We start from the raw sequence: 72,089 nt of genomic DNA on the forward strand, positions 1-72,089 counted from the left end.
AAGGTCTGGACTTCCTGCTGAGTGCGTCTGCTACCTTATTAGCTTTCCTGGATGGTAGAGGATATCTATGTCATAATCCTTGACCAGCTCTAACCATCTGCATTGTCGCATATACAGTAAAGAAATACTTGAGACTTTGATGATCTACACTCTACACCGAGCTCCGTACAAATAATGTCTCCAAATCTTGAGAGCGAACACCACTGCTGTAAGCTCAAGGTCGTGAGTAGGATAGTTCCTCTCATAATCCTTGAGTTGTCGGAGGCATAGGCGATCACCTTGCCTGCTGCATCGTACTGCTCCTAATCCCAATTTAGAGGCATCATTGTAGATGTCAAAGCTGTCTGCGTATAGTTAAAATAGGAGCACTGGTCAATCTCCGTTTTAGTTCGCTGAAGCTGTTCTCGCAGTCCTCTGTCCACTGAAATTTCTTGTTCTTTCTGGTGAGAGCTGTCAGTGGGGAGGCTATCCTGGAGAAGTCCTCTATGAATTTCCTGTAGTAGCCTGCTAATCCCAGAAAGCTTCTGATTTCACTGGCATTCCTGGGTCTCTTCCAGTTACTTACTGCTTCTATCTTGCTGGGATCTACCATAACACCATCCTTGGAGATGATGTGACCGAGAAAGGCTACCTGGTCTAGCCAAAATTCACACTTCGTGAATTTGGCGTACAGCTGGTTCTGCTGAAGGATCTGCAAAACTGTCTTCAGATGCTCTGCATGGTCCTCCTGAGTGCCTGAATAGATAAGAATGTCATCAATGAATACGATGACAAACTTGTCTAAGTATTCCCTGAATACTCTGTTCATGAGGTCCATGAAAGTAGCTGGAGCATTTGTCACGCCGAAAGGCATAACTACGAACTCATAATGTCCGTATCTGGTCCTGAAAGCTGTTTTAGGTATATCACCTTTCTTGACTCTAACCTGGTGATATCCTGATCTGAGGTCAATTTTAGAGAACACTGTGGCTCCCTTTAGCTGATCAAACAGGTCATCTATCCTGGGGAGAGGGTACCTGTTTTTAATTGTGACCTGGTTCAAGGCACGGTAGTCTATGCATAGGCGCATGCTTCCATCCTTCTTCTTCACGAACAACACAGGTGCTCCCCATGGTGAGTGACTAGGGCGTATGAAACCCTTGTCAAGAAGCTCCTGAATTGCTCTGAAGTTCCTTCAGTTCCGCTGGAGCCATGCGGTACGGTGCCTTGGAAATTGGATTTGTGCTGGGAATGAGCTCTATCTCAAATTCAATCTCCCTGTCTGGTGCTAAGCCTGGTAGCTCTTCAGGGAAAACTGCTGGGTAGTCACAAACGACTCGAACCTCTGATAGCTGTTGGTTCTTGTCCTGGCTGGTGTTGACTACATTTGCTAAAAATCCCATGCATCCTGAATCCATTAGCTGCTGTGCTTTCAGTGCTGAGAGAAACTTCCTGGCTTTTCTCTTTGGTTTTCCCATGTACTCAAACTGTACTCCTGCTTCAGGTTGGAATATGACCTTCTGTTTACGGCACTCTATAGAAGCGCCGTATCTGATCAGAAAATCCATTCCAAAGATGACATCGTAGTCAGTCATTTCTAGCACTATCATATCACCAAAAAGTTCTCTGTCTGCTATAATGACTGACACTGCTCTGAGCCAGTGTGTAGATGCCATAATGTCTCCTGAGGGTAGTGTTATCAGAAACTGGCTATTGAGTACCTCTGGAGGTGTTGCTATTTTCTCGGCAAATGCCCTGGATACATAAGAGTGGGTTGCCCCAGTATCGAATAAGACAGTTGCATTATGCTGTAAAATACTGATATGACCTGTGACAACTGTCGAGTCATTTGCTACGTCCTCTCTAGTCAGTGAGAAAATCCTGGCATTCGGGATAGCTGTGGGGGCTTCTAATCTGCCCCGACTAATCTGTGGACCATCTAAGGCAGCATACATCTGGTGTAGCTGTGCTGGCTGAGCTCCATACTGTATCGGCTGAGGCTGAGAAAGACTGTGCTTGTTCGGGCACTGCTTAGCCATGTGCCCTTCCTGTCCACATTCAAAACAACCTCGCGTACCCTTGCGGCAAACTCCTGGATGGTGTTTCCCACAAGTAGCACACTTGGGATGTCTGGAATGTTTTCCAGCTGGCCCTCCTTTTGGGTCACTGCTTGCCTTGCGTTTCCCCTTCCAGTTGGAGCTATGTCCTTGTTGTTTTTGCTGAGTACCTGAGCCAGCTTGTCCCTTGGGCTCTGTGGAAACCTGCTTATGCTGGGTGATGCTGTGCTGATAGTGCTCGGTGATCAGAGCACTACTCACTAGCTCCTCTGTGGTTTGTGTCCTATAACCGCCACCAGCCACATTCATTGCGATCTCTGGTCTGAGCATCTTCAGCATCAACCGTACCCGTTCCTTCTCTGAGCTGACTAGTTCTGGACACAGATGGGCCAACCTGTTGAATTTCTTCACGGCCTCCTGAACTGATAGGTTGCCCTGACGAAACTCGTCATAGTGTCGGTTCGTGACTTGCATGTGAAAGAATTCCTCGAAGAATTCTTTCTCGAAGTTGGCCCATGTCATCTGATTTACTGGCCACTTCGATTTAATCCGCTCCCACCACATGCGTGCGTCTCCTGTTAAACAGAAGGAGGCACACTTCACCTTTTCGTGCTCTGGCCAGTCTAGAAGCTCCATCGTGCTTTCCAGTGTTTTAAACCATGCCTGAGCATCCCATGGTTCGCTGGTGCCTGAGAAGTTCTCGGGCTTAATTCTCTGCCACTGGATAAGGTAAGCTTCTCTCTTAGCCCTTGCTACTGGGGCTACTGGGACTGGTACTGCAGGCTGAGCTGGTACAACCTCTGTGATTACTGGAGTCATGAGGTTCGGTACTGGAGTGACTGGGGGAGTAGTCTGCTGGTTAGCCTTTAAGGAGGCTATCTCCTGCTGCTGTTCAGCTAACTGCTGCTGTAGCTGAGCCACTAGTGCTGTAAGGTCTGGGGGAGGCACTGAACTGCCTGCCTCTTGCTGGGGCTCAGCCGCTGATGCTTTCTTAGCTGGACGTCCTCGTACCATTTTCTAAATAGCAGAGAATACATATATATATGACTAGGCTATCATGTTATAGTTAACTACTGGTAACATGTTAAATACTATTACTGTAAACATGAATTAATTAACTACCAACATGAGAGCAAACATGAAATCACATATAACTGATATGAAAGCTGAAAACAAACTGAGTGAGAGATGTTCTTACTTGGAAGCTGTAGGCACAATGCTGATGTGTGTGTAGGAAGTGAGGAACTTGCTCTGATACCACTCTGTAACGACCCGACTCCTGGGTACTAAGCTGTGAGCCGGATCGCTACCTTGACTAGTGAAACTACTGTGCTGTACTGTGCGGAAACTGGGTAAAATAAAATTTTACCAAACTATTGTAGTTGCCTCTGTTAACTCTGTGAGAGTGAGATTTCATATCCAACTACCTTCTGGATATTCATAGCTATACTGAGGAGGTGAACTGGAGCTTTGGATCGGTCCGTGGAACGATCCACTAACACCCACGCGAACACTGGCTGGATCGGTCTGCCGCCCGATCCAGCTGCTCACTGATCGCGCACAGGAACGCTGGCTGGATCGGTCTGCCGACCGATCCAGCTGCTCACTGATCGGTCGGCTGACCGATCCAGCTGCTCACTGATCGGTCGGCTGACCGATCAGTGGCTCACTGATCGATCGGCTGACCGATCAGTGACCGCTGATTTCGTCCCGAACTCTCTGTTCGCGGATGGAACGGTCGGCTGACCGATCCTGGGAGATACAGTAGGCTACTGTATCCATCTGGATCGGTCGGTGGTGAGCCATTCATGAATCGATCCACCGATCGATTGGGGTGTCTGATATTCAAAATGAATTTCTGATTTCCAGCACTGATTCGTGCCAAAAATCACATACACAAGCACTAGATACATGAAAAACACTCTAGCATGTAAATACTAATGTTCTAAACATGATAAACTAAACAAGACATAGTTTACTAATCTATAACAACTAGTAACAAGGCTAAGTCATCAAACTAGACATGTTAAGTACTAAAACTGAAATAAAAGTGTATAGATCCCAAGGATCTTTATTCCAGACCCCTTGCACACACACATCATCGTAGCATCGCCCTCCAGCCTCCGCTAGCCCACTTTTCTTTTACCGGTATCTGAAGTAGCATCTGTAAGCTAATAAGCTTAGTAAGAAACCATCTACCTCACAAAAACATGCAACGATGCGATTATGTTTTTAAAACATGCTGTTTGAAAACTGAACTGAGCATGGCAACATGGCATGGCATACAAACATGTACTGAACTGATCATGGCATACAAACAAGCTGAGCATAGCATACTGTATCTGAAACTAAGCATGAATACTGATCTAGTAATGCATAAACATCTAACTGGTCATGAACTCAAATCATGAAACTTCACTGAGATAAATAGCTGAAACTGAAACTAAGTTAGTGTTTCTATCACTTATTACATCTTTGGAAAACTATATATAATAATAGATGAAAATACTAAACATGCTGCTGGGGCCTTGGCAACTGTACTTACTGTGCGCGCATCCCTACGAGACCCGGGATTGCAAGTTCCGAATCCAGCAGGGTTACTAGGTTATCTGAACCTAGGGACGACTGTGGGAGTCCAGCCCATGGATATCTGATCCAAGTACAGTGCCAACTGAATAAAAGTAAAATACTGAATACTGTTTTATTTTACTTTGCTGTTCTAGGTTATCTGAACCTAGAGTTAGGTTATCTAAACCTAGGGGCTTCTGTGGGAGCCCACCCAATGGATATCTGATCCATATAGCTGTAATAACTGATAATAAGCTGAATAAAATGTTTCTAATACATTTTTCATGCTGTTAGGACGCCTACTGGTGCATCCTTCTGAACTGGGCATTCTACCGAACGCTTGGTGTGCACTAAAAGCACACCCTAAACCTGAAAACTGTAGAACTACTGAACTAATGCCAAAACTAACAAGCGAGAGCAATTATACTGCAGGTGAGGGGTTTCTTACATCCTGCGCGTAGTTTCTTACGACTTGGATCGCTAGTTTTCCGTAGGAAACGATCCTCTCGACGATCCACTTGCGTCTTCGCGTTCCTCTCGCGGAGAAGAACCTTTTTCGTGTTGGAGTCGTCGCCGGAAGATGAACCTATGGACCTTGGGCTAGGGCGCCGAGAGAGAGAGAGGAGGAAGAGAGGTTGGCGTCGGTGAGGGTTTGGAGAAAAGTGGCGTGAGGTTTGTGAGGATAGGGCTGCCGAACCAAATTAAACCAAACCCATCTTAAGTTCTTAATTTATATTAAGTGGATTATTGAACCCAACTCCAATATAAATATAATTGGTTCCTCTTTCTTTCAGCATGGCCCTGCTGGGTTCACCGGTTACTAAACTTATCCGTAAACCATAGGTCTCGGGTTCGATTCCCGCCTAAGCTATTTTACGGTTCCAATTATTTTTGCTACTTCCGCTACTCGGAAAATTTCCGGAAAAATATCTAAAAATTCCAGAAAAATCATAGAATAATTCTAATGCAAGTTTGAGAATTTTTGGGCGTTACACATACAATATATACTCAGCCACAAGCGGCTGGAACACATATCAATCAACCACACAGTTAAATAAGTATCAAACACACAAATATCTACTTACTAAACTGAACTCGTACTACATGCAATCTAAACGGAATAATCTCAAATGACATGAACTTAAAATATAACTCAAATGTTTACAATAACTAAAATTAAAACTTCTTTCCTAGTCCCAAGGCTTCCATAGTCCTGACATCACACATCCTTCGAACACCTCCTTGTCACCTTCCTTTCTATATCTTTTCCTTTCCTATATCTGCAGTAAGAGGAAGTGCAATCTATAAGCAAAATTTGCTTAGTAAGCGCTATCTAACTCACAAAAACTCGATATGCATGTGAATATACTGAAAACTAAAACTGAATGCTTAAAAGGAAAACTACTCATGCTCATCTACTAGTAAATAAACAAACATACTGAAGTGCTAAACATGCAAAGCTACTCATGCTCTTCTAATAGCAAAGAACAGTAAACTAATCTAAATAACATGCTAGCATAAAAGAAAACTCAACTTGCTGATTTTAAAACAAAGTGAAACTTAATTCATCTGTTCTAAACTTATCCTTTAATACTTTATAGTTATGTAAAACTTGCTTTACTTGTTCAAAAACTTATACTTATAATACTTCAAAATAATAATCAACTTCTTCTTGGGCCCGGCAACTGTGCTTTTACTTTTGTAACGACCCGACCCATTTGGCGGCCCATTTGGCGACCCTTGGGTTGTCGACCGTCGACCGTCGGCCGTGCCGTTACTACTAGGTTATCTAAACCTAGGGACGACTATGGGAGCCCAACCCAAGGACAACTGAAAGTCCAGTACAGTGCCACTGATAAAAGTAAAATACTTGTTATCTTTTAATACTTCTATATAATAATGCCTCGACATTTTCTTTAGCACCTTGTGTGCCAAAATCTCTAAAGTCTTGACTTTGGGATCTTCTTAAGGCCTTGGCCTTTTACTTTCTTTTCCTTATCTTTCTTATACCTTTCTTAAACTCAAAATACTGATAGGGTATTTTCCATATGCATCTATGAGTGAAACTAACTAGGTAACACACAATCATGCATATTGAAATAGAAAAGAAACCTAAATCTATACTTTGCCTCAAACTAATCACCTCAAGCTAGTATACAAAAAGAAATCTAGAACCTTAATGCTTTAAAAGAAAAGTTGCTCATGTTATTCTAATAGCAAATGAGAAATACTGCTCTTGCTCTACTAATAGCATAAATGAAAGCTGCATTTGCTAAAAAAACTAAACTAAATCTGCACTTAATGAAAGAAATCTGCACTTAAAATTCTGCACGCTAAGCTAACAGAATTCTGCTCTATAAGCTCTAAGATTGCCTCGGCAATTAAACAGTGAGCTAAAGTGTATAGTAGCTCCAAAGGTTGTTCACACTTAGTAATTCAACACAAAACTAAAGCTAGTTAAGGTCACAAACAACCTAAAAACTGAAACTATTTCATACTTTAGGAACCTAAAGATTGAGACTAATTGTTCATAACACATGCACCCAAACTAAATCTGAAACCTAATACATAAAATCGAATCTGATATGAAATTCAGTCTACTAATTTTATAATGGCAGAACATCAATTCAAATCATCTTTAGTCTCAATTCAAAGGATTCGGTGCATGATTAGCATCTAGAACTTGTAATACAAAACCGTATGCTAACAGGATAAGGAATCAATTCACATAACAGTCATCAACCAAAAAGTAGACAACTCAATTTCCTTGGCAGTTTTCAATTTTCCAAAAACCAACTCAAGCTAAAACCTGCTGGGATTTTCAAACCTATGTAAAGCTTGGAATTTCTCTTAAACTTCTAACACTTCAATACTAAGGTAAAAATTAACAGAACGTGGCTGATAATATTTATGGAATTCCTTCTAATATGAACAACAATTCATAAACAGATGCAAGCTAATATAGCATGGCAACTGATACTGAAAGAAATACCATTCTAAGGAACTAAAACTCCATTACCCGAAGCTAACATAACATTGCAGCTTGATATTAAATGAAATCTTCTACTGTAATAAAATCCAACACTAAAATATTCATAAAACTAATCTCATTAATAGTAGCTTGACAGTTCATTCACAGTTTCTAACCATACTTGTGCTGTTTTGAAACACATCTCAACTTCAACATAATCATATCATTCCTCATATTAGGGATTTACCAATCACCTCTAACACCTTTGGCTGTCTTTTCCCATGCAAAACATACAAACCATCCCCTGCCTATTGCAGACACAAAAGAATACTAGAAGCTTAAAGAAAATTTGCACTGTTTCAATTGTTGCTCACGCCTACCACAACACTAAGAAGCTAGAGGATAAATGAGAAATCCAACTATCTGCTTGGAATAAAAAGGCAATTCGGGTTTGTACAGCAGCAAAGGAAACGAAAGGGAAAATATAAGCATAAATTCTGAATTCTGCTACAACCATATGCCTATCAAACTTGAACTTTACCATTCATAATCCTTCTTTGAAACCCACTAAGAACCATTACTAATCAGAGAACCAGAACATCAACAGATTGAAAATCCTTCCAGAGTAATAATTGCGAAGAAGCAAAACCTATTAAAATTCCTCTCTTGACCCTATGAAACTCTCGGCAACAACATGGCAGCAAACAAAATCCCTAAATTAAGCAACAAGGTCCAAAGAAATTAGGCACAAGCTAAACAACAAAAACCCTTTTCCCTTTTCTTTGAAGCACACGACAACAAACAGATCCAAAAGCTGAAACGCAAGAAAATTCAAGCAAAGCTTCGGAAACCAGGAGAGGAATACAAAATATGCTTCGGAGCTATCTTACTGCAGGTGAGGAAGCAACTCACAGAATGTTCTTGGGTTCAAACCGAGAAGGAGGAGCTGTTAGGGTTCCGGTTAACTCAAGCTCTCGGTCCCTTCTTGTGCTCACGACCTCTCCTCGACGTGAGGACCACCACCTCGTGAAGAAACCCTCGGAGAACAACCTCGCCGGCCGCCGGAGACGTGATCACTTGCTGCCGCGATTTCGCCCAAGAAGGAGTCACGCCGTCGCGAGAGAGGAGGGGAAGAACAGATCCAGTTTCGGGAGAAAGGGAAAAACTTAATCCCTTTATAACTCTATTACAAACTTTACCTTAAATACAATCCGTTCTTTCCTTAATTAACAAAACTCGCTGGCACAGCTGGTCAACCACGATTTGGCCCAGTTAAAGGTCGTGGTTTTGAATCCCCAGCCCAGCGTTTTATTCCCCTTTTATTTAAAATGCTCCTAACTACTACTTAAATAGAATATTTCTCCTTCTTTAATAAGAAACGCCCGCTGGAAGAGTTGGTTGGCTGTGTTTGACCGAAACCTCTGGTCACGGTTTCGAAACCTCAGCCGAGCGTTTAATTTCCCTTTTATTTTAACTGTTCTTAACTACTGCTTAAATGTATTTCGTCCCATATATGTTCACAAAAAGGTTGTAGACCAGTTGGTTGGCTGAGCTCGATAAAAACCTGATTCGGGTTCGAAGTCTTGGGTTCAAAACCCGGCTTCAACATATATATTTATTATTATTATTTATTATTTATATTTTTTTAAACTTCTTCCTCTTGGTAAAAATACCAAACGAACTCCAAAAATAGCATAAAAATACTCTAAAAATTTCTAAAAATCTCTAGAATTTTTCTATAGCATTTCTAAATATTTTTGAATTATTTTTGGGGCTCAAAATGAGGAAATTTGGGTCGTTACACACATCATCTGTGCCACCTTGTCGCCTTCCTTTATCTACAGTAAGAGGAAATGCAAACTATAAGCAAAATGCTTAGTAAGCGCTATCTAACTCACAAAATCTCGATATGCATGTGAATATACTAAAAACTAAAACTGAATTCTCAAAGGAAAACTACTCATGCTCATCTAGTAGTAAAAGAATCAAACAGGATGAAATGCTAAACATGTAAAACTACTCATGCTCTTCTAATAGCAAAGAACAGTAAGCTAATCTAAATAACATGCTAGCATAAAAGAAAACTAAACTTGTTGATTTAGAACAAAATGAAACTTATTTCATTTGTTCTAAACTTATTCTTTTATTCCACTTGTTTAAAACTTTTACTTCAATACTTTTATACTTGTGTGAAACTTATTTTTACTTGTTCAAAAGCTTATACTTATAATACTTCAAAATAATAATCAACTTTCTTCTTGGGCCCGACAACTGTACTTGCTATGCGCACATCCCTAACTAGACCCGAGATAGCTGGTCCCAAATCTAGTAGGGTTTACTAGGTTATCTAAACTTAGGGACGACTATGGGAGCCCGGCCCAAGGACAACTGAGAGTCCTGCATACTAGGTTATCTAAACCTAGGGACCACTATGGGAGCCCAACCCAAGGACAACTGAGAGTCCAGTACAGTGCCACTGATAAAAGTAAAATACTTGTTATCTTTTAATACTTCTAATATATAATGCCTCAGCATTTTAATAAGCACCTTGTGTGCCAAAATCCCTAAAGTCTTGACTTTGGGATCTACTTAAGGCCTTGGCCTTTTTCTTTCTTTTCTTTATCTTTCTTATACTTGTTAATACCTCTAAAACAATGTCTCATACAAATTCTAACTTTGAAATGCTTAGATAAACTGAAATTTACACTTGAACATACTAAGAGTGAATACTTAAACAAATAATTTTGCATACTATAACTAACAAAAATCTGCATGCTACATAACAAAAATCTGCTCTACTACCCATTGAAAAATCTGCATATTAAACTTAATAAAAATCTATTCTTATATTGAAGTTCTGCATGCAATACTTATCAATATTTGCATATCATACAAGCTTAAACTACATCTGTCACGCCCCGGAGGAGTCCCTGTCCGAAGAAATTTCAGCAACATCTCCCCTCTACGGCGGACAATCTGAAACTTTCTACATATCCATATACCTCAGCCACATGCGGATGGAATAACAACGATAATAAAATATAACACACAGGCATTCCACGCAGTTTAATAAGAAATAAACAAATCAATAATACCATGACTCGAAAACAACCCTACTCCACTACACTCATAAAACTCCAATCCGATTTTTCCTACTCCACTACACTCATAAAACACAAATCCGACGAACTCACCTCTTCTGCCGTCCAGGCAGGCATGTTTTAGAACAAAACCAAATCATACCAAAATCCATTTACGATAAGAATCCATAAGTAAAACCAATACAAGACTAAGACATAGTCCGATAGAGATAAAAAAAAATAACAACTCGAGATCAGCAGAGGACTAGCACTACGTGCAATGGGGACTAGCGACTGGAACTGCTCCGGACAGCCTCAACCTGAAAATATCAACGGAGGAGGGTGTGAGTCCAACACTCAGCAGGTGCAACTGATATGCATAATAAAGTAAATAACAGACAACACTAATCATGAGTACAGTCTCCTGAACACGAGAAGAATAAATGCAACTGAAACAAAAATAAGAGAAAACTGTACTAACCAGGACTAAGGTATAAAGGTAACAGGGTCGTCAAACCGAGGGTGTCATAATCCTGTATGCATGTCAATCATATGCATCCATATAAATGCAGCAAGTAAATGCAGCAAACACAAACAATAAATGCATCATGCATATGATGCCAATGACATGGTCACCCTTGACGCCAGTCAGCCATCTCACACACAATGGTGAGTCCGAGTGGGTAGAGCTGTGACAACCGCGCACTCTGACATCACTGCCCTTGATGAGTGACCGAGTGGACGGGATGCTATCGGAGTACACACATACTCCTACCCTGAAATAATAAATGGGGGGAGCGCAATGCTCTCATCTCCCGGTACACGATGACGGGGAGGAATCTCTGCCGGCTACCACGCTGAGTCACACTACCCATGAGCGGACCAACGGAGCCAAACAAAGTCCAACTACCTGCCGGCTACAACGCTGCTACACTAAACCAACGGAGCCAAACAAAGTGGAACTGTCAGCCGGCTACCACGCTGAGTCACCAGACCAACGGAGCCAAACAGTAGAACTGCCACACACCTGTCTGATATACCACTAACCCATGAGTGGTGGTGTGTACAGATACATGTAACTGGCGATGTGCTCAACAATAATAGAGCAGACAATCGCGCAGCATGTAATCATGCAAGATGATGCATGCCACTAAACATGGCAATATCACGAATAGCATAGCATGCTCCATACATAAATATAAAATGTGTATCACAAGACAATGAATCAAATGGAAGGTACACAAATAGATAGGGTATCAAATAAACCCTAGGTCCTGAACATAATGTCTCATATGGTTGTGTCACTACCTAAAAGCATGAATGATCAGGTAAATAATAACATGCAGTGCATAATAAGTAAACAAACAAACATGTAATAGATCATATAGTGACCAACCGAAACAAATGGAAGAAACACAATCATTGCTATATGTTAAACACATTATTATGCATATCAAAAGACATAAGTCAAAGTACCCGCCTCCAATCGAAATGGTCCAATCCAACAATCGAGATACTCGTCTCGAATCAAAGTCCTGTAATAAATCGTATAGTTTAGCTAAATTTAATTATAAGCAAAATAACTAAACCCAAAAATCCTTATTTACCAGAAACCCTAACTATTCCAAATTTCCATTTTATATGTAACTATAGCAAGGATAAATTCCTCCTATAAACAAACACAATTAATCATCAATTAAATCTGATTTATCCCTCAATTAAATCTCTTTCTCAGTAAATCTAGCACCTCAAATCAACACAACCATTTCCTCCAACCCACACTCATATTTAGAAATTATTTTCCACCACCAAACATATCACCATCATCAATTAACAAACCAACTCCAATGTACAATCGAAATCACTTCTAAAACTTACCTAATTTGCCCTCCTATGTTGAATCACAGCCGGAGAAGTTGCTGCCAGAATGATGCCTGGAGCTAGGTGGAGCCGCTAACCTCCAAATCCAACATTAAAATTCCCAAATCCTGCTGTATAGGTCAAATATCCATCATATAGTTTACAATTCCAGTACAAATCATGAAATCAAATCCTGCAAATCCAATACCTTGCAAGCTTCACTCCAAATCCAGGTTAGCAACCTTCTCTCAGGCGAACTCCACTTGCTACTGTGGTGGTGAATCGGCAGAGAACAACAATGGTACTAAGGCATCGGGTCAGAGGGGCGGCGGCTGAGGAGGATCACAACTAGGGCACGGTGGCGGAAATCAGAGGGCTCTCGGTGGCTGGCGGCTAGGGCACAGGAAATTAGCCGACGACGAGAGCTCGGGTGGCTAGTGATCGGCCGTGACGCTGTGGCGTTAGGAGTGGGATGTCGACGCTAGGGCAGAGGGGAGTCGGCGGCCAGCAATCGGGTGGTGTCGGGCGGTCCAGTCGGCGTCGCTAGAAGGGAGAGGGAACCACCGGTTAGGGAAGAATGATCGCGAGGGGGAGAAGGCGTCGGGAAGAAAGGAGTCGGTGCTGCTCGGCCGGAAAAGGGAAAGAGACGGGGAAACTGAAACTTGGCCGGCGTCGATCGGAGAGGAAGGGGAAGGAAGAACCGTCGGTGTCGCATGGGTTAGGGCAAGGCGTCGTGTTCAGCAGGGGGAGAAAGAGGGAAGCACGCGGGAGAAAAAAAAACAAAGGGAAAAGAATAATAAAAGAAAAAGAAAAAAATAAAACTTTTCCTCTTAAATGGGTAGACTAAACAGGCTTTCCTGGGCCCCGTTTTTATCCGCGTAAACTCGTCCATACGAGCTCCGAAATTTTTTTGAAAAATTCCCAGAAATTTCAGAAAATTCCCTTATCATTATTCATCATTTTTTCGGTATTTTACAACATCTAAAACTTGTTGGAATTAAAACCTTAAATCTTGCTACATCAGAGATAAAAAAAAGAGAGCAAAGAATGCATGCTACTCATTAATCTCTAGCTATTCCAAAGCTGTCCAATGTAATCCAAAAGCAACGGAAACAAAGCACACTAGCTACTCTTAAACTTCTTGCCGTTCTAATGCTATACAGAAAATCCAAAGCGAGAAAAACAAAGCACACTAGCTGTACAGAAAATCCGAATCGTAAGAGCAAGTCTGACTTCTTCAAGTATGCTACAACAGTCATAAATCAAAGGAAGACATATCTGAAATCTTTAAGCATGCTAGAATAAAAACTGTTCAGATTTGTTAAAATGCAAAGGAAAACCAAAACTACAACGTGAACTGATATAGCTGTTCCTACTCATTGGAGCTACATAAATTTGAAATATGCATGCATAAAAACTAATAAGGAAGGATCTATATCGAAAACTAAACAACTGAAATACTAACAGCACAAAACCACTCTACTGCATGCCCGTTTAGAGGCCTATTCCTACACATGGCAGCAAAGAAGAAAATCAAATACTAGGATGTTACATGCTCTCATTTACAAATCTAAACAACTAAATCTGGTTTTATGACAGCAAGCTTTAAGATAAACCAAACCTAAGTCTGTTCATGTTATTCTAATAGCAAGGAGAAACATTATAATTCAATACTGCTCATGCTATTCTAGTAATAAAGAAACTACACATGCTTAACTAATAACAAATAGGAAAGTCCAACAACATGCTAAATCATAAGACTAAAGAATCTAACCCACATGCCTTATCTATGCCAAGTTAAACTTGCTGTAATACTTTAACATAAAGACCTATACACAAAAACTTATTCACAGCTTATGTTTTTATAGAGTAAAGGAAACCTTTAAGCATGCTTTACCACCGACACTTCAATAAATCTACAGAAACTTTAGGAAACCCTGTACTGTACAGCAGCTCCAAAGAGGACTGCTCTAAGCTTCAAATGAAGCTGTTCATACTAATATAGAACTCTAAACAATAACATAGTTGGAAACATACACAACTTTTATTGTGACTAGAACATGATAGCATAGTAAGCACAAATCTGAACCTTACCAGCCACATTAATCTGAATTAATACAAGGCTACATAAACTAAACTAAATCTGCAAATCTAACAAAAAGGAACCATCTAATTACTTCCTTTCTTTGTGATTCACGGTAGCAAACAAGCAAGAATCCAACACAACCTTAAGACTGAATTATGCAACATTAATTGCAACTCAAGATGTAGGTACAGCTATATTCAACACATTACAAACTGAACTACAAAGCTTGGAGGTAAAACACCCGCATGCTTGAACTTACCATTCATGTTCTTCCCTAAACCTCACGGTAGCAAATTTCAAAGATCACAACTGAAACCCAAATATGCTACATATGGCCAATCCAAACTGAAGCCTACTGAAGCTTAAAAAAAACTATATGAAACTCATACAAATCTTGTATACTACAGCAGAAATACATAGAAGAAGGCAAATCCCGAAGCTACACTCAAGCCTCCAGCAATCCCAATCCTGCATAACATGATCCGAAGCCCCAAAAGAAAACTAGATTCTTAGCAAACTACAACTTTTTCTACAGCATGTTTTGAAAACCTAAAGGAGAAATCTAAATCCTTGGACAATCCAAATTTCTCACGGCAGTATCTTAGGAAATCAAACTTCCTTAATAACATGCTTCCAAATCAAGAAGAAGAAGCCAACGGAAAATCTAAGCTACTCTACTGTAGGTGAGTAAGAAACTTACCTCGATTCCTTGGACTCACAGCCGAAGAGGGAGATCTAGGGTTCGAGTGAGCTTGAGATCGTGGCCTCTCCCTCGTGCTCACGGCTTCCTTCTTGACGAGAGGAGCTCGACAGTGCGAAGACTTCACGGAGAGGGGTGCTTGCCGGCCACCGGAGACGCCGGCTGCTTGCTGCGTTTTCACCCGAGAGAAATTGTCGACGCCGTCGCGAGAGAAGAGGAAGGAGAGAAAGATTTTCGGGCAATTAGGTTTCGGGTATCATTAAGCTCCCTTTTGTAACTAGGGTTTCATTATAACTTAACTATATTTCGATATAGGTTTAGTTAAGAAAAGTTCGGCCGGTCTGTTGGTTAAGCGAATCTCTGCTTAACCCGAGGTTTCCGGTTCAAACCTCGTCTTGGACATTATTTTTGTCAAAACTTCTTTCGTTTTGTAAAAATATCAAACGACCTCCAAAAATTACATAAAAATACTCTAAAAATTTCTAAAAATCTCTAGAATATTTCTATAGCATTTTTAAATATTTTTAAATTACTTTCAGTACTCTAATTGAGGAAATTTGGGGCGTTACAATGCAACTCATAAAGAGTTTAAGCTCTACCAAATGGACGTCAAATCAACCTTCTTAAATGAATTAATAAAAGAAGAAGTATATGTAGGTCAATCTCTTGGATTTGAAAACCTAGAATACCCTAATTATATTTTCAAATTAAAAAAAGGCCCTATATGGTCTAAAATAAGCACCTAGGGTTTGGAATGAACGATTATCCACTCATCTAATTTCAAAAGAATTTAAACAAAGTCGAATTGATCCAACCTTGTTTGTATAAACCTTTCAATCTTATATTTTTATCGCCCAAGTTTATGTTAATGACATAATTTTTAGATCTACAAACTCAGACTTTCTACAAGAATTTATAAACCTAATGGAACAAGAATTTGAAATGAATCTTGTAAGTTAACTTTTTATTAGGCTTATAAATTAAACAAACTAATGAAGGTAATTATGTCTATCAAGACAAATATACAAAGGAATTACTTAGAAAGTTTAGAATAAATAATTCTAAAGAAATAAAATCACCCATGATAATAAATACAAATATAGATAGTGATCGAAATGGAACACCAGTAGACCTAAAGTATTATAGAAGTGTCATAGGTAGTCTGTTATACCTAACTATAAGCTGACCTAACATACTATTTACAATTAGTATGTGTGCTAGATATCAAATCTATGCTAAAGAATCTCATCTAAAAACTATTAAAAGAATTTTCAGATATCTAAAAGGTACACAAAATATAGGAATGTGGTACCCTAGGATAACTAACTTTGACCTTTTAGGATATTCTGACTCAGGCTATGCTGGCTGTAAATTAGATAGAAAAAGTATAAGTGGTGCATGCCAATTATTTAGACTATCACTGGTTAGCTGGTTTAATAAAAAATAATATTGTGTTTCTTTATCTACAACTAAGATAGAATATATAGCTATGAGTGAGTGTGTAGAATAAGTATTATAGATGATGTACACATTACAAGACTTTAACTTAAACTACAAACATACAAAAATCTTTATTGATAACATAAGCTCAATTAATTTAACCAAAAATCCAGTGCATTATTCAAGAAACAAATATATAAAAGTTAAACACCACTTTATAAGATATCATGTAGCCAAAGGCGATATTATACTTAACTATGTTGAGTCAAAATCAAATTTCACTGACATATTTATTAAACCATTATCAAAACTTAAATTTAGTAACTTAAGATAAAAATTAGCAATGTGTACGATAGACTAGAACTATTTGTTTTAAAATAATTTTCAAAAAGGGTTGCAAATTCTAGAAAAATTCTTTACTTATGTTTTCTAAACAATTCTCATTTCCTTAGTATTTCAAAATTTATTTTGGTCTTAGTCTAGATCGCACCCATAGAAAGCATGATCCTATAGCTCTAGGTAATGAGCATCTCATAAATACATTAGGTCCACCTTGATTGTGTATTCAAAAACATAGAATGACGTGAGATGCGTAGGCCTCTTGTCTTGACTTTAGATACTTATATCAGAGTAGCAACACATATCTGAGCAAAAAATATCAAAATTACAGTGATCAAGTTAAGTAATCTATTTTAGTCAAACATTAACTGGTAAAATTTACTTAATTTGACTAATCAAGTGAACAATATTATCTTCTGATAGTGAGTTAGTAACTAATAGTTAGATATTTAAGGTCAATTTTTAGATGAATATTTTTTTAATATATATATATATATATATTAAATTCAGGGGGAGGATATTTAAAAATGGTTTTCAAAATGATTTATTTCCTTTCCAACTACTTTTTGCAAACTAAAGAAGATTTTGAAACTTACTCATTTTTTATGTTTTAGCTAGATATTTCAAAATTTATGAAACCTGTTTTCCAAAATACTTTAAAAACTTCTTTGGTAAAAAATGTGTTATAAAAATAATTTAAAAAATCTTTTGAGAAAGTATTTTATCCCTTTGATAATTATTTTTGAAAAGTACTTTGAAAATCATTTTAAAAATATTTTGAAAAGTTATTTTGTTTCAAAATTACTTTGAAAATATTTTAGAAAAATAATTAAAAAAAACTCTTTTCAAAAGTTTTCTTGCAAAATCACACTTTAAAAATTTCTTTTGGCAAGTGTTTTAAAAATCGTATTGAAAAAGTTGCTTCATAATACTTTGAAAGATGTTTTTAAAATACTTTGAAAAGTTTTTGAAAATTTTAGAAAACTCTTCCACAAGTTATCCTTTCAAACTTATTTTACTTAGCACAATTTCTTTGAAAACACTTTAAAATATTTTACAATATTCGTGCAACATCTTATTTTTTTTTAAGTGTTTTAAAATCTATCTTGCAAAATGATTTCTAAACTTCTTTCATAGAGTAAGCTTTGCAAAATGATTTGCTTTATTAAATTAAAATTTTCAAAGTTTCGAAATCTTTTTGAAAAGTTTAAAAATTTCTTTATAAATTTATTAACTCCTCCCTCCCAAAAAACCTATAGATTTTTTTACTTTAAAAGTTTTATATTTACTAAAGATTTATTACAATTTTCATAATCTGCTATGTTTATCTATATATTTTTAATAAATGTCAAAGGGGGAGGATAAGGGTTAAGTAAAAAAAAGATAAACTGAATCTTGAAAATCTTAATCCTAAAATGATCAAAGGAATAAAACAAGAATTGAAATTACTTAATTTTATTTCTCTTGAATCATGTTATTTCTATTTTCTTTTTGTATATTTTTTTTTTCTAATTTTAACCTAGGTTATCATTACATAAAAAATTGGAGAGATTTTTGGTGCATTTGTCACTAATGATCAAACCTAAGTTTTGATGAATGACAAATGAATTAAAGTTAGATGTGTTGTTGATCTAACCTTGTTACTGAGTGTGCAAGGTTGACTAATTTGATGGGTCAAGATGACCTAACACCAGATAAGAGGTCAAGATGTGTGATTCCCGATGGGTCAAAGTCCAAATGTGGGATTCTGGCAAGAGGTCGGGATGTTCGATTGTCAAAGGGAGGAAGTCCGGATGTGCGATTTTGGTAAGAAGACCTGGTGGATCAGATTGGATGTCGAGAAGGTAACTCAATACATGGTAAGTGAAGATAAGTTACTCGAGGAGAGTGATGCAATGAGTATGTGTCCCGATTGAAGGGGCAGTAGGTCGTCGTTCTAATTTAGGTCCATTTCAGAAATTTAAATTGAGACCCTGACTAGATCCTGGTTTGGAGGACATGGTCTAAGTCATAAATTAATTATATTATCATTGTGCTAATCTTGTTTTATAGGATAAATATTTCTATATTGGACAAACACTTTTTTGCATGGCAAGGGAGTAGAAAAGGCCTCGGGTGAACAGTACCTGAGACGCCTTCGGGAGCTTGGAAGGCACCTTCAGTACTGTTCATAGAAGACACCTTCGAGAGATTAAAAAGAGCTTTCAGTTAGATAAAATCAGACTTCATTGACGATAAGGAGCAACTTTTTGTGGGATAAAACTTTTCCTATGAAAGATGCCCTCAGGGCTATGGAAGGCGCCTTCCACACTCCATAAAAGAGCATCTCGACCAAGCCATTGAAGACATCTCTTATACAAGCTTCTAAGCATCTGATTGACATTCAGACTACTCCAGCTTCCTACTACTGCTCTGTTATGACGCTACTGCTCCCTACTATTGCTGAGGAGTGGTCCAACACCACGCAATCCAATCATTTTCGAAAGTGTTGGGTAACAAAGTTAAATTCTATACTTATTTTTTGTAAAAGGAAAAGTGAAGCGTGTTACACTTGCTCCTATTCTTTTTGTACTCAATCCCTTCTTTTGACGATTTTAGAAGAGGTATTTAGTGGATTACCTATCGATAGGTTCACGAGACCTGGGTCTTAGAGTAGGAGTCATTGAAGGCTCCAAACCAAGTAAAACCGACAAAGTCATGTTTTCTTATTTTCTATTTTTGTGTTTAAACTTTCTGCTCCGTATACTTTGATTTCAAAACCAAAAAGATAAGTTTTAAAACCACTTGATTAACCCCCCCCCTCTCACTTATGTCTCAATCCAACACTCTCTAAGGACTCCACTCTTTGCTTGAATCAGACTCCTTCAAGGCTATACTCCTCACCAATCGGACAGGCCTCTAAAGGCCCCACTCCCGGCTCGGACTGAACACGCTTGGGTCTCTGCTCACCGCACTCTCCAGATTGGCTCCCTGATGTTAGGACCAAAAGATTTTAGATATCTCCATAATAGTATGATATTGCCCACTTTAGGCCTAAGCTCTCATGGATTTATTTTTGGGCTTTACCCAAAAGGTCCCAACCAATAGAGATATCTTCAATTTATAAATCCATAATCTTTTCCATATTTCCAACGTGGGACTTTGATTGCATTCTCAACAATCCTCACCTCAAACGAAGGACCACCATTTCTCATGGTTCAAATCTTCCCTCAAGTATCGAGTCACTCTTGACCTGCTCAAGGCCTCCCCTCGAGCATCGGGTCACTCTTGACCTGCTCAGGGTCTCCCCTCGAGCATCGGGTCACTCTTAACCTACTCAAGACCTCCCCTATTTTGTTCAAAGTTCTACCCACATGGCTCGATCTGGATCATAACTCTGGCTCGTGTTCTTTCGAGGGTTAGTCCTGTGAAGAGCGACTTCACTTTAATAATAATTGTTAAGACCAAAAGATTTCAAATATCTCCATAATAGTATGATATTCTCCACTTTAGGCCTAAACCCTCATGAATTTATTTTTGGTCTCTACCCAAAAGACCTCATACCAATGGAGATATCTTCATCTTATAAATCCATTATCTTTCCATATATTTTCAATGTGGGACTTTGATTGTATTTCCAACACCTGATGTGTACAATCCACAAGTGCATGATTCTCATCAAGTAATAAAATATTCATCCCACAGGGACTGTTGATTAAGTACTAGTTAACTTCGCATAACGAATTATCTAGACAATCGAAGGTTGGTTCACGAGTGCTTAAAAACTAGGAATTGAGAGAAGAGAGAGAAGGAGTTGGATGGTGGATGAATGATTCTAGGAGTTCAGTTCACTATGATGCTAGTTAATGTCCCTATACATTATTCATCTCCTTACCTCCATCTTTATGCACATGTAAGAAGTCTAACTAAATACTGATATTACCCCGCGATGGTCATGTCAGAGTGTTATCCCTAGTGGTATCTGATGCGATTAAGTAGAAGAGGTAACCTAGTAAGTCTGGTTAAAAGAATACCCTTGTCATTAGGGCCTCCCAGTCATACAATCGCTAGATTAAATACATAGGATTAGAGATAACCCATTAAGCATAATTAAATTCTTCCTTGTGGAGAATTATCCTCCCTTTCAAAACGATACTCTAGATGTTTGGTTAAAAGGATACCCTTATCGCTAGGGTCCCCTGATCATACAATCTAGAGTATCCCCTCTACGAGGTCAATAATCAATACACATCTACATGTTTACACCATTCACATATTTCATTAAATACATAGAAGACACAATACACATAGAACATGGCATAAACACTTCATTGAACAAGGAAATGCCATATACATAATTCATACATTAACATCGCATCACAGATATTGCATACACCCTAAGAATCGGAAATCTACTCCCTATCAAAGAAGAAACAAACTAGAGATATGGAAAATATCATTCTACAACTAAAATCATATAGAAAGGAGAAGAGAAATGCTTAGAAATGCGTCACTAATCTTCTAAGTTCAACTTCTTGCTCCGGAGGTGGACAGATAGTGCGGATCAATGAAGATAGAACTCTAGAGTTTCCCCTAAGGGGAGAACCCTTCTTCAAGGATAGAGACAAAGTCCAAAACCCAAGATGAGTCGAATAATGGGTTTCTTGACCCTTTTATACCTCCTCCAAACTGTCTAGACCTGCCAGGTTTACAAGGTTCTATTAAAATAGGTTTTTCAACCCTTCAATCTAGTTTTCTCATATTTCACCCAAAAGTTGTAGCCCTTGAATATATCTACATTTTGATATAAATAACATCCCATAACTCCAACTGAGTTGAAAGTTATAGTGGTTCAAAGTTTGTTCTAGCTGCTCTTCTTCATTTGATTCAAAGTATGACTCAGTTTCCACCTCGGGTTTTGTCCCCTTCGAAGTACCTGTAAGAAAAGCAATCTCTTTCTCGACCTTTGTGGCATTAGTTTGTGTTGGGACTTTTGGGTTGGAAAAATCGCTTTTTGCGTTGCGGAAACCCTGAAGTCTTGCCACCGGATCCGTGCGAAGGTTAAAATTTTTACATGTACATGTTTGTAATCCTAGATCTACCTTAGATCTACATGAAAGGAAGTATACTTTTGAAGCGAAGCCCTTCACAAATCCCGCTCGTCCAAGGTCCGTCGGATCTCAAGTGTGTTCAAGTGTACACACCTCTAGAAGTATCCACACGGGACAAGAGATGGAAGAAAAACACCTAGAGTGTGCTAGCACTCTTGGATGTTTCGGCCAAGGAGGATGAGAGGGAGAGAAGAAAAGAGAGGAGGAAGAAGAAGGAAATGAATGAGCACATAATGCACTTGATTTCTCAATTAAAGTGGTCGGCCACTTATTGGAAGGTTATAAACCTCCATGGAATATCAAGAGTCAAGGCTCTTGATCTCCCTCATTAGGTGGCACACCTTGATGACATGGAACACCATGATTGGCCGACCCATGCCAAGTGGTTTTGGTCAAGTCAAACTTGACCAATGAAGTGGCATTTGGTCAAGTCAAACTTGACCCTTCACCTTCCCTCTCAAGTCAAGTCAAACTTGACCCATTTATCTCCCATGGTTGATCAAATCCAACCATAGATTCAAGTAAATTTGATTTAATGAATCTCTATTCATTAAATTAAATTGATTCAATGAGTCATAATCTAAATTAGACTCATTGGACACATGAATCAAATTGAGTCCAACTCAATTAGTTTAATTTGAATTACTCTTAATCCAATTTGGTTCATCATATGAACCTAATCCTTTTGGTTCATCATATAAACCCATTCTCCATCTAATTGCCCTTTATGTGTGACCCTATAGGTTCTTGTAACATTGCCAATGCTCCTAAACCCATTTAGAAGCATAAGTAATGAGCGATATCTAGCAACACATCATTACTACCCAAGTTACAAGAATGTTGAGATCCAACATCACCTTGTGACTATTAATTGTGACCCTTCACAATATATGATAATGTCCTTCTATCCTTGACATCTAGATTGATCAAATGAGGCATAGACTGTATCATCCTCTAATCAATCTATATCTTGAACTCTAAGTAGACTCACTCTAATCAAATGAGCTCAATATCTCATATTGACTCATTTGGGCATGACCATGCACTTAGTGGTCTCACTCTATCAAGAATGATGATGTCAATCCCGTCATATAGGAGGGATAGATCTCATCTATATCACTCACATCCCTCCGCATAATTTGTTACATACCCAGTAATCACCTTTATGGTCCATCTAGTTACGGGTGACGTTTGACGAAGCCAAAGTATGTAACTCCTTATGTAGGGAACCATGGTGACTTCAGGTCCAAGGACTGATAGTCATATTAATAGTCACATGAGAAAGTATATGACACTCATATAACGATCCATGATACTTTCTCATGGCGGGTCATTCAGTATACATTATCCAATGCATACCCATGTGTCAACTTGATATCTCTATATCCATGACTTGTGAGATCAAGTCATCAAGTTGGTCTACATGCTAGTCTCATCGCATTAACATTGTCCCTGAATGTTAATACTTGACTAGGAATGATTAAGAGTAGTGCTCTCTATATTATCTCACTATTGATTCAACCAATCGATTGATATAGATAAGAACCTTCTACTCAAGGACGCTATTATACTTAGTTATTTGACACCAATACAAGTAAGTATAATAACCATAAAGAAATATCTTTATTAATATATAAGAATATGATACATCGAGTCCATACAACAATCATCATATGATTGGCTCTAGGACTCTAACTAACAATCTCCCACTAGCACTAGTGCCAATCAGTGTAGGCTCTAAGGCCCAATGACCTAGTGTGACCATCATGCTTTCTCTGTGCCAAAGCCTTGGTCAAGGGATCAGTAATGTTAGCCTCTGTGGGTACTCTGCAAATCTTCACATCTTCTCTATCGATGATCTCTCGAATGAGATAGAAGCGCCGTAGTATGTGTTTGGTGTTCTGGTGTGAGCGAGGTTCCTTATTTTGCGCAATTCCTCCATTGCTATCACAATAGAGTTCAATAGGATCTGCAATGCTAGGAACCACCCTAAGCTCAGTAATGAACTTGTGGATCCAAACTGCCTCCTTTGCTGCTTCTGATGCAGCAATATACTCGGCCTCTGTTGTAGAATCAGTAACTGTGTCCTGCTTCAAACTCTTCCAGCTCACAGCACCACCATTCAAGCAAAACACGAACCCAGACCGCGATCTATAATCATCCTGGCCAGTTTGGAAGCTGACATCACTGTAACCCTTTACAGCTAGCTCGTCATCGCCTCTATATATCAAGAAATATTCTTTAGTCTTTCTCAAGTACTTGAGAATATTCTTAACCGCTATCTAGTGACACTCACCTAGATCTGACTGGTATCTGCTCTTCATGCTCAAAGCATACGAACCATCAGGACGAGTACATAGTATGGCGTACATGATAAATCCTATGACTGAAGCATAAGGGATCTTATCCATATAGTCTCTCTCCTCTCTAGAAGAGGGACTTTGAGTCTTCGAAAGACTCACACCATGTGACATCGGCAGAAATCCTTTCTTGGAATTCTGCATGGCAAACCGTAGTAATACCTTGTCAACATATGTACTCTGACTTAGGCCAAGCAATCTCTTAGATCTATCTCTATAGATCTTTATGCCTAGAATGCAGGCTGCTTCACCTAAGTCCTTCATTGAGAAACAATTCCCCAGCCAAGTCTTGACAGACTGCAGCAAAGGAATGTCATTCCCAATGAGTAGTATGTCATCCACATACAACACAAGGAAGACAATTGTGTTCCCTACAACCTTCTTGTAGACACAGGGTTCATCTTCATTCTTGATGAAATCAAACTGTTTGATTGCATCATCGAATCGAAGATTCCAGCTCCGAGAAGCTTGCTTTAGTCCATAAATGGACTTATGCAGCTTGCATACTCTGCCAGTATGCTGTGGGTCTACAAAACCCTCAGGTTGTGTCATGTATACATCCTCGAGCAAGTTTCCATTCAGAAATGCGGTTTTGACATCCATCTGTCAGATCTCATAATCGTGGTATGCTGCAATAGCAAGCATGATCCGAATGGACTTAAACATCGCTACTAGAGAAAAGGTTTCATCATAGTTAATACCATGAATTTGCTTGAAGCCTTTAGCTACCAGACGACCCTTATATATAAGTCCATCCATGTCAGTCTTTCTTTTAAAGACCCACTTACACCCAATGGGTTTGGATCAACCAAAGTCCATACTTGGTTGGTGTACATGGATTCCATTTCGGATCTCACGGTCTTTAGCCATTTCTCAGAATCTGGTCTCATCATAGCTTCCTGATAGGAGATAGGCTCATTCTCAATGAGCATAGCGTCATCATGGTAAGACAAGAGAAATGAGTATCTCTCAGGCTGACGACGTACCCTATCAGACCTGCGAAGAGGTATGTCTACTTGAACTGGTTGTTGTTCCTCAACTTCTTGTGGAACAATCTCATTATCCACAACACTTTATGGTTCCAGTTTAACTTCCATCAAGGCTTCAGTGCTATGGTCTATATCTTGAACTTCTTCAAGATTGAACGTACTCCCACTAGTTTTTCTAGAAACAAAGTCCCTTTCTAGAAATACCCCAGTCTTAGCCACAACTACTTTGTGTTGATTGGGAATGTAGAAGTAATATCCCTTCGTTTCCTTGGGATATCCTATAAAATAGCATTTTTCGGATTTGGGTCCCAGTTTGTCCGAGACTTGATGTCGAACGTAAGCCTCACAACCCCAAATCCTCATAAAAGACACCTGGACATCTCTCCCAGTCCATATCCTATATGGTGTCTTTATCACAGTCTTGGATGGAACACGGTTGAGTATGAAGGCTGCTGTGTCCAGAGCATAGCCCCAAAGAGATATAGGAAGATCTATATGACTCATCATAGACCGTACCATATCTAATAGGGTACGATTTCTCCTTTCAGATACACCATTCCATTGTGGTGTTCCAGGAGGAGTGAGTTGGGATAGAATCCCACACTCAGCTAGATAGTCATGAAACTCATGGTTAAGGTATTCTCCACCTCGATCTGATCGAAGTATCTTACTACTCTTGTCAACCTAGTTTTGCACTTTATTCTTGAATTCTTTGAACTTTTCAAAGGATTCTAACTTATGTGTCATTAGATACACATAACCATATCTACTGAAGTCATCAGTAAATGTAATGAAGTACCTATAACCACATCTGGCAGCGACATTGAAAGGGCCACATACATCACTATATATAAGTCCTAACAAGTCAGTCGCTCTTTCGCTATGTCCACTAAAGGGAGTCTTGGTCATCTTACCCAGTAGGCATGACTCGCATGTCTCATATGATTCGAAATCAAATAAGTCCAGCAAACCATCTTTATGGAGCTGGGATAAGCGATTCTCATTAATATGACCTAAGCGACAATGCCAGAGATAGGTTTGATTCATCTCATTTGACTTGAACCTTTTGGTACTTATGTTATAGATGAGACTCTCTAAGTCTAGAATATAGAGTCCGTATATCAGAGGTGCACTACAATAGAACATATCGTTTAAATAAACAAAACAACATTTGTTCTTTATTATAAACGAAAAGCCTTTCTTATCTAAACAAGATACTGAAATGATGTTCTTTGTAAGAGCAGGCACATAACAACATTCATCTAATTCTAGTACAAGCCCAAAGGGTAGAGATAGATAGTAAGTCCCTACAGCAACAGCAGCAACCCATTCTCCATTGCCTACTTGTAGGTCCACCTCGCCCTTCGTCAATGCCCTGCTATTTCTTAATGCTTGCACATTAGTACAAATGTGAGAAGAACATGCCGATATCTAATACCCATGATGAAGAAATAGTTAGATTGACTTCGATAACATATATACCTGAAATAGAAGTCTCACTTCTCTTCTTAAGATCTTCCAGGTAAACTTTGCAGTTCCTCTTCCAGTGCCCGGTCTGATCGCAGTGGAAGCAGGTAGCATCCTTGGCAACCCCTCCTTTGGGTTTTAGTGCCTTGCCTTTGCCCTTGGCTTGGGACTTTCCCTTACCTTTAGACTTGCCCTTGCCTTTGTGCCTTTGCGCCATCAAAATGGAGTTGGGCTTAGCCTTCTTAAGGTTGAGCTAAGCAGTTCTCAACATACTCAGAAGCTTAGGCAGTGGCTTGTCAATTTCATTCATATTGTAGTTCATGATGAATTGACTGTAGCTCTCTGGCAAGGATTGCAAGATCAAGTCAATGGCCAGCTCTTGGCCAAGTGGGAATCCCAACCTCTGTAGGTTCTCTATGTACCCAATCATCTTGAGTACATATGGGCCTACGGGAGTCCCGTCTTGCATCTTGTACTGAAATAGTGCCTTAGAGATCTCGAATCTCTCATACCTTGCTTGTCCTTGATATAGTTGACGAAGATGTTCAACCATATCATAAGCACCCATCAACTCATGTTGCTTCTGAAGCTCAGAGTTCATAGTTGCAAGCATGAGACATGACACATCTAATGCGTCATCTTGATGCTTCTTATAAGCATCTCTGTCAGCTCGCGTGACAATGGCAGGAAGTGCCTCAGGAATGGGCTGCTCCAGGACGTACAATTTTCTTTCTTGAGTGAGAACTATTCTCAGATTCCTGTACTAGTCCAGGAAATTAGCTCCATTGAGCTTGTCCTTATCAAGGACAGAACACAGAGAGAAGGTGTTCGTGTTTGTCGACATGACAATCTACAACAGAAAAATACAGAAAATAAATTTCATATTCCACTAATCATTTAATTAGGCTTTTAATTAAACGATGCTCCCACTGAATTATAGAACTTTTGTAGAATCGAGTCATGGATGTGGTCAAACCACACTCACTAGATTCTAACCAACTAGCTATAATTCTTGTGGGACAAGATCCACATCATACTATGTCTTGAGTTAGATTTGGCTAAATCACCCAAGACTTAGTATGATCGGTAGGTAACTAATTACCAATTACATCTCTATGCAACTCTTGTTTATAGGATCAAGATCCGCATGTATATTAAAACTTGAGTTAGCTTTGACTAAATCACCCAAGAGTTAATATAAATGTGATTTTGACCTATCTTCCAACCATTGAAAGAATGCCTATAGTTAAACCTGATCCGATTGAGTTAACTAGTTTTACTCAATTTAATTGAATTTGTACTCACCCAAGCTTTGATAGGTGGGACCAAGATTGACCCTCCGCACCCTACCAAGATAATATGTGTTGCTCTGCTTTGGCAGATTCAACAACAACATGTGATCGAGGTGTTAGTTAAAGCCCTAGAGCCAATCATTTGATGATTGTATTATGGACTTGATGTATCATATTCTTATATAAATAAAGGCATGTGTTTTGGTTATTATACTTACTTGTATTGGCGTCAAATAAACTAAGTATAATAGCATCCTTGAGTAGACAGTTCTCACCTTTATCAATCGGTTAGTTGAACCGATAGTGAGATGATATAGGGAACACTACTCTTAATCATTCCTAGTCGAGTATTAACATTCAGGGACAATGTTAATGCAATAAGACTAGCATGTAGGTCAACTCGATGACTTGATCTCACAAGTCATGGATATAGAGATATCAAGTTGACACATGGGTATACAGTTCTCACCTTTATCAATCGGTTAGTTGAACCGATAGTGAGATGATATAGGGAACACTACTCTTAATCATTCCTAGTCGAGTATTAACATTCAGGGACAATGTTAATGCAATAAGACTAGCATGTAGGTCAACTCGATGACTTGATCTCACAAGTCATGGATATAGAGATATCAAGTTGACACATGGGTATGCATTGGAGAATGTATACTGAATGACCCGCTATGAGAAAGTATCATGGATCGTTATATGAGTGTCATATACTTTCTCATGTGGCTATTAGTATGACTACTAGTCCTTAGACCTGAAGTCACCATGGATCCCTATATAAGGAGTTATGTACTTTGGTATCGTCAAACGTCACCTGTAACTGGGTGAACTATAAAGGCGATTACTGGGTATGTAACGAATTATGCAGAGGGATGTGAGTGATGTAGATGGGATCTATCCCTCCTATATGACGGGAGCGACATCAATATTCTTGATAGAGTGAGACCACGAAGTGCATGGCCATGCCCAAATGAATCAATATGAGATATTGAGCTCATTTGATTTAGTGAGTCTACTTGGAGTTCAAGATTTACATTGATCAGAGGATGACACGGCCTATGCCTCACATTGATCAATCTAGATGTCTAGGATAGAAGGACACTTGTCATATATTGTGAGGAGTCACAATTAGTAGTCATAAGGTGATGTTGGATCTCAACATTCTTGTAACTTGGGTAGTAATGATGTGTTGCTAGATACCGCTCATTACTTATGCTCCTAAATGGGTTTAGGGGCATTGTCAATGTTACAAGAACCTATAGGGTTACACACTAAGGACAATTAGATGGAAATTAGGTTTATATGATGAACCAAGAGGATTAGATTCATGTGATGAATCAAATTGGAATAAGAGTAATCCTAATTGGGCTAATTGAGTTGGACTCAAGTTGGTTCATGTGTTCAATGAGTCTAATTTAGATTATGACTCATTGAATCAATTTAATTAAATAAATTAGATTCATTATATTAAATTGGCTTGAATTAAATGGTTGGATTAGATCAACCATGAGAGAGATTAAGTCAAGTTTGACTTGACTTGAGAGGAAGATGAAGAGTCAAGTTTGACTTGACTTTATGCCACCTCATTGGTGAGTTGGCATTAAATGGCCAATGATGATGTGCCACATCATCATGTTTAGCACATGTGTGTGCCACCTAATGGGGGTTACAAATTCTCTTGCAATTTAATGTGGCCCTCCACATTTAATGAAAAAAGGAGTTACACTCCATGAAGGTGGCTGACCACTTTTGATTGTGAATGGAATTTCATTTTCATTCAAGGGCACATTATTCTCATCTTCTTCCTCCTAGAGTTCTTTCTCCTCTCCCTCTCCTCCTATCTTGGCCGAACCATCCAAAGGTACTAGTACACCTTTTGTGTGGTTTTTCTCCACCTACTTGTTCGTGTGGATACTTCTAGAGGAGTGTCTACTTTGACACTCTCGAGATCCGGCACCTAGGACGAGCGGGATTCGCGAAAGGGTCTGCATCAAGGGTAAATCTCTTTAACATATAGTTCTAGTGTAGATCTATAGGTTAGTAAACTCGTACTCGTATTTTTCAAAACTTTTATTCTTCGCATAGATCCGTGGCTTGGGGTTTCGGGGTTTCCACGACGCGAAAAAGCAGTTTTCGCGGCCCGAAAAATCCAACAGTGGTATCAGAGCCACGTGTGAAGACTTGTACAAGTTTATTTTTGATTTTTATGAAAAATATAGCTTCTGTGATTTTCTGTAAATTTAAGTTTTTATGGATTTTTATGAGTAATTTTCTCGTAGAAGCGAAGCACAAGTGTTTCGACACTTGTAGGCTTCGACTACCGAGAAGATTTTTCTAAAACGGCAAGGTTTCGCCCCAAAACTTTTTGGGACAGCGGGCTAAGGCACTGTAGGATCGCTAAGGAACCCTCGCGATGGTTAGATCACAGGTAGGGGCGCTGCCCCTGGCCCCGCAAGGGGATTCGTTCCGTGATTGCGCCCGAAAATCGCTAAACGGGGCCGTCAAGAATTTTTACTCGTAAAAATTGGTATTAAAATTGCAGAAAATTATAGAAAATACATAATTTAGAATTATATATAATTTGTGATAGTCATGGCCCAAAAGACCCAATTGGATTGGAATAATTGTGTTGTAATTCATAATACGGTATGCGTGCCGTGATGTGATGTGCGTGTTATATTTTTATTCGCGACCTGCGCGTCGTGCCTTTCTCTATTTTATATTCTTGTTGTAAATTAGTTTAGACTTGAATGTAACTCGAGTTTTAAAATTATAATGTACAAAATTGGAGCGGTGGAAGGTCCACTCGAGACGGAGTTACGAGGAGGGCGCGAGCAACACAAGGTGGTCAAAGGGAGGAGCTAGAGAAGCTGTTGACCCTAGGTTGACCAATCCGATCTTCTCATTGGCTTGAGAAGATCGTAGTAGGGTCATGACTAATCACGAATTAATTTAATTAATTGCTTGTGTATATGTGATGCATGATTAAGTAATTAATTAGTGCCTAACGATTAGATTAGATCTAAGTCGTGCACATGATGCACCCCTTCGATTAGATTAGATCTATCGAGTATATGATATGCATCATCATTTAGATTAGATCTAAATCACGTCAACTCTAATGCCTACCGTGCCGTGATACCTATCACTACCTCGATCACATGTGTTGTTGAATTTGCCAAAGCAGAGCAACGCATATTATCTTGGTAGGGTATGGAGGGACAATCTTGGTCCCGCTTATCAACACATGGGCGAATACAAACTCAATTAGATTGAGTATTCCTAGTTAACTTGGTTGGATCGAGTACAACTATAGGCATTCTTCTAATGGTTGGAAAGATAGGACATAAATCACATTTATATTAATTCTTGGGCGTATTAGCCAAAGCTAACTCAAGTTTTAATATAACTGCGGATAATGTTCCTATAAACAAGAGTTGCATAGAGATGTAATTGGCCAAAGCTAACTCAAGGGTTAGTATGATGTGGATCTTGTCCCACATGAATTATAGAATTCAGTGGGAGAATCGTTTAGTTAAAGGCCTAATTAAATGATTTAAAAGAATATGATATTTATTTTCTACATTTTTCTGTTGTAGATAACCATGACGTCGAATACGAACTCCTTCTCCCTGCGTTCAGTCCTTGAGAAGGGCAAGCTCAACGGAGCAAATTTCTTGGATTGGTACAGGAACTTGAGAATAGTTCTCACCCAGGAACGTAAACTGTACGTCCTGGAGCAGCCCAATCCCGAGGCACCTCCTGCCACTGTCACGCGAGCTGATCGTGACGCTTACAAGAAGCATCAAGATGACGCATTAGATGTGTCATGTCTTATGCTCGCAACCATGAACTCTGAGCTTCAGAAGCAACATGAGTTGATGACTGCTTATGATATAGTTGAACATCTTCGTCAACTATATCAAGGACAAGCAGGGCACTGGCAGAGGAACTTCACAGGATACCTGGAAGATCTTAAGAAGAAGAGAAATAAGATTTCTACTTCAGGTATAAATGTTATAGAAGTCAACCTATCTATTTCTTCATCGTGGGTATTAGATACCGGATGTGCTTCTCACATTTGTACTAATGTACAAGCGCTGAGAAATAGCAGAGCATTGACAAAGGGCGAGATAGACCTACGCGTAGGCAATGGAGCACAAGTTGCTGCTGTTGCTGTAGGGACTTATTTTCTATCTCTGCCCTCTGGGCTTGTATTAGAGTTGGATAATTGTTGTTATGTGTCTGCATTAACTAAGAACATAATTTCAGTTTCTTGTTTGGACAAGAAAGATTTCTCTTTTATAATAAAGGACAAATGTTGTTCAGTTTATTTTAAAGATATGTTCTATTGTAGTGCACCTCTGATGAACGGACTCTACATTCTAGACCTTAAAAGCCCTATCTATAACATAAATACCAAGAGGTTCAAGTCAAATGACCTGAACCAAACCTATCTCTGGCACTGTCGCTTAGGTTATATAAATGACAAGCGCTTATCCCAGCTCCATAAAGATGGTTTGCTGGACTCATTTGATTTTGAATCTTATGAGACGTGCGAGTCATGCCAACTAGGCAAGATGACCAAGACTCCCTTTAGTGGGCACAGTGAGAGAGCGACCGATTTGTTAGGACTCATACATAGTGATGTATGTGGTCCTTTCAATGTCGCAGCTAGAGGCGGTTATAGGTACTTCATCACATTTACTGATGACTTCAGTAGATATGGTTATGTGTACTTAATGACACATAAGTCAGAATCCTTTGAAAAGTTCAAAGAATTCAAGAATGAAGTACAGAACCAGCTTGGCAAGAGTATTAAGATACTTCAATCAGATCGAGGTGGAGAATACCTTAGCCATGAGTTTCGTGACTACCTAGCTGAGTGTGAGATTCTATCCTAACTCACTCCTCCTAGAACACCACAGTGGAATGGTGTATCCGAAAGGAGGAATCGTACCCTATTAGATATGGTACGATCTATGATGAGTCACACAGATCTTCCGACATTCCTTTGGGGCTATGCTCTAGACATGACATCTTTTATACTCAACCGAGTTCCATCCAAGGTCGTGATAAAGACACCATATAGGATATGGACTCGGAGAGATGCCCAGGTGTCTTTCATGAGGATTTGGGGTTGTGAGGCTTACGTTCGACGTCAAGTCTCAGATAAGTTAGGACCCAAATCTGACAAGTGCTACTTTATTGGATATCCCAAGGAAACTAAGGGATATTACTTCTACATTCCCAGTCAACACAAGGTAGTTGTGGCAAAGACTGGGGTCTTTCTAGAAAGGGACTTTGTTTCTAGAAAGACTAGTCGGAGCACGTTCAATCTTGAAGAAGTTCAAGATGAGAACAATAGCACTGAAGCCTCGATGGAAGTTGAACTGGAACCACAAAGTGTTGTGGATGATGTTGTTCCACAAAGAGTTGAGGAACAACAACCAGTTCAAGTAGACATACCTCTTCGCAGGTCTGATAGGGTACGTCATCAACCTGAGAGATACTCATTTCTCTTGTTTGACCATGATGACGTTGTGCTCATAGAGGATGAGCCTACCACCTATCAGGAAGCTGTGATGAGACCAGATTCCGAGAAATAGCTAGAGGCCATGAGATCCGAGATAGAATCCATGTACACTAACCAAGTATGGACTTTGGTTGATCCACCTGAAGGGGTAAAACCCATTGGGTGTAAGTGGGTCTTTAAGAGAAAGACTGACATGGATGGACTTATCTATAAGGGTCGCTTGGTAGCTAAAGGTTTCAAGCAGATTCATGGTATTGACTATGATGAAACCTTTTCTCCAGTAGCGATGTTTAAGTCCATTCGGATCATGCTTGCTATTGCAGCTTACCATGACTATGAGATATGGCAGATGGATGTCAAAACCGCATTTCTGAATGGAAACCTACTCGAGGATGTGTACATGACACAACCTGAGGGTTTTGTAGATGCACAACATACTAGCAGAGTATGCAAGCTGCATAGGTCCATTTATGGATTAAAGCAAGCTTCTCGGAGCTGGAATCTTCGATTTGATGATGCAATCAAACAGTTTGGTTTCATCAAGAACGAAGATGAGCCTTGTGTCTACAAGAAGGTTGTAGGGGATATAGTTGTCTTCCTCATATTGTATATGGATGACATACTACTCATTGGGAAGGACATCCCTATGCTTCAGTCTGTCAAGACCTGGCTAGGGAGTTGCTTCTCAATAAAGGACTTAGGTGAGGCATCCCGCATTCTAGGGATACAGATCTATAGAGATAGATCTAAGAGATTGCTTGGCCTAAGTCAGAGTACATATATTGACAAGGTACTCCTTCGGTTTGCCATGCAGAACTCCAAGAAGGGATTTCTGCCGATGTCACATGGCGTGAGTCTTTTGAAGACTCAAGGTCCCTCTTCTAGAGAGGAGAGAGACCGCATGGATCAGATCCCTTATACCTCAGCCATAGGATCTATCATGTACGCCATGCTATGTACTCGACCTGATGTCTCGTATGCTTTGAGCATGACGAGCAAATACCAGTCAGATCCAGGTGAAAGTCACTGGATAGCGGTCAAGAATATTCTTAAGTACTTAAGAAGGACTAAAGAATATTTCTTGATATATGGAGGCAATGATGAGTTAGCTGTAAAGGGTTACAGTGATGCCAGCTTCCAGACCGATCAGGATGATTACCGATCGCAGTTAGGGTTCGTATTTTGCATTAATGGTGGTGCTGTGAGCTAGAAGAGTTCGAAGCAGGACACAGTAACTGATTATACGACAGAGGCCGAGTACATTGCTGCATCAGAGGTAGCAAAGGAGGCAGTTTGGATCCGCAAGTTCATCACTGAACTTGAGGTGGTTCCCAGTATCGCTGACCCTATTGAGCTCTATTGTGACAATAATAGAGCTATAGCACAGACGAAGGAACCTCGCTTACATCAGCGGACCAAACACATACTACGGCGTTTCCATCTCATTCGAGAGATTATCGAGAGAGGAGATGTGAAGATATGCAGAGTACCTACAGAGGCTAACATCGCAGATCCCTTGACCAAGGCTTTGGCACAGAGGAAGCATGATGGTCACACTAGGTCATTGGGGCTTAGAGCCTACACTGATTGACACTAGTGCTAGTGGGAGATTGTTAGTTAGAGCCCTAGAGCCAATCATTTGATGATTGTATTATGGACTTGATGTATCATATTCTTATATAAATAAAGACATGTGTTTTGGTTATTATACTTACTTGTATTGTTGCCAAATAAACTAAGTATAATAGCGTCCTTGAGTAGACGGTTCTCACCTATATCAATCGGTTAGTTGAACCGATAGTGAGATGATATAGGGAACACTACTCTTAATCATTCCTAGTCGAGTATTAACATTCAGGGACAATGTTAATGCAATAAGACTAGCATGTAGGTCAACTCGATGACTTGATCTCACAAGTCATGGATATAGAGATATCAAGTTGACACATGGGTATGCATTGGAGAATGTATACTGAATGACCCGCCATGAGAAAGTATCATGGATCGTTATATGAGTGTCATATACTTTCTCATGTGGCTATTAGTATGATTACTAGTCCTTCGACCTGAAGTCACCATGGATCCCTATATAAGGAGTTATGTACTTTGGTATCGTCAAACGTCACCTGTAACTGGGTGGACTATAAAGGCGATTACTGGGTATGTAACAAATTATGCAGAGGGATGTGAGTGATGTAGATGAGATCTATCCCTCCTATATGACGGGAGCGACATCGATATTCTTGATAGAGTGAGACCACGAAGTGCATGGTCATGCCCAAATGAGTCAATATGAGATATTGAGCTCATTTGATTTAGTGAGTCTACTTGGAGTTCAAGATTTAGATTGATCAGAGGATGACATGGTCTATGCCTCACATTGATCAATCTAGATGTCTAGGATAGAAGGACACTTGTCATATATTGTGAGGAGTCACAATTAGTAGTCACAAGGTGATGTTGGATCTCAACATTCTTGTAACTTAGGTAGTAATGATGTGTTGCTAGATACCGCTCATTACTTATGCTCCTAAATGGGTTTAGGGGCATTGCCAACGTTACAAGAACCTATAGGGTCACACACTAAGGACAATTAGATGGAGATTAGGTTCATATGATGAACCAAGAGGATTAGATTCATGTGATGAATCAAATTGGATTAAGAGTAATCCTAATTGGGCTAATTGAGTTGGACTCAAGTTGATTCATGTGTTCCATGAGTCTAATTTAGATTATGACTCATTGAATCAATTTAATTAAATGAATTAGATTCATTATATTAAATTGGCTTGAATTAAATGGTTGGATTAGATCAACCATGAGAGAGATTAAGTCAAGTTTGACTTGACTTGAGAGGAAGATGAAGAGTCAAGTTTGACTTGACTTTATGCCACCTCATTGGTGAGTTGGCATTAAGTGGCCAATGATGATGTGCCACATCATCATGTTTAGCACATGTGTGTGCCACCTAATGGGGGTTACAAATTCTCTTGCAATTTAATGTGGCCCTCCGCATTTAATGAAAAAAGGAGTTACACTCCATGAAGGTGGCCGACCACTTTTGATTGTGAATGGAATTTCATTTTCATTCAAGGGCACATGATTCTCATCTTCCTCCTCCTAGAGTTCTTTCTCCTCTCCCTCTCCTCCTATCTTGGTCGAACCATCCAAAGGTGCTAGCACACCTTTTGTGTGGTTTTTCTCCACCTACTTGTTCGTGTGGATACTTCTAGAGGAGTGTGTACTTTGACACTCTCGAGATCCGACACCTAGGACGAGCGGGATTCGCGAAAGGGTGCGCATCAAGGGTAAATTTCTTTAACATATAGTTCTAGTGTAGATTTATAGGTTAGTAAACTCGTACTCGTATTTTTCGAAACTTTTATTCTTCGCACGAATCCGTGGCTTGGGGATTCGGGGTTTCCGCGATGCGAAAAAGTGGTTTTTGCGGCCCAAAAAACCCAACACGAGGTAGTGATGGGTATCAAAACGTGGTATAGGCATTTCGAGTTGACGCGATTAAGATCTAATCTAATCGTTAAGGCACTAATTAATTACTCTACTCTAGCATGCATCACATACACACAAGCAATTAATTAAATTTTGATTAGGTCATGACCCTACTACTATCTTCTCAAGCCAATGAGAAGATTGGACGGTCAACTTAGGGTCAACAGTTTCTCCATGCTCCTCCCTTTGACCACCATGTGTTGCTCACACCCTCCTCGTCGTTCCTTCTCGAGTGGACCTTCCACCGCTCCATTTTTTTTTGTACATTACAGAAATGAAACTCGAGTTACATTCGAGTCTAAAACTATTTTACAATAGGTATATAAAAGAGAGGTACGACGCGCAGGTCGCATATAATAAATACAACACGCACAATCACATAAAATGACGCGCATGCCATATTATAAATTACAACCCATTTAGTCCAATCAAATTGGGTTTTTGGGCCATGACCATCACAAAAACATACATAATTCTAAATTATGTATTTTATATAAATTTCTGCAATTTTACTACTATTTTTACAATTTTATGAGTTACAATTTTCCGGCGGTCCCGTTTAACGATTTTCGGGCGCGATCGCGGGACAACGCCTCTTGCGGGGTTAGGGGCAGCGCTCCTTCTCATGAAATGAGTCTCACGAGTATCCTACTACGATCTTACAGTGCCTTATGAAGCTGTCCCAAAACTATTTGGGTGAAACCTTGCCGTTTCGGAAGGTTTTTCTCGGTATACGAAGCCTACAAGTGTCCAAGCACTTGTTGCTTCGCATCTCCAAGAAAAATTTTCATAAAATCTATAAAAATCATAAATTTATAGAAACTTACAGATCTGATATTTTCCATAAAAATACAAACGAAATATGTATACGCTTCGCACATGGCTCTGATACCACTGTTGGGACTTTCGGGCCGGAAAAATCATTTTTTGCGTTACGGAAACCCCGAAGTCTTGCCACCGAATCCGTGCGAAGGTTAAAAATTTTACATGTACATGTTTGTTATCCTAGATCTACCTTAGATCTACATGAAAGGAAGTATACCTTTGAAGCGAAGCCCTTCGCAAATCCCGTTCGTCCAAGGTCCGTCGGATCTCAAGTGTGTTCAAGTGTACACACCTCTAGAAGTATCCACACGGGACAAGAGATGGAAGAAAAACACCTAGAGTGTGCTAGCACTCTTGGATGTTTCGGCCAAGGAGGATGAGAGGGAGAGAAGAAAAGAGAGGAGGAAGAAGAAGGAAATGAATAAGCACACAATGCACTTGATTCCTCAATTAAAGTGGTCGGCCACTTATTGGAAGGTTATAAACCTCCATGGAATATCAAGAGTCAAGGCTCTTGATCTCCCTCATTAGGTGGCGCACCTTGATGACGTGGAACACCATGATTGGCCGGCCCATGCCAAGTGGTTTTGGTCAATTCAAACTTGACCAATGAAGTGGCATTTGGTCAACCAAACTTGACCCTTCACCTTCCCTCTCAAGTCAAGTCAAACTTGACCCATTTATCTCCCATGGTTGATCAAATCCAACCATAGATTCAAGTAAATTTGATTTAATGAATCTCTATTCATTAAATTAAATTGATTCAATGAGTCATAATCTAAATTAGACTCATTGGACACATGAATCAAATTGAGTCCAACTCAATTAGTTTAATTTGGATTACTCTTAATCCAATTTAGTTCATCATATGAACCTAATCCTTTTGGTTCATCATATGAACTCATTCTCCATCTAATTGCCCTTTGTGTGTGACCCTATAGGTTCTTGTAATGTTGCCAATACTCCTAAACCCATTTAGAAGCATAAGTAATGAGCGGTATCTAGCAACACATCATTACTACCCAAGTTACAAGAATGTTGAGATCCAACATCACCTTGTGACTACTAATTGTGACCCTTCACAATATATGATAATGTCCTTCTATCCTTGACATCTAGATTGATCAAATGAGGCATAGACCATGTCATCCTCTAATCAATCTATATCTTGAACTCCAAGTAGACTCACTCTAATCAAATGAGCTCAATATCTCATATTGACTCATTTGGGCATGGCCATGCACTTAGTGGTTTCACTCTATCAAGAATGATGATGTCACTCCCGTCATATAGGAGGGATAGAGCTCATCTACATCACTCACATCCCTCCGTATAATTTGTTACATACATAGTAATCGCCTTTATGGTCCACCTAGTTACGGGTGACGTTTGACTAAGCCAAAGTATGTAACTCCTTATGTAGGGAACCATGGTGACTTCAGGTCCAAAGACTGATAGTCATACTAATAGTCACATGAGAAAGTATATGACACTCATATAACGATCCATGATACTTTCTTATGGTGGGTCATTCAGTATACATTCTCCAATGCATACCCATGTGTCAACTTGATATCTTTATATCCATGACTTGTGAGATCAAATCATCGAGTTGACTTACATGCTAGTCTCATCGCATTAATATTGTTCCTGAATGTTAATACTTGACTTGGAATGATTAAGAGTAGTGTTATCAATATCATCTCACTATCGATTCAACCGATCGATTGATATAGATAAGAACCTTCTACTCAAGGACGCTATTATACTTAGTTATTTGACACTAATACAAGTAAGTATAATAACCATAAAGAAATGTCTTTATTAATATATAAGAATATGATACATCGAGTCCATACAACAATCTTCATATGATTGACTCTAGGGCTCTAACTAACAGTTTGTTCGTACAGTTCCAATTCATAAAATAACTCGTCTAATTTCAACTTTGTAAGGTTTCTCAAAACCTTACAAGCATCTACAATCGATGCCCATAGTGAGATTCGAGGAAATGAGTTCAGAGCGTACCTTATGATGTCGTGGTTCTCAAGTTGTGGTTCAATCATGTGCAGGCCATTGAGGATATAACTGATCCTTGCGTATAGTTGGCTTGCGATTCTCTGTCATGCATTTTAATATTAAATAAGGAATTTAGAAGCAGGTCTTGTTTAGTTACCTTGACATCGTTGGTTCTTTTGTGTAATTCTATGAGCTTGTCCCATAGCTCATTTGCATTTTTGTGTGGCCTGACTCAGTTGAGTTCTTCTTTCATGAGTCCACACCGGATCATGTTCAACGCCTTCGAGTCAATCTGGGCCTTGTTCTTATCATCTGGATTCCATCTTTCTAGATCAAGTGGTACTTTAGTTGCTTCATCTACAGACGCCTGGTACCCTCATCAGATGATGAACCATTACTCTATGTCCGTCTTCAAGTAGACCTCCATTCTCTTTTTCTAACACAGGAAGTTATTTCTATTGAAGAGAGTTAGACGAGCGGTGTTGTATCACTCAAGCTGGGTCATTTATATTATCTTACAAAAAAATTAACAGAAATATCCCAAGACTAGGTCTTGGATTAGTAGAGTTTTAAGAAAAAGAAATATTGACAGCTCGAGTGGTGTTGTGCCAACTTCGAGTAAAAATTGAACGATAAAGAGTTATTTAAAGAGGTAAATTTTACCAAGTCAAATAAATTATGAAAAACTAAAATTTAAAAATAAAATAGTTCCCCTAGCTTGATTGGTGGTTGTACCAATTCAGAGTAGGACCTTATTCTGATACCACTTGTTGGATCGAGACGCACGTGAGGAAAGGGGGGGGGGGGTGAATCACGTGATTTTAAAACTTATCTATTTGATTTTGAAATCAAAGTATACGCAGTGAAAATTTTAAATACAAAAACAAAAAAAATAAGAAAACATGACTCGGTCGATTTTACTTGGTTCGGAACTTTCGATGACTCCTAGTCCAAGACTCAGGTCTCATAGATATATCAACGGGTAATCCACTAAATACCTCTTCTAGAACCGTGAACAAGTGTAACATGCTAACTTTTCCTTTTACAAAAAGTAAGTACAGAATTTAATTTTATTGCCCAACACTTTTAAAGATGATCGGATTGCTCGATGTTGGGTGACTCCTTAGCAGTAGTAGAGTGCAGCAACATCATAGCAGAGCAACAACAATAATTCAGAGCAGTCGGAATGCCAATCAGACGTGTAGAAGCTTTTATAAGAGATGTCTTCAATGGCTTAGTCGAGATGCTCTTTTATACAGTGTGGAAGACACCTTCTATAGCCCTGAAGGTGCCTTCCATAGGCAAATTTTTATCTTGCAAAAATCTGTTCCTTATCGTCGACGAAGTATGATTTTATCCTCTCGAAGGTGCCTCGGGTTTTGTTCACCTGAGACCTTTTGTGCTCTCTCTACCCTACAAAATGTGTTAGTCCAACATAGAAATATTTACCCTGCAAAACAAGGTTAGTACAATAATAATATGATTAATTTATGACTTCGACTCTGTCCTCCATTCCAGGATCTAGTCAAGGTCTCAATTTAGATTTTCCAAATGGACTTAAATTGGACCGACACTTATTGTCCTTTCAACCGGGACATATCCTCACTGCGTCACTGTTCTCCATTGACTCATCTTCACTTACCAAGTGTCAAGTAACCTTCTCGATGTCCAATCTGATGCACCAGGTCTTCCTGTTGGAATTGTACATACGGACTTCTTCCCGTCAAGAATAGAACATCCCGACCTCCTACCAGAATCTCACATATGGACTTTGACCATTAGGAATCGTACATCTTGACCTCTTGCCTGGTATTAGGTCCTCTTAACCCATCAAGTTAGTCAACCCTGCACTCTTAATAAAAAGGTTAGATCAATAACACATCTAACTTTAATCTATTTGTTATTTATCAAAACTCAGGTTTGATCATGGGTGCCAAATGCATTAATAAAGAGCTCGTCCAATCAAAGGGAGTTGATCGAGAGAGTCTAGGGAGCAGAGCTTCGAGCGAGTTTGATCTGAACCAGGAGTAAGGCCTTTAGAGGGCCAGTCTGATCGGCCGATCGAGAGAGTGAGGGGAGCAAAGTCCCAGCGAGTACGGGCAGAGCTAGGAATTGGGCCCTTAGAGGGCCCATCTGATCGGTGGGGAGCTGATTAGGAGAGTGCAGGTAATAGAGCCTTGAGCGAGTCTGGTCCAAGCTGGGAGTGAGGCTCTTAGAGGGCCTATCCGATCGGCAGGGAGTTGATCGAGATAGTGCGAGAAGTAGATTCCTGAGTGTTGGACAAAACAATCTGCCGAAAATATTTGGGACTTTGTCAAATTTAAATAATCAAAATTAAATTCAACTTATCTGTCAAGATGACCTTAGCTGATAATCTTAGGCTGCCAGCAGGAGCTAGTATTTGCCAAATTGTTGTCCGCAGAGTGGCTGAGCGAGTAGAGCATCCGCGCAGCAAAGTCTGAGCGACCGAGTCTGAGCTGCCGAGACCGAGCATCTGAGTGTCGACCAGATAGTGCGGTTGGGCAAATGGAGAGTCTAACCGAACAAAGCAGCCGAGCAAGTTGAGAGGCTAGACTGTTAGGCTAATTGAATAATCAGGCCGACCGAGCAGAGTTGCCAAGTGAGTTGGAGGTCGTTCGGGTAGAAAGGCCATGTGATCGAACTTGCTGCCGAGCGAGCTGGAGGTCATCCGTGTAGAGAAGCCGAGCGAGTGAGCTAGCTGCCGATCAAGCTAGAGGTTGTCTGGGGCAGAAAGGTTGACCGAGCGAGTTCGAGGCCGAGTGAGTGACGTGAGCGGTCGAGCGAGCTGAGAGATCGAGTGGCCGAGCGAGTGATGCAAGCGGTCGGGCGAGCAGAGAGACCGAGTGGTCAAGCGAGTGACCCGAGTGGTCGGGCGAGCAGAGAGACCGAGTGGCAATGTGAGTGACGCAAGTAGCCGGGCGAGCAGAGAGATTGAGCAAGTGAAATGGAGGCCGAACGAATGCGGCCAGCCAGGTCAATGTTGAGCTTGAAACTGGCTAGGTGTAGAGGCTGGTTGGGCGGATGAAGCAATCAGGAGAGTGAGCCTTTGATCGAGCGAATTGACTGGGCGGGCGAAGCATAGAACTTGATCAAGCGGGCGAAGCGTAGAACTTGATTGGGCATGCGTACTAAGTGAACTGAGGCTTGTGATGAACGCATTTTCCTTGACATAGATTCATCCCACCTCCGGCTGTGCTTCAAAACTTTCTCAGATCATCTGTTTCCTAAGATACAATGGCTAACCGTGATTTCCACCAAGCACAGGTGATCACTATGAACTGAGTGGTTCCCATCGCTATCACGGGCACTCCGACAAGCAATAATTGCACGACAGAGAGAGGGGCATAAGTGGAGAGCTTCTGTTGCCTTTTTATGTGTGTAACCTCTTTCCCTATAATCGCAACCTCCTTATATAGGAGCTCAGACCAACGACAACGTTAATGATCAATTAAAGATCATTACTCGATGAGCTGTGAAATGCTAGCGTTTTTCTTGACCATTTTGATTCTGCATTAATCTTGCTTTAATGCATCAGTTACACAAGAAGTAAAATTTAGGTTGTTACACTTGGGAAAATTTTACCCTGACCGGTCCGGCATTCGACGCACACAGGTCATGCTCGCACACGAGTCAACTTGGTTCAGTGGAATCCGGGCCCTGGATATGCACCCTCCTGCACACCCACATGTGAGAGGGAGCCTCTCCCCTTTCATTTGTTCACATCATCAAAGCATGTGAATCAATATAAAGCAACCAATTTACCTTGAAGCTCCCAATGTGGGACTAAAGTCCCATTCATAATGGAGCTCCATGTCTTTTCCACTTCTTCTCCATTCACATATATTCAACAATCATCCACATGAATGGATGTAAGATATGTGATAGCATTCATCAGTTGAGTCTAGTATAGGATAGGTAGATTTTACCCTTTGAACCTTTCCTTGTGAGGATATGTTTGTTTACTGACTGATAGTAGACGCGATGTCCTTGAACTGCTCTACCGTCTATGTAAGCATTGACATATCTCACTCAAGACTCTCCATGAGATAACTTAGTTCTCATGAGTGTGTTCATTCTTGGCTATAAACATGTCTGGTTCTATGAGAAGCTCTAAGAATTATGTCTCCAATTCTCTTCGAGCCCCACTTCTTTCTCACATAGGTGATCTCTTAAGAGTATTCCACATTACTCTTCTTAGATCATTAAAAGTCTTATGCTTAACCTCTATCCTTCACTGATTCATTGGGTTATTCCCCAACTTAGTCAGTGCAGTTAGGTTGTCCCCTTAAACTTAGTTCTTAGAATCTCCAGTCTGCATAGGTTAGGTTTCCTTTGCACCAACATTTCCCATTAGCATCAAGCTCATCCCTCACGATGAGCTTACAACTAACTCTCTATTTAACCCCTTGGTTAGTGGATCCGCAAGGTTATCCTTTGACTTCACATAGTCAATAGCGATAACTCCCATTGAGAGTAGTTATCTAATGATATTATATCTACGATGTATATGTCTAGACTTACCATTATACAGATGACTCTATTCCCGACCAATTGCTGATTGACTATTGTAATGTATACAAATTACCGGTACAAGTTTCGGCCATCTCAAAATTTTTTTTAAGAATTGTCGTAGTCATTCAGCCTCTTCACTACATTTGTCAAGAGCTAAAAACTCAAATTCCATCGTGGATCCAGTTATTATTGTTTGCTTAGAAGATTTCCAGGATATGACTGCACCTCTAAGAGTGAATAGATATCCACTTATAGACTTAGAATCTTTTATATCAGATATCCAACTCGTGTCATTGTATCCTTCGATCATATCAGGATATCTCGTATAGCGCAGACCATATTCACAAGTATACCTCCAGTACCTTAGTACTCTTGTTATCTTTTTTCAGTGCTCAACACCAGGATTACTCATGTATCTACTCAGTTTACTTATTGCATAGGCCAAGTCTGGTAGTGTACAACTTATCAAGTACATCAGACTTCCAATCACTCGAGAGTACTCTATCTGAGATATACTTTCACCTCAATTTTTTGATAGATGTTGACTCGTATCTATTGGCATTCGTGCCAATGCAGTATCACCCATGGTGAATTTCTCAAAAATTTTATCCACGTAATGGGACTGACTAAGAACAAGTCCTTCTGTTGTTCTAAGAATTTTGATTTCTAAAATCACATCAACAAGGCCCATGTCATTCATGTCAAATCTTGAGTTTAACATATCTTTAGTGGATTTGTATTATCTTATCATTACTTCCAATGATAAGTATGTCATCTACATATAGGTACAAGATGATGTAATCATTCTTTATGACTTTCATGTAGACACATTTATCACATTCATTAATCTTGAATCCACATTCCTTCATGGCATTATCAAATTTCTCATGTCATTGCTTTGGTGCTTGTTTTAAGCTATATAATGACTTCACCAATTTACCAACCTTGTTTTTCTATCCTGGCACAGAAAACCACTCAAGTTGCTCCATGTAGATTTTTTCTTCTAAATCCTCATTTAGAAAGGTTGTCTTTACATCCATCTGATATATTTCAAGATTTTATAGAGCGACAATAACCAACAATATTCTAATGGAAGTTATTCTCAACACCGAAGAATACATATCAAAGTAATTGAGGCTTTCTCGTTGTTTGTATCCTTTGATTATCATCCTGACCTTATACTTATCAATTGTACCATCTAACCTCATTTTCTTCTTGAAGATCTACTTACAACCTAGTGGTTTACTTTCCGAAGGAGGATCCACAAGTTCCCAAGTGTGATTTTGCAAGATATATTCTATCTCAGATGCAATTGTCTCTCTCTAGTTAGGCCCATCAGAATAGCTTACAACTTCTGAGTAACTTTGGGGCTCACTTTCCAACATGAAAGTGACAAAATCTGATCCGTAGGATTTTTCTACCGGAGCTCTTTTGCCCAGTCTAAGTTCAACCTCGACTAGTTCATCATCATCATCTTCACCTTGTGTTTTATATACCCATTTTGAGGAGCTAGAATCCTCTCGGCTATTATACGAAAACACATGCTTGAAGAATGAGGTATTTCTCGATTTTATTATCGAGTTCTTGTGTATCTCCGGTATGTGTGACTCATACACACAAAATCGATATGCACTGTTCTTATGTGCATATTCAATGAATATGCAATCAATAGTCTTTGGTCCTATTTTAATCCTTTTCGGATTGAGTACCCAAACTTTGGCAAGACACCCCCACATTCATAGATATCTGTAGGATGATTGTCTTCCATTCCACAACTCATAAGGGCTCTTATCTATTTTCTTTCGGGGCACCTTATTTAAAAGGTAATTACCTGTTAACACAACTTCCCCCTCATGAACTCTAGTAGTCCAGAGCTCAATAGAAGTTAGAGTTTGGTTCTTCCGCTCAACAACTCCATTTTATTGAGGAGTATAAAGAGCTATTGTTTCATGTCTGATCCCATGTTCAACATACAACTCAGTGAACGGTGATATATATTCACCGCCTTGGTCACTTCGAACCACCTTAATATTTCTTTTAAGTTAGTTTTCAACCTCATTCTTATAGAGAGCAAATTTCTCTATACCTTCATTCTTACTTTTGAGAAGATATACATAATAATATTTTGTATTATCATCTACAAAAGTGATGAAATATTTGTTCTCACCACGTGTTGAAATACTTTTGAGGTCGTACACGTCGGTGTGAATTAGCCCGAATGTTGAAAGGATGACCTTATCATTTTTGCTTCAACACAAATCTCACACTTGTATTTTAAGTCAAGGTGGAATGCAGGTATGCTTTGTATATTTAATAATCTATGCAACACATCGTAGTTAACATGTCCTAGTTTACCATGCCACAAACATGAAGACTCAAACATATAAGTGGAAAAGCTTTCATTTTTATTTATCTTAGGCCTAATAGCCATTACATTGAGCTTAAATATCACATCAGATACATAGCCTCTTCCTACAAACATTCCATTCTTAGACAGTACAACTCTATATGACTCAAAAATAATGCGAAAGTCATGCTTGCTTAACAATGATCCAGACACTAGATTCTTCCGAATCTCCGGAACATACAACACATTGTTCAAAGTGAGGTCCTTACCCGAGGTTATCTTTAGCACCACTTTCCCTTGGCCCATAATGTTCGAGGTTGCTGAGTTCCCCATGAACAGCTTGTCTCTAATGACTTCTTTGAAGTTGTGGAGCAACTCTTTGTTGCAACACACATGTCTGGTGGCTCCTTGTTACAACCCGTACATATGAAAATTTTATTTATTATATATATTTATAACTACATTTACGATGATTCTTTTATAAGTTATTTGTCTCTTTATAATTTGATTATGCCTTAAACATGATCATATGAAGTGGTAAAAAATAAAATCGTCACTTTAGTAACTCCTCTGAAAATGATCCCATATATACTAAAAGAGGATTGATCCTGTCTGAAAATTATGGAGATGGAAAGCTGAGGATGTAGCTACTATATTGACTGGATGTAGACCACACTCCGATCTGCAAGCACGAGAAACGTTAGTGCCAGACCAGGGAAGGGGTCCCGAGCATTGGCCCTCCGACGCTTAAGTCAGTCACCGACACAAAGAAGAGGATGAGTAATAGTAACACAAGTGCAAAAAGTGAATTATGCGTACCTATATTGGTGTACGGGCCCCTTTTATATAATGCCTTGGTGGGCGATGTGAGCACTTTTCGAGGCATGGGTACGTTCTCCCATTGGTTACGGACACGTTCCCCAATTAGTCATGGACACATTCCCCAATTGATAATGGACACATTCTTCAATTGGTCATGGGCACACCCTCCGATTTGTCTGTCATACGGTCCACTTGTAGACCATGCCACGTGTCGGCGATGTCATCTCCCAATAGTATATCTAAATACACATCAGTGTTCCCGCTGATTGGCCGAGTGGAATAGCCGCTCGGCCAAGTATTCATCTATTCGTTTGCTCTTCCCTACAACGATGAGTTTAGGTAGCATGTTCATGCCCAACCGAAATAGTGATCCGGTCATCTATAGGCACCTTCGCATGGCTCATCCCATTGTCGATCGGGCGACTCATTCCCGGTCGGCCCTTGATACAGGGCTCCGCTCGGCTACTATTTAGTGAGCCCGTTGGTCCTCTGGCGTTGACCTCTTTGAGTTTGATCTCCACGTCGGCTGCTATCTTCTTCCTTTGACCCTCACTTGGTGGGCCCCCTTTATCATCTAATCACAAGCCTTCCCCTCAAGTCTTGTCGAAGGAAGCGGCAGGTCCGACTGATTGGATAAGTAACATATCGGGTGACCTCCTCCGAGGACACTATCCATGGCCTGGTAACTGGTCAAAGGGGTGACCAGCCATTCCTTTGTTGGGGATGTGTAGTTTCTGCTCAGATAATACTCATAAGTTTGGTGTTGGATTAGTCGTTCAACTATACCATAATCGAATATCTATGCCGATCGGGATGGTTGACACCAATACTTAGCAAATTTTCCCATTTCTCTATACTTTTTGGCTGGGTGCCCAATGACAAGGGCTGACATCATCTAAATTTCTAGAAGACTGTGCAAATCTCTTATCATTATGGCCGAGTACGCCGCCCATGCCTTTTAATTAAGCCTCATTAATGCCTCGCTATAACCTGCTGACACGTGTCCTACTTTTTGCTACCGTACGCTTGATGTGACAGGCGGATAACTGCTGATGATGTGATAGGCCCTTTTCAAATTCTATGGCGGATCTTCTCCTAGTTTTTTGCAACCCTTGATCGAACGGCTCAGGGCAATCGACTGCGAGGTTTATAAACATTACTTCTCTTTGCCGTCATCTTCATTCCTTATGTTTTCATCTTCGAGCGACGTCTACGACGTTTCTTCTCCTCTTCTTCTCTGGCGACCATTATCAGTAAGCTCCTTTTTCTTTTCCTTCATCAAATCCATTCATTACTTCTTCCTAATTTCCTCGCTTTCAATGGCTAGCTCCTCGCAGCCTCTGGTGTCCGTCCCTGGACTCTAGTATACTTCCACCGAGTCCAAGTTTGACAGGGACGACATAGAAAAGTTGAAATCCACATACCAATTTCCCTATTCTTATCAAGTTGCCTTTCCTTTTGCTTACAATCGGCCACACGAGCCACTAGTCGATTTTTTTATTTTCTTTAAGGACTAGTTCAGTGTAGGCCTTCGATTTCCCGTTCATCCTTTTTTTTCCTCATCTGTAAATATTTCCATATTTCCCTACACCAATTAGTGCCGAACTCCTTTAAGTTGTTGTGCAGGGTGGTAATTCTCTTTCGCCCTAACGACCTTCCCTTGACTCCTCAGCTCTTTCATTACTTCTACTACCCTAAATTGTCCGAGTCGGGGACCTTTTTGTTCCAAGCCTGAGTGGGCTCGGTCTTCTTCGACAAAATGTCATCCTCCAATAAGCATTGGAAGGAGCATTATTTCTTTGTTCATTTTCCCGGACGACCCGACTTCTCGAGTGGATGGTAGATGGAAGTGATGATGGCTCCATCGCTCGGGAGATACAGAAGCTGATTGGACTATCTCCAATCAGCTTCCAGTTTAGTCTGTCAGAAGTATCACATCCACAAGCTACTGTTGGAGGGCATCTGTTGGATCGAAAGTGCTAGAGGGGGAGGGGGTGAATAGCGCTCGTGGATAATTCGTTAATTTCGGAAAACTCAGAATTATGCAGCGGAATAAAGAAAAGAAACCAACGCAATTGCTAACAAGTTTCTTTTACTTGATTCGGAGCCTATGGTGACTCCTACTCCAAATCCCACGATCGTTGATCGCTTTCGGTGGGTAATCACTATAAGTCCTAAAAATTACACTTGGAAGTACAATATAAAAGCAGTACAGAAAACTTATACCGATAATTAAGAATAAAGAAATTTAAAGCTTATGGTCGTCGATGTCTTATTACAGTTTTATCGGATTGTCGTTTGAGCAGCACACAGAAGAATGGTTGCAAGTTCTTGTTCTACTTTAGCTACTGCTCGAAACCTACTTATAAAGCCTGTGGAGGGCGCCTCCAATACCATGGAGGGTGCCCTCAACCCCGCCAAAAATACAATGTCGATAAGCCTTTACTCCTTCATGACTTATCCGCCTGAGGGCGCCTCCAACCGCATGGAGGGCGCCCTCGCGCCAGTGTCCAGGGCGCCCTCAAGCTCCATGAGGGCGCCCTCGAGCCTTGTTGTGAGGTTGCTTCTCCAGGTCACCCAAGGTGCCTCCAAGCTCCATGGAGGGCACCTTGGGTACTGTTCATCCGAGGTAAACACACCCAATTTGCTTCCTGCAAAATATGTTAGTCCAAAAAACTAACCATACCCTGCAAAATAAAGTTAACACAATATAGACATGATAAATATCATATTTGACAGTCTTCGGACTGTCCGGTTCTAACTTCGGATTTTCGTCCAGAAATCCTAGGTCGAATCGACGCCTACTGCTCCCTCACCAGGGAGTGCGTCCTCACCTACTCCACTCAGGAGGGTATACCTGTTGTCAGACCAGTCCTCTAGATCGACTGGACTTTTGCTCAGTGCCCGAGACTCTAGGACTTTCTGCATGACGTCCGCTCCATGACCCATCCAGTCTTCCACCTAGTTCGCGACACTAGGACTTTCCGCCTAGAGTCCCTGACTCTAGGACTTTTGCCCGAAGCTCTCGACCCGTCAAGACTTTTCGCCTAGGGTTACCATCCCCTAGGGTTTTTCACCTACCTAACCACAGCTAGAACTTTTGCCTAAGTACACTTAGAACTTTCCTGCAAACCCATTCAAACACATTAGATAGCAATACAACTTAACTTTGGATCCTTTTACATAATCAAAACACAGGTTTGATCATCGGATGCTTCCTGCACCAACAATCTCCCCCTTTTTTATTATGGCAATACGGTACAAAGTTAAGTAAAATATAACAATAAAGAAAGGAATTTAAACATGAGCATGAATACCCAAAAAAACTTTATGCTCCCCCTTTCATTATGTTTAAATTCTTAAATTCTTCACTTTTCTTAACTTTGTTTTTCTCTCCCCCTTTGACATAAATCAAAAATAATACTAAGTAGAGAGAAAGAATGTAAAAAAAAATTTAGCTCACCCTGAAAGGTAGCTCTTATTTGAAAAATATTAGTTTTGCAAGAAGAAGGAAAAACTTAGCAAATTTTTATGCTTTTGAAAGTGACTTAGCAAAACTTAGCAAAAATTAGCTTTTACAAGGATTTTGACAAACACTTGGGTTTGAAAAAAAAATTGATAAAAACTTAGCTTTAAAAAAAAAACTTGTAAAAAAACTTAGCTAAGAAGATGATTCCTTTAAAAAAAACTTTATCAAAACTTTAAAAGGACTTTGATAAATTTAGTACTTAGCTTTTAAAACTAAAAAAAGACTTTGATAAATTTAGTACTTATCTTTCAAAACTTAGCTTTAAAAAGACTTTGATAAATTTAGTACTTAGCTTTCAAACCAAAGGTTTTTGAAAAAAAAGCTTAGTTAAAAATACTCAACTTAAAAGAAGATTTTGATAAAAGCTTTAGCTTTAAAAATATTTTCTTGTAAATATTTTCAAAAAAAAATTTGAACATCCTTTTTCAGAAATATTTTGAACTTTTGAAACATTTAACTTTGAAAACCAATGTTTTAACAGAAAAAAAAATAAATGTCTTCAATTTCTTTGCACAACCCCTTAATTAAAGCCAAAATAAATTTTTAGGGTCCTAGAGTTCAAGCATGTAAATAAAAAAACATAAAGGTTTTTATTTTCTTGATTTTTCATCTCACCCATTCTAGGTTATCAAGCATGTTCAGCTTATGAGTGTGTGTGAGACGGAGTTAACTTTATTTACAAAAATATAGAAATTTAGGTTTAAAATATAAGTTTAAATTTTCAATGAGTTTGAATTTCAAGTTTTTAAAATATGAGTAAACATTTAAAATTTTGAAGATTAAGTTTAAAATTATAATCTTACATATTAAATATGATTTGAAAATTAATTATCATTTAGAAATAATTAAGATTTTGAAAATCTAAGAAATAATAATTTGAAATTTAATTATGATATAAAGATTAATAATCAAATAATTTTATTAAAATTAATTATGATTTTGAAATTATAATTTTGAAAATTTTAAAATTAATCATAATTTAAAAATAATTATAATTTAATTATGATTTAAAAATAATTAACATTTTGAAATTAATTAAGATAACTTAATTGAATTAATTAATTTAGGTATGATTAGCTACTTTAAACCTAGGTCCATCTCACCCTTTTCTAGATTTTCAATCAGGGAACCTTAATGGATTGTGAGACATTTAATTTAATTTTCAATTTAAATTATCATCTAAGGATTGATTTATATTTGAATTAGACTCAAGTTTTACAGTTAGTCAATTAAATAACTATTTCAATGATTGACTTCCAAGCTGTAACGAGGCACTAGACCTTCTTGGGTATGAGATCATCTACCACTTCTAAACAAAGCCTTTTAAAGAAATTGGATATTTAATTTTCTTTATGAAACCCCTAGGTCTAACTAGTCAAGTGTGAATCAAGCCTAGGTCCTTATCTAACCATTCTAGATTATACAATTAATAATCATGATTGACATTTATCAATTTAGCATATGCATGGTCATGGTAATTTGCATGGATCAACCAAGTCAAGCAATTTATTAGTTAAGTTAACAAGTTTAAGTTAACTTTTGAGTTTTAATTTGATTTAGTTTAGATCTAAGTTAATTGAATTTAAGGTTAGATTAGATTTTATTTAAGTTTAGATTTGAGTTAGAGTTAATTTAGTTTAGGTTAGATTTTATTTAAGTTTGTTTTATAATTAAAAGGTACTTGATTATAGCTTGGTTTGTAGGGTTTAAGTTTTACCTTAGACTTGTAACCCAAATCTAGATCTTGTGGATTAGTTAAATTATTAATAATCTTTTCTAACTTATATATTTTATCTTTTAAAATATTACTTTGTTTCTCTAATTTTCTAAAAGTTAATTTCTTATGGTTATTAAATAATTTTGAGTTATTCTTATTTAGATGTGAATCAAATTTATTCATTGTATTATTAGCATGCATATCTAATTTTCTAGAGAAATCTATACTAGAGTAAGAGGAATTAGTTAGGGGATAAACATGCGCTGCAAAAATTGGATTTTCATGTATTGAAAATTTAATTACCTTGATTTCTCCCCCTAGATTTTTGGATCTTCTTTCTAGACATTTACTTTTGCAGTGACCCATTCGTTTGCACTTGGAGCATGCAATGTGCTTCTTCCCTTTTCGAATCAATTTCTCCTTCTCCGGTTGTGCCGACTGAATCTTACGAGTAGGGCACTTGTTTCTATAGTGCCCTCTCTCCCTACACTTAAAACAGGTTATGTGAAATTTACAATTTTACCTTTTAGATCCATGATAGGATTCTCCCCCTTGACTGTTGCCATCTCAAATTCGGACTCAGATTCAACTATCTCTTCTTTGACCATCAGTGTTATGAAATTGATCTGATTTGATTCTTCTGAGTCTGGTTCGGAGGTTAACTCTGGAGATTCATACTCTGATTCGAACTCAGGTTCGACTTGGTCTTCTGGTTCTGAAGGAATCTCATGAAGCTTGATCACCTTCTCCCAAAGCTCCTTAGCATTGTTGAACATTCCAACTCGATCAAGCTCTGAATTTGTTAGTCCGCATAGGAGAGTATATGTTGCTTTTGCATTTGCCTCGAATTTTCTTCTTGTTTGTGCATCCCACTTGTCACAGGCGATGGGTACACCTTCTTCAATGGGGAGAATAAATCCGATCTGGACTATGGTCCATATCTCCACTTGGGTTTTTAGTTGGTGCTCCATCTGTCTTTCTAATATCCAAAATTTTTGCTAGACAAGAGTGGTAGGCATGCGGTGCTTTTCCCATCTTGGTAGGCCATTAAAAAGGAATCTCACACACAAAGAAAAATAAAAAAAATGTTCCAAGACTTGGTCTTGAATTAGTAGTGCAGGAGAAAGATAAAAATAACAATTCACTAATTTCGAGAAAAAATAATAAAATATTAGTTAAATATTTTAAAAATAATAAAATATTATTTCAAACTTTTGAAAATGCGATATTTCGCTAATGCCGATCAATGGTGAAAAGATGAAAATGAATTTTTTGAAAATAGTTTTGGTGGGAAAAAATGAAAGGCATACCGATTCAGAGCGACCCCGCTCTGATACCAATTGTTGGATCGAAAGCACTAGAGGGGGGGGGGGGGGGGGGAATAGCGCTCATGGCTAATTCGTTTATTTCGGAAAAATTAGAATTATGCAACGGAATAAAGAAAAGAAACCAACACAATCGCTAACAAGTTTCTTTTACTTGGTTCGTAGTCTGTGGCGACTCCTACTCCAAGGCTCACGCTCGTTGATCGCTTTCGGTGGACAATTCACTATAAGTCTAGAAAATTACACTTGGAAGTACAATATCAAAGCAGTATAGAAAACTTATATCGACAATTAAGAATAAAGAAATTTGAAGCTTCTGGTCGTCGGTGTCTTGTTACAGCTTTGTCGGATCGTCCTTTGAGAAGCACACGGAAGAATGGTTGCGAGTTCTTATTCTACTTTAGCTGCTACTTGAGACATATTTATAAAGCCTGTGGAGGGCGCCTCCAATACCATGGAGGGCGCGGCGCCCTCATCCCTATCAAAAATGCAGCGTCGATAAGCCTTGACTCCTTCACGACTTATCCGCCTGAGGGCGCCTCCAACTGCATGGAGGGTACCCTTGCGCCAGTGTCCAGGGCGCCCTCATGCTCCATGAGGGCGCCCTGGTGCCTTGTTGCGAGGTTGATTCTCCAGGTCACCCGAGGTACCTCCAAGCTCCATGGAGGGCACCTCGGGTACTGTTCATCTGAGGTAAACACGCCCAATTTGCTTCCTGCAAAATACGTTAGTCCAAGAAACTAACCATACCCTGCAAATTAAAGTTAGCACATTATAGACATGATAAATAACATATTTGACAGTCTTTGGATTGTCCGGTTCTAACTTCAGATTTTTGTCCGAAAATCCTAGGTCGAATCGACGCCTACTGCTCCCTCACCAAGGAGTGTGTCCTCACCTACTCCACTCAAGAGAGTATACCTGTTGCCAGACCAGTCCTCCAGATCAACTGAACTTTGGCTCAGCGCCCGAGGCTCTAGGACTTTCTGCATGACGTCCGCTCCATGACCCATCCAGTCTTCCACCTGGTTCACGACACCAGGACTTTCCACCTAGAGTCCCTGACTCTAGGACTTTTGCCCTAAGCCCTCGACCCGTCAAGACTTTTCGCCTAGGGTTACCATCCCTTAGGGTTTTCCACCTGCCTAACCGCAATTAGAACTTTTGTCTAAGTATACTTAGGACTTTTCTGCAAACTCATTCAAACACATTAGATAACAATGTAACTTAACTTTGGACCCTTTGACATAATCAAAACACAGGTTCGATCGTCGGATGCTTCTCGCGCAAATAGCATCCTCTATGTGTTCGGCTTGAACCTGATCAAACACAGCAACCGTCCAGCCTAGGTATGCTCTTTTTTCTCCTTATCTTTGAATCTAACTAATTTTTCACCCTTTTTTCTAGCCCACATCATGTTAAGGGCATGCCTGGCCGGCAACAGCAAGCTCGTAGACGTGGAGATCAACACAGCAGCCGTAGCCAAGTTGGAGAGTTATGGCTTGCAGCCGGTCACCCCTTCTAAAGACCCGGTCAGTGAGGAGGGTGAGACTCCTGCGCCAGCCAGCGAGGCAGGAGGCAGTCAGACAGTGGTTAGTGATGCAGTGGCTGCTACAATTGACCTTCCTCCCTAAAGACCTTCGATGCTACCGATCACAGTGGCTTCAGAGTCAGCCACTTTCGACGAACCCCTCCAACGGCGCAAGAGGCACCATGCGGAAGCTTACTCCCGCTTCACCACATCTGCCCTGCAGACCCCCGCCCGATCTGGTTCACGTCCTTTATCTGAGTTGGGTGAGACATCAACGCCTGTTCTTTTGCAGCAAGGAGCCACATCACTCCATACTTTCGTATCCTCCGACCGAACTCCATCGCTGTCTGGTCTACCGCCGAGAATAATCTGTGCACCGTCGATCATCTTCATGCCACGACCATCCTTGTCGGCCGCACAAGTATTCATCATCCGGTCGGCCCCTAGGTCCCAATCCACGAGGAGAGTGACCTCTGATCCAAACGGCTAGCATCAAATAACAGCAATCATCCATTTGCCAACTAATGAATGGCGCAGCCTGAACGACATCGCATCCCATATCCACGAGCATTATATTTAGATCCAAGGGCTGCTAGCATAAATATGGGTCGATGTTAGGGCCCATGCGGTGGTTATCTCTCCAGGGGAACTAGCGAACAACCATACCCAAACGACCACTATGATATGTCTACTACCCTTATATTTACTTGTTTTTGCCCACTCAGCCCTTACGATCTCCTTGCCGCTACAGTATTGGGTCGAGAGCCTAGCCATGTGTTAGCAGTTGACATTTTTAGAGCACAAAGTCCATCAACTTTTTGCATCCCAAGCGGTGTATCCGAAGCCTCACGTGCTCAACTTGAATAGTTGATGAGCCAGGTGGCTCAACTAAAGGCCGATCTGTAGCGAAGCTCTGAGTTACTACAGGAGGAAAGGGTAAGAACGTCGATCAGGCTTCGCAATTGGCGAGGCTCAATAAACAGGCCAGCTCTTTTGAGTCGAAGATTCATTCGGCCAACACTAGGAAACTCTAAGCCATTGAGGACTTGGAGACCAAGAACAAAGAGGCTCGAGTCCTGGCTCAGAACCTGAAGGAGGCTGAATCCGCATTGAGCACCGAGCGAGAGAGTTGATCAGTAGAGCAGGCTGTGGTGAAAGTCCATCTCGCCGCCAAGGATGCTGAGTTGGAGTCTCTAAAAGTGGAGTTGGAGGCCTCCTGATCGGCCTTACAAATTTATCAAGAGGCAGAGCCCAGTCGATTTGAAGTACTAAAGCGAGATTATCTCCACTCGGATGCCTTCAATGACTAGTTTACTGACTGAGTGCTCTGTCTCTTCAACTTCGGAATTGATGAGACTATCAACCAACTGAAGGACAACAGCTATCTCCCTCCCACGTTGACAAACAAGGTTATCAATAGGGAGAAGCTGAACGAGTCACTCCCCAACAACGTGATTGACTATCTCGAGTAGCCTTTACCTCCTCGGGTCGCTTTCTATATTTCTCCATATATAACAAATTTTCTAAGTTAAAATGAATGCATCGCCGTTCGGCATTTCATCTTTCAATCAGACTTTATAAGTGCCTATTGATGACTCGTTGTTCAATGTCTCTTCACTTTGTTGAATCTTGAAAGTGCTTGAGAAATGTGTTGTCATTCGGCTCAATTGGGACTGTGCACCACTTAAAGTTTTATGAAATTTACCTAAGTATAACTCCCTGCTTTCTCGATCGTCAGTGTAGCTAATCCCAGAGACTTCCGCATGCTCATTCTAGCATGGGCTGAATGATAATATCATGGTGAGGCATCCCTACTTTGATCACTACTTGACCTGTAAACTTTACTTTATGGATTTAGGAAGTCACTTGGCCTTATTCATCACTGACTTGGTTTTAGAGTCGTTGCTCTGCTGCTATTCATCTGACTTGAGTTTATAGTCGTCGTTCGGTTGTTGATGGGTAGAAATGAGTTTATAGTCGCTGCTTGACTATTGACGAAGATTGTGGTTTATAGTCGCCGCTCTACTTTAGACGAAGATATGAGTTTATAATCACCACTCGACTATTGTTGAAGACTAAGGTTTATAGTCACTACTCGACTTTTGATGAAGACATGAGTTTATAGTCGCTACTTGACTGTTGGTGAATACTAGAGTTTATAGTCGCCGCTCGACTTTTAACTTAGTCAGACGACACAAGAGTCTAGAACACTTAGGATTTTCATTCATTGCCTTCTGCATCCACAAAACCTACACTTACACAAGTACATTCAGATTTAACCATGCATCTCTCACCTGATCCTATATGGCTGGAGATGGTTCGCGCTCCAAGGCTGCTCGAGCTTTCGCCCATCCTCATCCTGTACGTAGTAGGCTCCCGAGTGGAGCTTTTGAACGACTTTAAAAGGTCCTCCCCATGGAGCCTATAATTTGGTGACGTTACCGACCAACTTTACTCTTTTCCAAACCAGGTCGCTGACCTGAAATGACCTTGGGATCACGTACCCTCTGATTGTAGTTTTGCTTCATGAGTTTTCTGTACACCATCAACCAGACGGCGACATTATCTCGTACTTCCTCCACAAGGTCTAGCTCCATGAACCTCTACTCGGTGTTTTTATCATCATAGAGCTGCACCCGATCGGACTAGACTCCAACTTTCACTGGAGCCATCGCCTCATCATCGTACACCAGGTGGAATGGTGTGATGCCGCCTCTCTTGGTGTGGTACGATGAGCCCACAAGACACTCGGGAGCTTATCGACCCAGCTTCCTCCAGCGTGGTCGAGCTGAGCCCATATCCCTCTAAGGATCTCCTAATTAGTGACTTCCGCCTGGCCGTTGCTCTGAGGGTAGGCCACTGAGGTGACAGTTTTCACAATGTCGTAGTCCTTGCACCACTCAACTCGCACCACTCCTTGAGTCTATGTTTGGCAAACTGTCTCTCATTATCCGAGATGAACCGGCGAGGGATACCGAATCGACATAGGATATGTTACCATATGAATTTGATGACCCGGTGTTCAGTTATCTTGGCTATTGACTCGACCTCCACCCATTTTGTAAAGTAGTCTACTGCAACGAGCAAAAATCTTTGATGACTGGTCGTCATTGGAAATGGTCCCACGATGTCCGTGCACCATTGGTCGAATGGACAAGACATAGTGGATGCCTTCATCTTCTCAGTCGGTCAGTGTTGGATGTTGTGATATTTTTGACATGACGGGTAGGTGGTCACTATCTGCGTGGCATCCTCTTGTAGTGTGAGACAAATATACCCCACCAATAGGTTCTTTCGGGCCAACGATCTGTCGTCCGGGTGACTTCCATAGGAGCCTTGATGCACTTCTTGAAGGATGTACTCGACGTCCTCCGATCCGACACACTTGAGCAACAGCCTTAAAAAAGCTCTTTTATATAGCTAGTCTCCAATCAGAGTGAACCGTATGATCCTCTTTTTCACTAGGCAAGCTTCCTCCTAATCGGCTGGAATGCTACTCGATCGGAGGAACTCTATCAATGGGGGTCCTCTAGTCGCTCGGGAAGTTTATCCATCCATCCTACCAATGTGTGCCACTAGTGAGACTTGCTTGATCAGTTGCTCTATCACAATCAACGATAATGAATTAGATAACTAGCCAACTCATCCACGATTTGGTTGTCCGAGCAGACAATCTTCTGTATAACAACTTCTTGAAAGTTTGCCTTCAACTTCTCGAAAGCTTCTACATAGAGGCTAAGTCAAAAGCTGCTTATTTTGAACGTCCCCAATAGCTACTGAGTGGCTAGTTGAGAATCCGAGTGGATGATGACCTTTGCTACTCCAACATGCCGAGCCGCTTGCAAGCTGGCTATTAAAGGCTCGTACTTAGCTTCATTATTGGTAGCCCGATAGTCTAGCTGCAAGGACAGTTGCATCCTGTCATCTCGTGGTGAGATCAAGTGAATGCCAATCCCGCTACCCTGCCGAGTGAATGATCTGTCTATGTATACTTTCCAGGTCGTGTCCGACTCGGCAATTTGGACCTCAGTGACAAAATCAACAAAGGCTTAGGCCTTGATCGCCATTTAGAGTTGATATTTTATGTCCAATTCGCTCATCTTGGTTGTCCATTTGATTAGTCATTCGGATGCCTCTGGGTTAAGAAGGACTCTTCCCAAGGCACTATTGGTCATCATGACGATCAGATGTGAAAGGAAGTACAAATGAAGTCTCCAAGCTGCGAGTACTAGCGAGGTTGCCAATTTTTTTAGATAGGTGTGACGGGACTCTGCAACAATATATGACTCAGAAAATATACAATCTGTTGCTCTGAGCCATTCTGGCGCACCAATACCGAGCCAACCGCATACTCAGTGGATGATAAGTAAATAAAAAATGGCTCACCAATGATGGGTTTGGCCAATACAGACAGGGAGTTAAGGTACCCTTTAAGCTCTTCCAGCACCTTGTTGCATTCCGCGTCCCACTAGAACTTGGTCGCTAGGCGCAGTATCTTGAAGAATGGATGACTCCGATTAGATGACTTGGAGATGAACCTTGATAGCGCAATGATTCGTCCGGTCAGTCGTTGGGCCTCCTTCAAGTTGCAGGGTGGGGGCATGTCTCTTAGTGCCTCACCTTGCTCGGATTCACCTCGATCCCCCATTCGACGATGATGTATCCAAGGAAGCAGCTGCTTCTTTCTCCGAATAGACACTTGTTTGAGCTCAGCTTTATCCCATACATCCTTAAAGTTCAACATGTTTCTTTGATATCAACACAAAGATCCACAGCTTAGAGGGACTTTATCAGTATGTCATCAACATATACCTCCATGTTGCGGTCGATCTGCTGATGGAACATCTTGTTCATCAGCCTCTGTATGTGACACCGACATTCTTCAGTCTGAATGACATGACATTGTAACAATAAGTTCCGTCGATAGTGATGAAGCTGACCTTTTCTTGATCCTTCCGGGCGAGCGACACGTGGTGGTAACCTTGATATGCGTCGAGCATGTAGATCAACTCCCAACTTATCGTGGAGTCCACCATCTAGTCTATCCTGTGCAGGGGATAAAAGTCCTTCAAGCAAGCCTTGTTTAGATCATGAAAATCGATGCAGACTCGCCATTTGTTGCCCATCTTGGAGAATAGTACGACGTTGGCGAGCCAGCTGAGAAACTGAACCTTACGAATGTGACTGGCATCAAGCAATTTTTCTATCTCCGCCCAGATGATCTGGTTTTGCTCTACACTAAAGTCCCTCATCCGGTCGGACGTGAAGCTCGTGCTGAGCTACACTTGGCGAGATGCCCGAGAGCTCATGGGTCGACCAGGCGAAGATGTAGTGATTTCGCCTAAGGCAGGTGACCAGCATTGCCTTCTTCTCCTCTATCACGTCGGCAACGATGAAGGTGGTGGCCTCCGATCGAATGAGATGAATATGGACTTCCTCCTTTTCCTCATAAACCAGCGCGAGAGGTTCTTCCCTGATGGCGTTCACTTCCAAACTAGGGGTCTTCCGCGTTGCTCTTGCTTCAGACTTGACAATCTCGACGTAGCATCGTCGAGTGGCTAGCTGATCGCCTTTTACATTGCCCACCTTATTGTCCATAGGAAACTTGATCTTCTAGCAGAAAGTGGACACCACCGCTCGGAACTCGTTAAGGGTAGGTTGGCCCAATATAACATTGTAGGCGAATGACGCGTCCACCACAATGAAGTTTGTGGTCCTTATCCTCTTCAACGCGCGACTCCTCTCAGAGTGATATGCCCAGCCAAATCTGGCCGATCGGCAATACTTCATTGCCTGTGAACCCATAGAGTGGGGTCGTCATTGGCTGCAACTCACTTTGATCAATTTGCAGCTAGTCGAACATTTTCTTGAATATAATATTCACCAAGCTTCGTATATCAACAAAGGTCCAATGAATATTATAATTAGCTATTACCACTCGGATAATTAGGGCATCGTCGTGAGAGATCTCTACTCCCTCTAGGTCACAGGGGTCGAAACTGATCTCAGACCCCTCGGCTTTTTCCTTACTACATCTGACAGTGTGTATTTCTAGGCGCCGACATGAGACTTCCTTGCCCGGTTTAAGTCACCGCCGATAAGCCCACTTGCGATCATTCCAATCTCTCCCCAAATGATGTTGTTTCAATTCTCCTCCTCTGGAGCCGAGGTCCTAGTCCACTCAGCAGAAGCTCAGGTGGGACTTGTGTTGTTTCTCCTTTGAGACTAATGATGACGCCGCTCAGATACCACTTGATCTCCATCTCGCCACTCCATTGATCAATGACTCTTATGTCGATCAGGTGATAGGTGATCGACGGCGATATCCTCAAGGAGACAGTCGGCTTGAAATTGGCGTCAGATCATAGCAATCGCGCGTGTTGTGCGTTGTCGACTAATGGAACGAGCAAAACATTCACATCTATACCTTTCCCTTCGCCGCCTTTGGGCGACTGGCTACCACATGCTATACGGCCTGCATTCTAGGCTCCTGGTGTTGTTGTGCACCTCCCGCTGGGGCCCCTTGGGTGGCTGATGGTTACTAGGTGGCCACCGTTCAAGCGCTCCTGTGGGTTCAGCAGGTGACTTCTTTCTTCTTGTTGCTTGAGCCTCTTCCACATTTATATACTCCATGGCCCTCCTGAGCAGGTGGTTGAAGTCCTTTGGCGGCCTCCGAATGAGTGAGCAGAAAAACTCTCCTTCGGTGAACCCCTGGGCAAAGACGTTCACCAATATTTTCGAGAAGACCAATGAAATATCCATGGCCACCTGGTTAAACACCTGATGTATGCCCTCAGTCCCTCCTTAGACCCTTATTTCAAGGAAAATAGGTTGACGCTCGTCTTCTGATATCAGCAATTGCTAGCGAAGTGGTGTAAGGATTCCTCTCGGAAGTCTTTGAAGCTATTAATCGAGCCAATCGACATTCGTCTGAATTAGCTCTATGCTGACCTAGAAAGTGTAGTGAGGAAGACCTGACACTTCACCCCGTCAGTGTACTGATAAAGTGTGACCGCATTATCAAACTGGGGCAGGTGGTTTTCCAGATTGGTCGTTCTATTATACTCGGCGATCATGAACGGGGTGTAGTGCTTTGGCAGAGGGTCGTCTAAGATTCCCTGAGAAAACTATTGATTGATCTACTCGGGGGGAATCATCATTTCTCAGTATTTTTTCTTTACGTGTGTCCTGAACGGGCACTTCATCCGAGGAGGATCCTCGTTTCTTATCCAGTCGACCTAGCTCCTTTGTTAGAACGTGGAACGAGACTCGATGGAAGGGGATCAACGCGTGGGGCGCGTCTCCGTATGTGTCGGCTGGCTTCTTACTATGTCCCCGAATGGATATATGATCCACTCTGTCTTAATATCCGGCTAGATGACCTATTGCTGAGGCCACGGGCACCTGCATTGGGTGATCGGCCAGCGCCTGTTGTTGTTGTTGCTCCACGATTTTTGCTTCTCGAGCTTGTATCAGCGCATCCAGCTCCTCCTTTGTTAATGTAACCGTGGCGAGTTGTCCATCATCCTCCATATTTGCGTTTCAGATTCAGGCTACGTTTTCCATAGACGACGCCAATATGATTATGTCCAAAAATCGTAGAGACAGAAAGCTAGAGATGTGGCTGCTACGTTGACAAGATATAGACCACGCTTTGATCTACAAGTATGAGAAACGTCAGTGTCGGGCCAGGGAAGAGTCCTTGGTATTGATCCTCTGATGCTCAAGTCAGTTACCGGCACGAAGAGAGGATGGAGCAATACTAACACAAGCGCAAAAAGTGAATTACGCGTACCTGCGCCGGTGTACGGACCCCCTTTATATAATGCCTTGGCGGGCGACATGCGCTTTTCAAGGCATGGACATGTTTTCCCATTGGTTGCGAACACGCTCCCTAATTGGTCCTGGACATGTGGTCATGGACACGTTCTCCAATTAGTTGTGGGCACGTCCTCCAATTTGTTCATCGTACGATCCACCTATAGACCATGCCACATGTCGGCGACGCCATCTCCCAATAGTATATCCAAATACACGTCAGCGTTCCCACCGAGCGAGATAGTCGCTTGGTCGATTATTCCTCTGTTCGGCTGCTCTTTCCTGTGACAACGAGTCTAGGTAGTATGTTCACGCCTGACTGAATTAGCGATCGGGTCATCTACACGTGCCTTCGCTTGACTCATCCCATTGTCAGTTGGGCGACTCATGCCCGATCGGCCATTGATGTAGGGCTTGGCTCGGCTACTATTTAGTGAGCCCGTTGATCCTCTGGCATTGACTTTCTTGATTTTAATTTCCACATTAGCTGCTCTCTTCTTTCTTTAACCCGTATTTAGTGGACTCCCTTTATCACTGCATCAAAAATAAATCATGAAAATTTATTCAACCTTAACCAAGTGGTCTTCCTAAACAAACAAGTATACAAAATAATCTGAAATAATACTTGTATCCGTCGAAAATTAAATCATGTTTATCTAGTTATAAGTTCTGTCCAAGTACAAACTCCATTATACCCAGGGCACCTTAAATGTTATCATCAACCACATGAATGAGACACTGCTAAAATATAACATCTTCAATTAATAGCAGCTGAATTCAACCGTCACACTCCGGCAAGCAGTGACATGAAGCTTTCTAATGCAGGCAGCTGAATCTATGATCAGCTCTGAAATCACCTTATAGCTCTTCTTCCCTTCTTTCACCTTATCATGAAAGTGTATTAATTTTTTATATTTATCAAATAAATAAATAAAAAATATTATTGCTCTCCCTTATCTCCTTGCTTTACTTCTTCCTCACTCACTCACTCTCTCTCATCTCTTGATTTGTTTTTTCCTATTCAATATTGACTTCACAATTACATTATACACTCGATCGCAAAATAAATCAATATCTCGAAAAGGAAATCTAATCAGTTTGGCTCATCAGCGATCGAGTGGCCAAGATATACCAGTCATTATAGATCGATCGTATGATTTCTTGGCGTACGTGGAAGAGATTGAAAGGGAGAGAGGAAAGTTCGAGGAAGGCGAGGCTGGAAGGTGATGGAAGACACAACGTGGATTTATAGGAATTTCCCAGAGAGAGGAAAGTTCGAGGAAGGCGAGGCCGGAAGGTGATGGAAGACGCATGCAACGTGGATATATACGACTCCCAGCCCATATGTATATAAGCCTTTTGTCCCTTCCAATCATGCATGCAAATCGATTTATATTGATCAAGAAACTGGTCCTCTAAATTAATTCCCTCGATCAGGTTTATTTGTCTCGTTGGACTTGTCGAAATCTTTCCAACTTTATTTGTATATTATATAAAGGATGATAAATTATAGAGTTAATTTATAATTATTCATAGAAAGGATATATATGATTTCTTTTCTAAGTACGTTCGTCTATAGAAAATTAATCTCCAAATTTTACTTTCAGATTCGATCGATGGAATGGATGGTGAAGAAACGGCTGGCTTGGTTCGGTAGACGTTAGCGGGTTTTGGTTGGACGCAATAATGATCGACGTGGACTCATTCGACAAGGATAACCCACCGTACATTGCGTAGTGTGATATATGTACCTTCTCGGTCTTCGATTATCATTATTATTATTACTCGTGAAAATGATACTCCATCCTCAATTATGAGACCACTTTGGACTTATCCTCCAGTTGACGTAGAATTGGTCCATCAAAGAGAATAGACATATGCTTTCACAAATCCTAATGCCTTGATCCACACTTGTTACGGCCTACTGCACACATTATGGACAAGATTACTATATATGTGGGCGAGTGTTTTATGTGTTGGAAAAATATAAATAAAAATACGGTGGCAAGAAGTCTTAATGTCTATGTAGTGAATTAATATTCTAAATAGATACATGAATAATTTCAAATTGAAACATTAGAAATAGATAATAAGAATACTAAGATATTTAAAATATATTTATGATTATGAATTTTACTATACGAGATATCCTATCGTGATCAAAGGATACAACAATACGAATTGAGTATTTGAAATGAAAGATTCAAAGTCTATAAGTAGATATTTATTTACTTTGGGAGGTGCAATTATTTCGCAAAAATCTTTTAAGCAAACTGTAATAATCAAATCCATGATACAATATGAGTTTGTAACCATTGACAAATGTGGTGAAAAGGTTAAATGATTATGTCAATTCTTAGAAGATATTCCTAGATGATAAAAGTCTGTGCAGACAATTTACATATATTGTGATAGCCAATATGCAATTGAACGAACATAAAACCATCTTTATAATGATAAATTTAGATATTTTCATCGTAGACACAATAGCATTAGATAACTACTCTGAACATGAGTTATCGCTGTCGATTATATAAAGTTAAAGAATAACCCAATGGATCTGCTATCTAAGAGGCTAAACATGAGGTTAAACATAAATTTAGTTGTAAGCTCATAAAGAGGAATGCGATTGATGAATATGAAATATATTGAAGTAAAGGAAATTAAATATATACTGACTAAAGATTCCAAGAATTAGATCAATAGGACAACATAATTACTCCAACTAAGTAGATTATTGTAAGGAACTCCCCAATGGACCAATGGAACCCATAAAGGATGAAGGTTAAACATACAACTTTTAATAATCCAGTTGAGTAATGTGGATTACTCTTTAGATTATCTATGTGAGAAAGAAGTGTAGTCGCTTTAAAGAGAATTGAAAGACACAATTCTTAGAACTTCTTACAAAACTAAGCATGTTCATGGCCAAGAATGAACACACCTATAAGAACTGAGATGCATCAAAAAGAGTCCTAGGTGATATATGTAAATAATTACATAAATGACAGAACAGTTCAAAGATATCACATCTATTAGTCAACTAGTAAGTAAACAGATTCTCATAAGGGAAGGTTCAAAAGATAAAATATACATATTCCATAAATGACTCAATTACTGAATGTTATTACATACCCTATTTTCATTCACATGGGAGATTGTTGAAAAAATATGAATGAAAAAGTGATTGATAGAAGAGATTGTATTATGAATGAGATATTAGTCTCACATTAGGAGTTGAGTGGCTATGAGGTTGATCTATATTGAATCACAACACTTGAAGTTGTGAACATATATGGGGAGAGTCTCTCTCTCACACACACAAGCTTGCATGAGGGTGCAAATCCAAGTCCGACATTGAATGACCATTACTTGGCCATTTAATGCAACTAAGGCTATAAGGAGGATATGATCTTGAGTAGAAAATGAAGATGTAGAAGCATATAAATCCATCCACATTCGTTCCCCTTGTTTCTTTCTTTTTTTAGTGCACTCCGCTTAGGTTGCACTTGACCCACCTTGCACTTGGGTCTATCTGCAGACAGCTTGCTTGACTTAGCTCAGCACTCAGGCCCTCTTAGCAGTCGACCCAATCAAACTCAACCTGTCAGTTAGATTTCCATTATGGATATGGTTTGGAAGCACAAACCTCTTGAGAACTCAGTCCGTCAGTCATATTTCCATTGTTACTCCATCAGTGTTTGGAAGCAACGAAGCCATCTTGATAGAGATAAGTTTGTATTTGAGTTTGTAATTTAAAATTTAGTATACTCCCTATAACTCTAGCAATAATCTTCGTAGCAAGATTGTTCAACAGTCTTAAAACATATTTTGTTTTTTTTGAGATGACCACATAAAGTGTTGAGAAGCAAGATGCTCAACACTTGAAGGCCCTATTTGCTCCGACTAAATATGTTCCAATCAACCATTAGGAGAAGCCAAAGAAGTTCACTGGTTTGAACTTCAAGCAGTAGCAGCAAAAGATGCTATTCTACTTGAACATGCTAAACCTGCACTGTTCTTGATGGAGGAACTTCTTAAGTTGGCTACGGATGATATTGATGTCTAGACCATTAGTATAGTAGAGACATGGAACCATTTAGGGTTTCTATACTGAAACTACATTCTTAACTGTCTTACCAATTTGTTGTATATTATGTATAGTATGAAAATAACAATTAAGGAATTGTGGGTGTCTTTAGACCAAAAATACAGGACGAAGGATGTGGATGCCAAAATGTTTATTGTAGGTTGATTTCTAGACTACAAGATATTGGTTAACTCCATGATGGAAATCATCTAAGTCCATGAGTTTCAAATGATCTTGCATAAGATTCACTCAGAAGGTATAATATTAAGTGAAACCTTCCAAGTAGTAAATATCATTAAAAAATTTTCTCCCAACTGGAAGGACTTCAAAAACTACCTAAAGCACAAATGAAAGGAGATGAACATCAAGAACTCATTGTCAGACTCTAAATCAAAGAAGACAATTGTAGCTTCAAAAGAAGGATGTTCACTCCAACAACTTTTAAAGCCAATGTGTGATTGAGTATGATTAAAGCTTGAAATAGAAGAATCAAATCTTTTGAAATGGGACTCAAAGAATGAATAAGAAAGAAAAAAAATCTTTAGGAAGTGCTTTATTTAATTATGACCGAGTCAATCACAAATCTTTGGAATGCAAAAAGTCAAAGAAGAAGTAGAAGGTTAACTTGAATGAAAGGTCAAATATTGACCTTTTGCGTTGTGGTCTCAAAAGTCAACCTAGTGGGTTCCAACTTGAGATAGTGGTGGATTGATATCAGTGTCACCAGACATATGTCCTCTAAGGAGTTACAACACAACTTTGAAGAATTCAAAAATGGGGGAAAGTTGTTTATGAGAAACTCAACAACCTCAAACATCAAGGGCCAAAGAAAAATGATGTTGAAGATGACCTCAAGTAAGGAGTTGACTCTGAACAATGTGTTGTATTTTTCAAAAATTCAAAAGAATTAGATATCCTGATTACTTCTAAGTATGATTTTCACATTATTTTTTAGTCAGACAGAGTTATTTTGTCCAAAAATAGAATGTTTTAGAGAAAGACTATATATCTCATGAGCTATTTAAGCTCTGTGTAATGACCATTAAGACAAAAATTATTCAAAATGAAAGCTCTTACGTATATATACTTGAGTCTTCCTATTTATGACATGTTAAATTAAGACATGCTAACTACGATGTGTTGCATAGATTAATTAGCATGCAAAATATAGCTACATTCCTCTTTGACCCAAAATATAAGTGTGAGACTTGTGTTGAAGTAAAAATGACAAGGTCATCATTTTAACATGTTGAAAAAAAATAATGAAATACTTGGCATAATTTACATCAACGTGTACAACCTAAAAGGGGTACCGATACATTGTGAGAATAAATACTTCATCACTTTTGTAATTGATAACACAAAATTTTATTATATGTATCTTCTTAAAAGTAAGGATGGAATTATAGAGAAATTTATTTTCTATAAGAATGAGATTGAAAATCATCTTAATAAAAAGATTAAGGTGGTGTAAAATAACCAAGATGGTGAATATGTATCATTATTCACTGAGTTGTGTGATAAACATATTTTCAGATATAAAACAACAACTACCTATAAACTTTAGGAAAATAGAGTCGTTAAGTGAAAGAATTGCACTTTTTAATAAGAATGAATGCAATAAGAGATAAGAAAAAAAATACAGGTTACTAACAACTTAAGATCTGAAGTTGGTTGAAGGTGGTGGAGAGCGATGGAGCACAAAGTAGCCAAGATTGCTTGAATAAAGAGTTTGCTTGATGAAGAATTTTTATTTTGAAGCCTTTGCTCAAAGACCTTTCTATAAGTGTTGTTTGGTCAACTGATCTAGCAATCTGGTTGATAGATCAATAGTTATCTTTGATCAATGTTGATCTAGATCAACTTTTTTGATATATCGATCTTCAGTTCCAGTCGATCAAACTTACTCCATGCTAGCATTCCATCTAGGTACAAATGCTAACTATCCAATCGCTTGATTCAATGCCACGTCACCTTGTGTTGTTATCCCTTCACCAAGCTTCTAGAAGTCTATCTCCAACCACGTAAGCTATCCGAGGCTTATCCTTTGACACATCAGCATCCTAGATCTTATCTAGGACATGTCACCAGACATGTCATCCACCATGTTTTCCTTCTGAGAGAAACGGATATGACATTAGATAGGTTGCCAACACATACTTCTCCGATCAACTGAACCTTGTGTTCTGTCGCCCAAACCTTCTGTTTGCTCGAACTATTCTGTCAATTGAACTTACCTTTTGGCCGATTGCCCAACAAAACAGAGTTAGCATGGAAAACATTTTGTAACAATGCATGTTCTATGTGTGATAGTTAAACAATTTTCTGATCTCAACTTTAAAATTCGGGTTGATTTCTTAGTTGAATCAACACCTGATTTTGTTCTAAGATTAGGACATGCCTCGCTACCTTCTTTTTTAGAAGAACCTCTCCACAACTTACATGTCTTATATTCTTGTCAAACATCCAGTCCAACTAAGCTGTTTGAGTTTCGTCTGCTTAACGGTCGAACCTCTGACCCACCAAAACTTCCTATGACTCAATGGCTTATCAAGTCCATTCTGCTAGACGTTTGGTTCGTCAGCTTATCTGGACTTCCTTTGTCTGGTGTCTAGTCTACTTGATCCACTAAGACTTCTCTCGTTACTTAGTATCTGGTCCACCCAACATACTAGGGCTTTCCTATTAATTGTCTTGAATATTTAATACACATATCAAATTATCTGGGGGATTAACTTTAAACTCTTTGTCAATATCAAAATATGAGTTTGCTTATCTGATACTACCTGCACCAACACATTTACCTTCAATCATTTGCCCAAAAATCAAAATTCAAAGTTGAACTTGACCACCTAGGTATGATTGTACCAACAGACTACAAAGTTGTTGAAATCTAACATTCAATTTTTGTATGGTAAATCAAATAGAGATGTAATTTAGTTGATTGGAAACATCCTATACACACACGGAAACTTAACACTCATTAAACAATAATTCATTTGATATTCTCCATCATGATTAAAAACTAAAATGAAACAAAAGCTTATCAAAATTAAAAGGCTTTAACTCTCAAGCTCATGGTAATTTACCCTCTGCCCTAGTCTTTTGATTTAGTGTCTTAGATAGAGGTGAATATTTATTTTAAGAGAAATCTTGATTAGGGTTAAGGTTAATTTGTACATTGGACGTATCAACCTCTATTTTTAAAGATTTACCTCATTTTCTCTTGTGAGGGGTGACACGCCATAAGCATCTTGGTGGTATAATTATCCTTGGGTCAAAGTTGACCAATTTGAATTAAACTTGAGTTTTGATATTTGACAATATATGAAAATTGTAGGTGCAATTGTCTATTTAGGAGATTGTTGGTGCAGTTCTCTACTGGTCAAAGGTTGACCAGTTTGATATGAGAAAATAGTAAAGTAAGTCAAGGTTGATTGGATACTTGACTGAAAAATTTGTTGGGACCAAATATGGAGCTAGAGGGGGGGTGAATAGCTCGGCGCGATCTTTGTGCTTGACGTTGCTTGTTTCTTCAAAGATATGCAGCGGAAATACAAGAAACAACTACAACAACGCTAACAAATGGATTTTACTTGGTATCCACCTCACAAGAGGTGACTAGTCCAAGGATCCACGCACACACACACACCTCCACTAATAAACACTCCTTTTCGGTAACTATCGAAGGCGGAGAAACCCTACAAGACTCTCAATACAGAAAGAAAGGAAAGAGAACAAAAGTATAAGCAAAGCTTACAATGAATACAAGAAACCCTAACCCTAGCTTTCTTCTTCTTGCTTTTGATCCGCCTCTTGACTTGGAAGAGCCTCCAAGAACCTTCAAGAACTAGCAATCTGGAGCTTAGAGAGAGTTGTGGAGTTGCTGTCGAGGATCTCGAGTGAACAATGCAAAGTCTGCCGAAGGAATCGCACGCCAACGGCTTTATCCAGCGCCAACGGTCGGATCCCGATCGATTGAATTGCTCCCAATCGATCGGGGAGGCTTTGGATTGATCGGCTGATCGATCCAGAGCGCCTCTATGCTTTCAGGAATTGCTTGGATCGATCGGTTGATCGATCCAAGGCTTATCGTGCGAAGATCGCACTTCCCAATCGATCCACTGATCGATTGGGGGCTCTGGATCGATCAGCTAATCGATCCAGGGCTGTTCTGTGCGATCGCGCACTCGTCCCAAT

This window comes from Zingiber officinale, chromosome 2A (assembly GCF_018446385.1).
Source record: "Zingiber officinale cultivar Zhangliang chromosome 2A, Zo_v1.1, whole genome shotgun sequence".
In the NCBI taxonomy this organism is placed as follows: Eukaryota; Viridiplantae; Streptophyta; class Magnoliopsida; order Zingiberales; family Zingiberaceae; genus Zingiber; species Zingiber officinale.